At 33.0% G+C, this 72,089-nt stretch overlaps 2 protein-coding genes across 2 annotated transcripts; both read right to left on the bottom strand.

The window, feature by feature from the left end:
* Positions 1-12,559: 12,559 nt before the first annotated feature.
* LOC139524989 (uncharacterized) lies at positions 12,560-49,377 on the bottom strand. The gene is made up of 6 exons (XM_071320160.1): positions 49,149-49,377; positions 47,179-47,270; positions 45,466-45,706; positions 36,204-36,338; positions 33,316-33,407; positions 12,560-12,907 (listed from the first exon to the last, which is right to left on the bottom strand). Exons 1-6 carry the CDS (start codon positions 49,272-49,274, stop codon positions 12,664-12,666), a joined length of 930 nt encoding a protein of 309 aa, XP_071176261.1. The 5' UTR covers positions 49,275-49,377; the 3' UTR covers positions 12,560-12,663.
* Positions 49,378-55,883: 6,506 nt separating this feature from the next.
* LOC139525415 (basic phospholipase A2 PA-12C-like) lies at positions 55,884-65,129 on the bottom strand. The gene is made up of 5 exons (XM_071320737.1): positions 65,084-65,129; positions 59,012-59,068; positions 57,897-58,047; positions 57,296-57,402; positions 55,884-56,234 (listed from the first exon to the last, which is right to left on the bottom strand). The coding sequence occupies exons 2-5, from the start codon at positions 59,064-59,066 to the stop codon at positions 56,056-56,058; spliced, it is 492 nt and encodes a 163-aa protein (XP_071176838.1). The 5' UTR covers positions 59,067-59,068; positions 65,084-65,129; the 3' UTR covers positions 55,884-56,055.
* Between the last annotated feature and the right edge of the window lie 6,960 nt (positions 65,130-72,089).

Raw genomic sequence — 72,089 nt, 5'->3', positions numbered from 1 at the left:
TCCATCAACAAATTCCAATGTATAACATGTCGAAACCGCTGATAAACAATATGATTGATTCCGATTGTTGTCTGGACATAGTACACTGACAACTATTCATTTATAACAGTGGCATGCGCGACCGTTAGATCCAATGTTTAGGGATATAACTCATTACGTTTATGGAAATAGTTATTATGTAAGATTGTATAAGCCTTTACAAATTGAAAATACCTATTAGTTTAGGAATCATTAATGACGGTATAGGTCGAAAACACTATCTGGACAACTTTTATTGATATATTGATTATAAAAAGCGCACTTGCAGATATTTAGTGAATCTGATTTAGTTTGTTTTATCCGTAAATTTGATTAAGGTATTTATATTCTATAATTACATTATTTATCATTTTTTTAACTACATGTAGGATAATTATTTTCTTAAAATAACAACAAACCAAAAAAAGCTTATTGGTACTAAAGAGGAGACATTATAAAAACAACTTAAGTATTTTGATGAATTCATTACAAAATGACATTGTAAGCTATGTGTCAGTAAAAGGTATGAAACAACCTAACTTTATACATTTGTGTATTAATTGTAATGAAAAATATTCAAATGCTTCTTTTCTTCAATTAACCAAAGGTTACAATATTACAATGATGTATCAGCATGGTCAATCTTAATACGACTTTAATTTGTTTGTTTAGTCTTCTTCAAGATAATCAAAAAATCTTTTACATCTGTAAAACAATTGAAATAACTGAAAGAATCGTCAGGGTTCAGTGTTTCTGTTGTTCCGTTGTTTTAATCTTATAGTTGATGTGTTTCTCTCGGTTTTGGTTTGTGACCCGGATGTGTTTGAGTTATAACGATTTCTGACTATTGAGCAGCGGTATACGACTGTTGTCTATTGAGCAGCGGTATACGACTGTTGTCTTCCTTTATTTATAAATACCGAACTATCTACTATGAATGAATGAATGAATGAATACTTTATTCTCTTAAAACAACTGTTACAGAGAACATATACATACTAACCATATATATACTCGGTAGTTGAGTCACAGACACATCGTTTCGGTCAACTAATTCGTGTTTGGTACCATAAACTATGATAGTTATTGTCGATCCCAGTTATTCGTCAGCATATGTATCTGCTACAACAATGATATTTGCTTAAATATTTAAATTTAATTGGATTGACACAAAAAGTACCAGTTAAAATCATGGTTGGCACGGGCCATGCTTAATTGTTTGTTTCCTAAATTAAGTCACCCTTTCTTTGATCATTATATCACTCAAAGCAACTTACTACCAGATCTATATTTATTGGCGGTCCGGAGTAGAGCGAGAAGCGCTTAATTTTTTGAAGCATCGGAATTCAATCCGATTGAGCAATGTTCACGTTTTGTAGTCATCAGGTCTCAGTTTAGTGCTTTTAAGGATGTGCGTTATTTGTTTCTTCGTGAGTTTTATTTTCTTTTTTTGCATCAAATAATTGTTTGTTTCTCGATATATACTTTTCGATTGTTACTTTTGGTATCGTTTTGCTTGGGTTTTTTTTCCAAGATAGAAGATTTACTTTAATAAAAAAAAAATCCCTTCATAATTACTTAATGTCTTTGGAGCATTATTGTAATAATTTTGGTTGTCTATCTAGGACATATGACGTATGATAAAATCTGATAAAACGCATCTTCCAATACAATGACCACATTCTTAATCAAGGAAATAGAAGACGCACAACAGCGTGTATTACTTGGCAGGGAAGCCAAACATGTTATAATTGTTACTACATAATACTGTTTCTTAAGAAAATAAAACGACAAACAAAAACAAAAACAACACCTATGACAAACGTCGTGTCATCACAAAATAGAATTGAAATCGACATTATTTGTCAGTGACCATCAAGTATTTAAAATCTTCTTATCATTTGCAGAAACAAAAACTATTTTCACTGAATTACCTTTTAATTCACGCCTGTAGCACTTGCTATTATATGAACACACTTTTTCGATGTTAGATTCATTATTTTTCAGTGTACAGATTGAATTTAAACATAACAATACAAGGTAGAGTAAACAAAATAAAGGATACGGGGTATCTATCCATGACACCAAATCAATTCATGTTCAGCAACAACAACAAAAACATAAAAAAGCTAAGGAACTGCGCTTTTAATGCTGTTCTCCATCTCAAAATCACAGAGCTAAAATAAAACAAAATCACAGAGCTAAAATAAAACAAAATCACCTCATTGCAAGTTTGAAAAGGCCCCTAGCACTATCTTGGGCTAAATTCTTTGCAAAAATAATGTGGATAGACTTTGTAAGACGTAACACCATCTAATCGGGCCCGATTAAAAAATATATTTGTATTCAGTAAAATAATTCTTATTTGTTTTGGATTTGCATTTTACGACCGCTAAAACCTTGAAATAAAATTTAAAAAAAAATAAAACTTTATCAATTTATCCGAAGTTTTAACATACATATCAACATGGCAAACCCTCAGTATCGATGTCTTAGAAAGAATAATGGGCAATATTTGGAATATGTTAAAGAGAGATGGAAGATATCAAAGGGATAATAAAACATTATTTATACCGCTTTTGTTATTTTTTAAACATAAATCCGGTTGCTAGTTTTCTCGTTTCAATTGTTTACTTTTTTGATTTCTGGGTCTTTTACAGCTTGCAGTTTGGTTTGGTTTTTGCTAAGCTGAGCTACATAAGGTCTTCATCGGAAAACTAAGACTTTCACTTAGTAATCTATCTCCATAAAGCATAAACTTTATCAAGCAAATATTAACTGGAAATCTGTGAAAACCTTTACATGTTTTGATAAAAAAAAAAAAACAATGTTTATCTGTGAGATAAATACTGTTGAACTTAATATGACTGAAAAATACGAATTTTTCAGATTCATATTGTCCCGAAAATAAATACAAGGTTACACTGCAACTTATGCATCAATTGTTGTCCTTACTTAAACAATTATGTATAATGTGTTATATGAAATATTTTTGTATCATACATCGGCAGTCAAAAATTTCAAAAAAATCGTCCATGGAAACCAAATTGACAGGAACATATTAATTAAACAAACATTTGTTTCAGAAAGCTATATTTCAATTTAAAGATTTACTTCTTTGTGTGTTACATTCCAACAGAAAATCAATTATCATGTGTTTGAATCATAGGGAAATGGAAAAATCCTGCTCAAAGTTTAACTATTAGAAGCAAAAAACAATTTAGAAAGTAATAGACATTGTATTCATACAAACAAAATAAAACAACCGTATAAAATTAGAATGTCGTTAAGATAGGAAGGCACCGAGGGAACAATCAAAATTTATTAATCGAAGGAGTGATAAATGTTGCGTTGCTTAGCTGATTGTGATGTCTCTTTATTGTCATTTTAAAGAGCTATTGTTATAAATGTTTTTATCATAAAAGTTTAAACATTTTTTTTACAGCAATTGGGAACAATTCAGACATAAAACATATAATTTTGTTATCTCATTACAAACTAGTAAAATCAATCGAAATGAATGAAACTGTTTATTGAAACATAAAAGATTGTCTATGCATAAAATGCCTTAGCTGAATTTAATACAATATTTCGGACGTTTTGGTTTTTATTGCTACTCAGATCAGCTTCTTAATCATCAATGATATTCTATATCAAGACAAAATGCGCATCATGCGTACTAACATATAGCCGCTATGTCTAAATATGTATCTACCTTGAACGACATGCTACGTAGCTAGCCTATCAAAATGGCGTCATAAGTAAAAACCTCCCCAACGCCGTTTTGTATTCCCTAGATAGCCTGATTTTGTGAGCTATCTAGATCTAATTAGCGGCTAGGCTAGCTATTCTATAACCGAAATCTAGGTAGCGCTACGTAGCAGCTACAATATCTAAAACGCAACCCTGGCAGGTAAAGAAAAGAAAAAGTTGATTTTATGTTTTTATTTTCAATTTAAAGTTTTGAAATTTCTATATATAAGACAATACATGTCTGCACAAAAGAGACACTTAAAAAGTAACGCGACAGGAATGAGAGGACAAAGCATGCATGGCGTATACAAATATTGTCAGTGATTGTTAATGCACTCTGGAAAGTTAGGTATTCTGGTTTTCATGCAACATCATATTACGTATTGCCAACAGTTCAAACGCAGTTATTTTTCATAGTAGGTAAAGGTTAAAATTGATAGAGGTGAAACACTTTATGTATACAGTTTGTTAGCTTTGAGCTACATCAATTCAGTTTCACCATCATATATATTATGTATGAAATAAGTTTCCGCAATTTTTGTTTTAGAATTTTACAGTCGAAGTAAAACAGGACAAATGTTTTAACAGTTAACTCAAAATCGATTGTACAAGACTGGAGGCGATATTGAGCATAGCATGCGTGTAGTGGAGAGGTACATGTTTTTAAATGTATTTCGACTTCAGTATGTGCTTTGGGTCCTTGTGTCGTTGCTTTAATTGCTTTAATATTTCATTGAAGTAAAGCCAATATCAGCTTTCATTATATTTTTGCATATTAAACATTTCAATATCAAATGACATAAAAAGTCAAATTATCTGTGTCTACCAATTTTATCAACTGACTGTGAAACACAAAAATAGAGTTTAAATTGAACTGCAAGATCTTTCTCGAGAATAAGATAGTGTTTTACAAAAGTTTCGTAATATAGAAATTAATGAATTTAATCTGCAGTAAAGCGATTAACATGACAATATTTATTTTCGTCCGTGGATAATAAATGTATGTACACAGTAATAGCATTGGTACACGCAATAACTTCTTATGGTATTAATATGATAAAGTTGTTTATGTCAGTTTGGAGCACTTACTTATTAACCACAATTGTAATATATAAAAAAATAGCTAACACTTAGTACACTTGTATTTATTTTTGTTGTTTTCCTTTAATTTCCTTTAAATTTTAATCAACTATTCAAAAACAAACTACATAGAATCATAGCAAATGGAGACTATCATTGTTTATTTTCTTATTTGTATTATAGGCATTTCTCCTTAAAATCAAGTCTAAAGAACCATGCAAAGCATTCACGAAACTAATTTCACTGAACCTGCGAGTTAATGTCTGCTCAGTGATTCTTGTGGCCACAATATTTAAAAAACCTTCCATATTGAATGTTCAAAAACATCGTTAAATTATTTTTTAAGACTGTAAACCGACCTTTATATTGCAAAAGATTCCCTGCATCTCTTTATAAAAGTAATATTGGTTCGGATTTAAACAAAATTAACGTTATCCCATAATGCACAAGCAAACTAAAATATTTAAGAGATAACTGTATTGTATTTGAAGCTTTAAGGACGTCCATCGGTAGTTTTACTGTCGCAAATTTAGTTTACCTGGCGACGCGGAGCGTTTATATATCTCAACTTGTACGATACGCTCGTGTATGTAACAATGTTTTCGATTTTAACGAGAGAAATTTATGTATTACTGAAAAATTATTACACCAGGGTTTTCGATATCACAAACTAGTCAAAACATTTACTAAATTTTATCATCGGTATAAAGACATCATTCGTAAATATAGCTCAACATGCAGACTTCTAATACGTTCAGGTATTTCACATCCAATTTTTTATGGTAATATTCTTTATAAAGCACAAAAGTGTCAGTATTCACCTCAGAAACTTACAAAACCTTTGAATAGACTTATTAAGAAGGGATATAATTACGATACTGTTGTCAAGTCATTAAAGATTGCATATTTTGGCGTTAATATTGAGTCCCTGATAAGGTCTTTGCATCGGAACTAAACACATTTATTCTAAAAACAGTTGTTGGCATGACACGGGTTATGTTCTTCTCATATACATGTTATGATGGTATGATACTAAACTCCTAACGGGAAGGATTGTGCCTGATGTTTATATGATGAAATCATAACCTTTCAGTCAGTTTAATTTAAGTCTGGAGCTGGCATGTCAGTTAACTGCTAGTAGTCTGTTGTTATTTATGTATTATTGTCATTTTGTTTATTTTCTTTGGTTACATCTTCTGACATCAGACTCGGATTTCTCTTGAACTGAATTTTAATGTGCGTATTGTTATGCGTTTACTTTACTACATTGGTTAGAGGTATAGGGGGAGGGTTGAGATCTCACAAACATGTTTAACCCCGCCGCATTTTTGCGCCTGTCCCAAGTCAGGAGCCTCTGGCCTTTGTTAGTCTTGTCTTATTTTAATTTTAGTTTCTTGTGTACAATTTGGAAATTAGTATGGCGTTCATTATCACTGGACTAGTATATATTTGTTTAGGGGCCAGCTGAAGGACGCCTCCGGGTGCGGGAATTTCTCGCTACATTGAAGACCTGTTGGTGACCCTCTGCTGTTGTTTTTTATTTGGTCGGGTTGTTGTCTCTTTGACACATTCCCCATTTCCATTCTCAATTTTATTTGCGACAGTAAAACTACCGATGGACGTCCGCAAAGCTTCAAATACAATACAGTTATCTCTATTCTAATGCAAAACAATTTCATTATTAAATTCCAATCATTATTTCAGTGAAAAATCTTCATTAAAGAAAATTCCGCGAAAAGATGTTATCTGCTTTGGTCCCTACACTAGGTGACGTCATAAGTATGCTTCCGGCGTCATACATAAACACCGGGCGTTTTCTGGCTTCTGTGTCGCTTCAGAATGTAATAAAATTTGATAAAAAGAAGATTTTTAGGTGCAACATGTGAGTTTTTTTGGCTTATTATTGTAGAAATTACATGTCAATATATTCAGCAATTCAAAATGTCGGCTTCCTTAGTTACAGACAAGGAGATAGAGAATTTTACACTTACTGTCATCCAATCAGAACCATTGTTACAAAATAATTGCATTAGAATTAGCAATGTTTTCTGTCAATGTCTAATAACTATTATAATTGATAGTCATTTAAATTTAGATAAAGTTCTAGTTTCACACATTTTTGTTCAAAGTGTTTGCCGATTTCGACATATAGGCTATTGACCGTGGACGCGGTTACCTCGGAAGAATGTGTTGACCACAAAGGGATCAAATATTATAAATTATTCACATAAACTCATTTCTAAAATTGTATCCCGGAATGTACCATTCAACACCCCTTTCCCTCTCTAATATCCAAACCTTGTAATCCACTTAGTATATTCTTATCACTGAGTATGATTTTTATCAACCAACGAAGCATTTCAGTTCAACATCGTAAATGTACTCAGGGATTTTATCCTTTTAGTTATTAGGAAAATAGTGATTGGTATTTTTTTTTAAATCCTATTTATAGAACTGAACATTTTATAGCATCGTGCATGTTAGCATTACACTAAACTGTATGCGCTCTCATGTGCAACACTATATTTATACAATGTGAAGATAGAATCCATGTACCAAACCCGTCCTTATATTTCCTGTATCACAGTACTTTACGAGATGATATATACCTAAAAATGTTAAACTTCTCCAGAACTGACACTTGTAAACAGTTCTCACCAGAATCTTTGACAAACTTAATGATCTTAGTTAACCAACTGTCTATTTGGTGTCAACTTTCCATTTTCGAATACAGCCTGCTTCATCTAACATAATACGACAGACTAGACCTTATAGTATGACTATTATACTGTGATGTAATATCATTTCCAAAAAAATCCAAACACATCTATGAAAGTTAACGATTAGTCATTGGTTTTTCAATTGTTCCTTTGATTGATAGCGTTTGATTTTGTCAGTTTTTATATATGGACTTCCCCTTTTTGGAACTTATTTTAGAGTTTAGTATTTTTCTTATACTCAGTGGCGGATCTAGATATTTTCATAAGCGTGTGCCCATTGGCTGCCTAAGAGGGGCCCGCTCCCGTCACGCTTCAGTGATTTCTAATATAATCAACCAAATTTTTTATCAAAAGGGGGGCCGAACCCCCTTCCCCACCTAAATCGCCTCTGATACTTTATACTTCACTACACAAGGTCCACGTTCGCAATATTTGTCGTCCATCTATAAAGTGTACAAGTAACAGGGTATGTCAAATTAACCTAAATGACACATCATACCAATAACAAACAAAACCAAATATCATCGACAAAAGATAAAGATGCAGACCCATTCGTTTTTTTAAATAATAATATTGTATATGTTTGTTAATGTAAAGCAGTTACTTCTTAGGAGAGATAAACAAAGTAAATATCTGTGAAATTTCTAATAGATATGAAAATATAATGCAGCTATCAACGGCTCAAAATGTCAAACATTGTAAATTTCAACACGCCTTTCTCAAATCAGTAGCCTATAATTCAGTGGTTGTCAAATGTGTTCCTTTTCTTTTTTTTGTAATGAAGTTTACTGTTTGTTTTTCGTGTGAATTGTCTTAAAGCTGACTATATGGTAAAGGTTTGTCTCATTGTTGATGTCTGTACAGTGGCCTGTAGTTTTTCTTTTAGAATCATCTTAAAGCCCATTGAATGGGAAAGGGTTATCTCATTGTTGAAGTCTGTACAGTGGCCTGTAGTTTTTCTTTTAGAATCATTTTAAAGCCCACTAAATGGTAAAGGTTTATCTCATTGTTGAAGTCTGCACGGTGGTTTGTAGTTGTTTTAATCTGCTTCATTTGGATTCTGATCAAATAGTTGTCCCATTGGTTATCCTACTTTATCTCATTATTCTTTATACATGTTTTATTCAATTATACGACAATGCATGTCTTTTTTGTACTTAAATAACAACTTTCTTAACTGATTTTATTTTGTAGTTTTTCGAAGCATTTACTATGACAGGAATGCTAAAGTAATTCCACGACTTAGACAATCATTTAGTACGAGGTTAACAATTCTTATTAGTATTCATTACTATAAATGTAATCATAGCACAATCAATTACCTCAGAAAACGTTAGAACTAAACAAACATAGGAAGTCTATCAAAAATGTTGATGAAAATTCACGTATGGCTTTAGTCGCTATGTCATTGTTTGGTATCGTTATGTAAAGAATCAGATGTTCATTGCAGGAATAAAATCGATACTACCTATATTGAATATGTCACTTAAATTATTTTGGACAGTGGAAAATTCCAATAAAACACCCTACACCTCTAACAAAGAAATATAAGACAAGTGTTCAAACAGTCTACAAAGTTTATAAGATTCAGTACCCTTCCTATTTTTCTTGTATTATTTTATTTGTATAATAAAACTAACCGTTCCAATAATAAAGCAACAGATGCACATTTCGACAATGAATGTCTCTTCCGTGATCCTCGAGGCCAAACTATTTGTATATCCAAAATCTAACAACAATGTTAAATCTGCAAATATGCGGAAGTCAACTTTTGTTTTTCCCTCGCCAGGTTTCGAACTCTTTTGGGATATTTTGATAATACCGTCTGCACGGTGTCCAGCGCACTAGACCACTCGGCCTTCTAGACTGAACTTAATAATTCAGCTTTCAGAGGCGTAGTGTTATCTTTCTTTGTCAGCAGAATCTAAGAGTTGCAAAAAATATAATTATATATAAACTCAATAAAGCAATACAACCATTTTATCTTACCTCCTATACATTTATAGGAATATGATTGGTTAAAAGCGACCTCGTGGAGACCGTGTATATTCAATATTAGGTTAGTAGGGAGGCGGAGCTTATTTCAATACACGGTTAGTTGTGGATTTACGACTTGGGCACTATTTGATTATTTAAAACTATTAAAGTTCTGTTTAATATTGTTGATATCAATGTTGTTGATAATAAATATTTATCGTTTACATTAGTTGTTTAGTGCAGACCAATTGAAGAAGGTTCTTAAAATTGAACACTTGAACACTTTAATACAGAAATAAGAAGATGTGTTATGATAGAAAATAAGACAACTTTAGTCTAAATTCAACAAATAAAGTCGGTAAGATAAATTCGTTACATAGTGTACTAGTGACCTAATATGATATATACAGGGTAAGTAAATTCCATATGGGGTTCGAGCTTCGCTCTCACCCCATATGGAATTTACTGACCCTGTATATATCATATTAGGTCACTAACACACTATGTAACTAATATTATCTAAGATAAATTTCTTATTTTGGTTTATTAGAATCTTCAATTTAACACCTCAAGCCAAAACAAAACCAATTCATTTTTCAGTGTCCAAGATTGGATACAGCTATTATTTGCTGTAATGTCTAAATAATAGATCCGGGATTTTAACACTTGGCATTAACTATCAGTCGGTCGAATATAACATTCAATTAAAGATGAAAATTTTATGGTTTTGTTAATCTATGATCAGACATATATAAATGGTGATTGTGGATTTCATTATTGTTAAAGGGCTGAGTGATTTATACTTGTTTAAACTCGGTTAATGGTTTGATTTCAATGTGAAAGTAAACAAAAAATACTAACAAAAACACAAAGATACAAAGTACTCATCTAAGAAAACATATGCTGAAAAATAGTTCGACTCTCAATTTAAATAACAAATAAACCATGCATATTCTCCAAAATGTATCCATCAATCAGCGCACCTCCATCGGATATAGTATACAGACATTATAAACAGACAGAGTAAATTATGACCGTGTGCAATGTTAAGGATAAGTATCAACAGAAAATTGTAGGAAACATTGTCCACGGACTGTACTCTTAACGAATACATACGGAAGCATTATCAAATGACAACTAACAAAACTGTGTACATTTTTGTATACCATAAAAGTTGCATCTTGGAACGAAAAATGTGTGTACAATTTCTATTTCTAATTTCCATCATATATTACAATCATCTTATGTGCGGTTACCAGCTAAAAGTCACATAGAATGAAGTCTGCTTCCTTTACTTGATAACTAATCTCCGTCAATGTCACATATGTCTTATTGTTTTTAGTATATGTCGACTTTCAATACATCATCATCTTTTCCTCGGGTGATATGTGCAATATTCTTTTTCTCCAAACAATCATAGAAAATTCATATTCTTCGTCATTGTCCTACATTCAATCGTACTTAAATTATGGTATACTTTTTGGTCTTGAGTCAGTGTGTTTGAATACTGTTGTTTGTATTTTAATCGCTTTTAATTTTTTGTCAAGACGTTGTAAATTTGTTTTCGACTTATGTTCATCTTTTATGGGGGACAATCGATCTTCAAAGAACTCAATCTACAGCAGCAAGATTAAATTAAGTTCAAAGCTTACTATATAGTCAACGTATTTATATAAGTGACAGCGTTTTGTTATTTTTCTTTCATATTAATTGCATTTTTGCTACGTACACATGTATAAGTATTACCGATCAAATATCAAATCTTTACTTTAATTTTCTATTAATTTAATTTCATGTTTCTGTTATGTCTTTGTTTGTTGTCCAAAAAAATTATAATATTGCTTTTCGATACCGTCATTGTCATTTTCCCGAATTCTGTTAGTTACGTAAGCACGTCACTGTTTTGATAACCTATGGTAATTCTGTCGTCTATGGCATATGCTCGTTGTTGTCCTGCGGTTTGCATGATGTGTCGACTATCATATCCTATGTGTGTGCGTTTCTCTGTGATGAATGTTCTTGTGTGCTGTATTTCTGTCACGAAGCGTTGTCATTTTAGCGATATTTTTTTTTACATTGTCATAAAGCGGGAGTTTTGGCTAGCCATTAAACCAGCTTCAACCATTCTTTCTTAAAATGTTCTGTATCAAGTCAGGAATATGGCAGTTGTGATCAAATAGTTCGTTTCTATGTATGTTGGCGGTGTTTTTTTTTATTGTTGCACATCAGTGTTCCTGTTGTTCCTTTGTGTTCTTCTAATAGTCGATGTGTTTTCCTCGACTTTAATTAATCAGAGGCGGATTTAGGGGGAAGGGGGACCGGGGCCCTTTTCTCGACAAAAATTGATTATATATAGGGAATCACTGAAGCATGAGCTGAGCTGGTCCCCTCTTAGGGAGACAGTGGGCCCTCACTTATGAACATTACTGGATCCGCCACTGTTTATACACGGATTTTTTCATCCCTTAATCAAATTATGACTTTTGAACACGGGTATACTACTGTTGCATTTATTTATTCATCATTCCATAAAATGTTTAAGAGATAATTCTGAATTTCATGCCATTTAAAAATGTTCAAGAAATCTATCACGTCTTGCAGAATGAAATTTGCAACAAAACTTGAATGAATTATTTCTCAAACATTTTATAGGATAATGTGCAATTCTAGTAAAGATGTCCTCGATAATATAAGTGTATATATGCTTCACTAGTACGTAACTGTATGAAGAAACCTTTTCAGCAAATCATTATAGAAATATTATACTTTGAATTTAATCATAAAAATAAGTACTAAACAGATACAAAAAGATTGAATTTGAAAAAAAATCTGTTTAATGATGAACGAAGAAAAAATGAAATATACACACTTGCTTCATATGATTCAGATTGATATATCTCTCATAGTTGTAAGAATCATAAAGAATCATAGTCGTATCAAATGACAGAAATACGATATAATAATTAAAAAAATGTTTACAGGAAGTAAATGCTTCATCCTATGACATAACATTTTTACACTTAATATGTTTAATTAAAATAATGAAATGTTTCTTTGATCTAGTGTTCACACTCCACGTGGTCTGTAATTAGGTCAATGAAGTATACTATATGTATTAGTATGAGCCGGCCTTCAGTACAGCTACTGCCATCGATCCAGTAACGACGGCTCCCAAAAGAAACCCTAAAGCTCTTGATGGTTGTGGTAAGGGGATCAAGTACGCAAATGTGTGGAAAATTCTTAATCCCGCAAAAGCACGGAAATGCATTAAAGCTGTTGACGGATCGGGCTTTGTGCATACATACAGTAATCCAATCAGGACAAAGGGAATTACATTCTCAAGGTCATTCAGATGGCACCTAAAAGAATAAACTCAAAATTACAAACCTACCGCTATTTATTTAATGCATCATATCCGCATTTCACTTTATATTTTCGTCATTGATAATTTATTTTCCCTTTTGCATTAGTAATGAAATGGCTGTCATACAAGATGGAGGTTTGGACTAAGTCTATATTCGTTGTTGAAGGTCATACGGTGATATAATTGTTAATTTCTGTGTCATTTTGGTCTCTTGTGAAGAGTTATCTCATTGGCAATATCGCACCACAACTTCTTCATCATATGTGTTGGTTGAATGTTAGAGTTAAACGCTACTTTCAGCACCACTGGCGTAATCCAAGGTTAATATTGGTGCATTGAGTAAGCTGGATTACCCAAAGAAAACCAACGACTGTCGACATGGAAACTGGTTATCCTAGTCAATTAAGATTGTAGTCGGGGACATCTTGCCACGAGCAGGATTCAAACTTAGTCTCATCCTCAGTGTGGATAAGCTATATTGTTCACAGTATATGAGCTACATAGATTACTCGGGCAACTACTCCAGGTTTGGACTTGTGAATTTATATTCTTTTATATCAATCCTCAAATGTGTAGAAAAATTGGTACCGTTCACTGTGCTTAAACGGCTGTGGGTAACTTAAGATGGAGCCGCCTTGCGTCGGTTAGATACTTCTCTTCTATAGAATAACAATACCATGAATGCATTAATTAAACAACTGAATTTAAAAGTTGTATTAATCGTTTAGGGAAACCCCTAAACTGGACAGGTGATTAAATTCTACAAAGTAAACGATCACAGCACGATTTAAAAAAACACTTAGGCTGTCCGTAACTTCAAAACAACTTGTCCGTAACTTTTTTCATCATACCAATAGAGATGTCCGTAACTTTCAAAGAATCGACATGCGTGGATGTAATGTTTAAACTTATGATAGAGATTGCATCGAATACATATTCAAAAACGAAGTAGATGTCTAGTATGATATAATTCATTGTATCGATGGAAGACAAAATTAGGAAAAATATGAAAAAAATAACGATAAATCCGCAAAACTCGGGTCTCATTTTGTATAACGTCGGGGTACCCGAATCGCCTAGTTCGGAGGGTGGTTTCCGATCATTGCAGATAAACTATTGAAACTTTATTGTTCATTTTTATTTTTGAACAAGTAGACTACACAAAACATGTTCTTGGATTAATTTGCACTTCTCATAAGTGCAAATTGGAACCACACTTTTTTTTGTCGTAGAATAATCAAATTTGGCAATAATGTACCTCTGGGGATAAATAACACAATACAAAAATAAATTTGATATGGCTCGCCCGGTTCGGCAACTGGAGCGAAAACAGTGACAAAATCCTGTAGGATATTTTTTTCTCCCATAGGATTTTTTAAAATCCTACAGGATTTTGAGAAATCCTATAGGATAAAGTCATAATCCCGTAGGATATTTTAAATATCCTATGGGATATATAAATCCTATCGGATTTATTTATCCTATAGGAAAATGTATCTCCTATGGGATTAAATTAATATCCTATGGGATTTAAAATCCTGTAGGATTTTCAAAAAAAGTGTTAAATCCGATAGGATTTTTTTTATCCTATAGGATTATCATGAAAGACTTTTTGACAGAAACTAATGTCCCTTAGGATATTTTTTTTTCCTAAGGGATTTATTTTGTCCTGTGGGATGTTTTTTCTCCCATGGGATATTTTTTTCTCCTACCAGATTTTTTTCTCTCCCTTAGGATAAATTTTGTCCTGTCGGATATTTTGTTTTCCCTTAGGATTAACATTGTCCTATAGGATTATTTTTTCTCCCATAGGATTAAATTTTGATACGTTTTGTCATCTAAGATGGATTCGTCAGTTTTGTTGGTATCTTACAAACGTTAACAATTGTTGCTACATAGATATTGATCACTACGTAGCTACTACGATATTGAACTCAACCTTTGTATTTAGCCTAGCTGCTACATAGATATTGATACCAGGGATCAGTTCAATATCGTAGCAGCTACGTAGCGACTATGTAGCTGCTATCAAAATCTAAGTAATAACTAGTCTATAGCTACACGTTCAATAGTCAATATCTTATCGGCTATATAGGGCTATGTAGATTTATGACTTTTGAACGGGTGGCTAGCCTAGCTGCTACATAGATATTAATAGCAGCTAAGCTAGCTTCTCGTTCAATAGTCATAAATTTACGTCGCACTACGTAGCTGCTACGATATTGAACGCAACCCTGAAAAGGGTCGTTATAGTTTCAATAATTATCGAAACGGATACATGGAAATATTACTTTATAGGATTGTGCAAATCTTGCCTTCGTATATGGTTTTCATGATATTAATTATTAATGAGTCTGTTTAATAAATGTTGTTTGTTTTACGTCCTGTGGCAAATATTACATGTATGTTCATAACGAGAACACAATAGGTAGGCTTTTCATAGCAAATATAAAAGGTCGACTGAGAGAATGGACATGGAACTTGGAATGGTAATGCAAAATGAGGATATATTGAATAAAAAACAGAGCTGCCTCAATTAATTGTGCAAGAGTACCAAATGTGCAGAAGTCTTCCGTGCATGAAATCTATGCTTAAATCGACCATCGTTTTTCAAGTACAGTTTTTAATAATATCAACTGGTTAAATGCATTTTGATGGCTTAAATAAAGGGAGAGTTCTTTTAGATTGGATTATTTATAGCACTTTAGTTTTTTTGGTATGATACTATATTTCAGATTTCTCTTGGTTATGTTTTTGCACTTAGTGCGGGAAATCGTGGGTTCAAATCCCGGCCTGGTCAATCCAAATACGTCAACATTTAAAATTGCTGTTCCTCCGCTAAGCAAGTGGAATTAATAATTTAATTACACCTCTCCTCCATTACATGATATATCTGTCAAAAAAGACTGGTATGCTCGAGTGGCTAAATGATGTCCAAATGCGGAGTGTTACCTTGTGAACTAGCACGTTAAAAATCTTTCTCGACACTATCAGTCTAGAACAGGGTTCATATTCAGTATAACATTTGGAACTTGAATTTGTCTCTGGACAGGTCTGGATATAAGGCATATTCAACGTTCATTATATATCTACTAAATCGTTAATAAATAGAGAAGTATTTTCCTTGTACTGATTTTTATTTCATGTACTTGGTTTGATTTCCATGAATTGATATTATAAAAATGGTATGGTTAAACTTTTCACAAAATATGTATGTGCCTTTTGTGATATTTTTAATGGCAGGTAATATGAAATTAGCTCCTTACTTTATTTATACATGGAACGTTTTTGTTTGGCTTGATAAGGTGTATAGGGATCTCTCTATAATAAAAAAACCCCAAAAGACTGTAAAAAAAACTTTCAATATCTTGATTGTCTGTGTTGTTGGGTTGTTGTCTCATCAATATTTACTCTTAATCCCTTTTTTCGAACCCAAAGGGTAGACTTGAGCACAGAAATATTGTCCACTCTTGACTTCATCAGCTCGACTTTCGACTTAACCTTGCTGAAAAAGTAAAGCCCCCCCCCCCTAATTCCTACCAACGTGAAAATTAGTTAACAGACTAAGATGGCCACTACGATGCTTTATGCTGTTGTTTTTTAATCGCTGCCTATTGCAGCTTTCATTCCCGGTTTTGGACAGAATAAAAAGTAGATGTGGTTCGATTGTGAATGACACAACTTCAAACTATTGCTTTCCACCAAGGTCCACATGAAGCTGATGAACGCAAATTTATATAAAAAAAAGAAGATGTGGTATGATTGCCAAAGAGACGAATGACATAGAAATTAACAACTATACATGTAGTTCACCTTACGGCTTCCCACAATGAGCAAAGCTTTTGTATCTAATTTTATTTTATAGATTAATGTATTGCCTTGTGTCGTTTCTTTTGTTTACTAGTATATTGAATGTCTCTGGTGGTATGAATCTTACTTCATGAAATTTAAAATTATACCCTTTTTCAATAATAGGCTACCGCAATAAAGATATAAGCTTAATAAAATAATTATTTCAGATTTTCACTCGTTCAGGAAATGTCATACGGGACAAGAATGAGTTTTAATGGCGAAAAATATCTTTTTAAACAAATGTGCATGTGTAAGCTGTTTTGTGATGTTCTATTCTATCAGGAGTTTCAGAAAAGGGGGAATAAAAACAATTATGCCAAAAAACAGTTTAACTTGCGAAGCTTTCTTTGGTATTCAATGTTACAAAAATAGTTATTCTTTTGTAGATTTAGAACTTTGAACACAATTAAAAAAATGTCTATTGAAATTGGTAGATGGCAAAATAGTTAAAGAGAACATTTTATTTATTATATATACTTTATGTAAAATTAGGTGAAATTGAGGACGAGTTTCATTATAAAGTTGAAACAAAACGAAAAGTGTATTTAACGTTTTTTGTAAATAGCTTCTCAAATATTGAATTGATTTTATCAAAACAAAAAGTATAAGATCAAAAATTATGTTTTTATCAAGATTCTTTATTTCTTATAAAACCAAGTTTAATGGTACAAGGAACGATATTTTTACATATAATAACATACATACCGATTTTGCGCATGACAAGTTTGCACAAAACGAGCAACAAGAATGAGAGATTGGGGATCAACCTGGAGAACATACGTCTATATTGATTTTTCTAATTAATTTACACAAATTTTTAATACACGAATATTTTTTGAAATAAATAAAGTGCCGAATGCATATCTATACCACATCTTCCTATATCTCACACTCACACCACATCTTCTTATATCTATAACTTGCCTTGGGTATACTTTTTATGTCCCTATTCGTACAGGAAGTCCTGTGTTGTTATTTAGACGTACCGATCCACAATATCTGACACACATTTGCAAAACAGGTCATTTGTAATATAAGCTGGAAAAATTTCATAGTTTTAGAATAAAGCGGAGCATCGCAATTGCATTAAAAATTAATATTTAATTTCCTACCAAAAGATATTGGTTTTTGTTTTCAATTCTTTCTCAAATTTAGATATAGAGTTGACACTGCAATGTTTTGTATCAGGTTTATTCCACTCAGGAACTATAGAAGGAATAAACGATTCAGGGAAAGCCTGCAAAATGGAACCACAATTCAAAATTTTTTGTGTTTACTTTGCCTTTGTTTTATTTTGTTTCTAAGGAAATTGCGGCAGCAGTCCGTTTGCGCCAATTACTGTTTTTCAGGGGTATGATTTGCGCCAAATTTTGTTTTCCAAATGTATCAATTGCGCCAATATTCGGAGTTCATTTGCGCCAATTTACCTGTACACATCATGCACATATATATCATAAATATATATTTATTCTTATTTTTGGCTTAAAAAGTATCATATGTTCGGAGATATTTCACCATGCAGATGAGCATCTGGAGAGAAATGACTTAAAATGCATTAGACAGTCCATATACAGAGGGAGAAGACAACTTATTGCTTTGCTGAATATTGAATACAAGATATTCCAAAAGAGAAGAACATAGAAGCATTTGCTGATTATGTTTTAGTCACATATGTTGATGACACCATGTGTATGGGCTGAAACTACGTGTATCTACCGCAAGACGTATCAGTAATGGAGCAGAAGCATTCCACAAGAATTACACTGAACTGTTTTATGCATTTCATCCTTCTATTTTTGTGTTTTTTGGACAATAAAGTGAAGTTACAAGCTACTAACTACATACAATAATTTGGGAAGTATACCCAAGCAGCAACAGTAAGAAGAAGATATGTTTCAGAAAAGGAAACATTTACCGTGTAAACTGCCGGTTCTAAGTCAGAATAAAGGTGGAGGGAAGTCATTTTTCTTCTAATTGGCGCAATCGTATATTTTATTTTTGGTGCAAATGATACCATGTAATTTTAAAGCAGGTGGCGCAAACGTAGCATTGGAGAAAAAAAGTTGTGGCGCAAAAGGATGCATTTTTGGCGCAAACGGATTTCTCCCGAAATTGCTATGTAAGCTTCTTTGTTTATTTAAAGAAGCCAATTTTGAGATACAAAGTGAGAAACAAAGCTTTTGCGATTTCATTTCCTTATTTACAACACTAGAGTTTACAGACTATCATTATACCTTGAGAGACATATGAGAGTATGTGGCGTCCGTGGGGTTTTTCAAATTCGATTACAGAAGTAATATAGAAAAACTCCAAGGGGTAAATACTATATTACGTTTTTAAAAAAGAATATAAATCATAACTGTCTTCTATGAACGATAACTTTAAAACTGATGTCAATGCTTTTTTTTAACAATTCATCTTTATTCAACAATTGAAGATGAATACCATTTTATTGTATAATGTAATAAGCAGTGATGTAAGAAATATAATTCACAATGTGCATGGGAGAACTAAATAATTTAGTTAACTTAATCATATGACTCTAAAGTCCGTTCTGTCATTATTAAGAGACGCTAAAGAACTGGACAACTGTGGAAATATAAGATTTTAAGATTTGGAAATAAATGAAATTGGTGTCACAAATGGTATGTCTGCTTGTATTTGATTTTTTTTTATAAATATATATGATGCTCTTATACACAATTATTAGTGGTTGTTTTACTTCGCTTAGTTATAGCATTTAACAAATAACTCTTCGTATTCTTATTTTCGGCATCAAATAAAATTTATAATGGAATATTTTTTAAAAGACAAGGAAAATGAAAAAAATATATACAACAAAAATAAGCAAAAGGAGATGTGGTATGGCTGTCAATGAAACACCTATCCACAAACGTTGAAATTGAAGTAGCTGTAAGAAATAAATAAGTCATATTTACAGTCTAAAAATGTGTTTAGCCGGGGCCTGAACATCAAATTACACATATCTATACTTGTAATGCATTTGTAAACAAGTTCGTACCCTAAATATGTTCCTCTCCTAAACATGTCGAGGAAAGTGTTTAACCCTATATGTATTTAACCTGACCACATGTTAAAGATAAACATGTTTGGTACTGCCTCTTATAAATAAGTGAAACATTCTCAGTAAATCACATCAGAACTTAGATCAGACTAAAACCTCACTTAAACTGAATATATTTGTTTTTGTAGAACAGGAGTTTAGTATCCCATAAAACATAAATCATTATATATAGACCTAGGCAGCAAAGATAGTCATTAGAATCTTTTTGCATTTGCCTGTGTTCTATCCTTTTAAAAACCTTGCGGTGAGGCATGGTTTCTGACATCAGAAAAAAAAGTGAAGTATAGGCCACTGGACGTTAAGCAACCAAGTATTAAACCTCACCTTTCCGTGAAGTGTTTACAATTATTTGTATTTAAAAAAAAAAAAAAAAAAAGGATAAACATTTCCAAAAACTGAAAATATTTGAGAAGACGCTATTACCTTAGAAGTAAAAAATTTACCAGACAGAATAAACACGGCAGAAACAAACAAACGAAAAAAAAACAAGAGAACAATTTGAAATACCATATACATGTTAAAATCGGTATATATGTTAGCGGCAATAAGTGAAATTAGGCATTAAGCTTAAATCCTAGGCAATAAGCTAACGCCTAGGCAGTAAGTCTATTGCCTAAATGATGTTAGGCATTAGTCTTAAATCCTAGGATTTAAGCTTAAATCCTGAAAAATGTGAGCAGGCATTAAGCTTAATGCCTAAAATGTAAATGCGAGTAAATAAAAGACATTTATTCATTTAAATTAAAATATTTTTGTTACATAATAATATTATGATAACTGTGGCCTGTTTATCGACACTGTCCTAAGATTAGTCCTATAAGATATTCTTAGGACAGAAAATATGATATAGTTAGGATCGACTTGCGACATTTCTTAGCATTCTGCACATCGAAAGCTATCTGAGGATTTCATTAGCTGGGATGTCCTAAGTATTGGCGTAAAAGAAAATAGCAAATGAAAAAAATGAAATATTGTATCAAATTCGACCAAAAACATTAATTCACACACCGATTAATTATTAGAAAATAATTACTAGTTTTAAATGAAAGGTTATAAATATTTTTTATATTATAATTGTAGATCTAAACTCTTTGAAACAAAATATAAGTAAAAAATATAACTACGTTTTATATTAGAATTGAACAAAATAATTGTAAATAGTAAAAATTAAATATATAATCGGTAAAATCATGTTATGCTTTGAGGGACCTGAATTCGAAGCGTCACGGTTTCATACTTAAAAGTTCATAGGAAAATCTCGTGCATCTTCATATAAATACTGAATACTTCAACTATTTTATTTTATTACTGCAAATAACATACGTTTGAGAATGAAAAGAAGAAAAAAAATCAAATTTCACCGATTTTAACAATGCAAAAGTACAGGACCCAGTGTCATCCTAAATATAAAAAAGAAGATGTGGCATGATTACCAATATGACAAATCTCCACAAGAGACCAGAAATAAATTAACAAATAAAATATGTTATTTATATTAAAATGCATCAAATAATAATTTAGAAATATAAAAACTTGATAGAAATTTGTGTTAAAAAATCATTTTGTTATCACAAATTGTCGAACTATTAACAAAGACAATTTACTTATCCAATAAAACAAAATAGAAAATGGTGTGATAAAAAAAATCCAATCTTAATTTGGTCTACTTTTGACAAGTTCAAACCAGCTCGACTAATGAAGTGTACAAATTTTCAAATAAATATAATTATAATTATTCTATAGAATCTCCCCCCTTTTTCAATTGGATAAAATTACTTTTTTTTAAAGTCTTTTTGATACTTATTTATACCACACAAACACGAAAAAAGTATGAGTTTATTCTGTTTTTCAAAATTACTAAATAAACTTACTAATTTTGAAGATCTGTCAAATGAATGTATATTTATAAATGTAGAATTAGAAATATAATAAAAAAACGACTCTTTATCAAGAATAAATCACCCAATATGCATAAATTCCAGAGTTTACTTATTGCCTAAAATTATCTTCGGCAATATGATGAATAATCATCATCAGATTTCAGGCAATAAGCTTAATGCCTGAAAATTTTAGGCAATAACTTAATGCCTAGGCGTTAGCTTATTGCCTAGGATTTAAGCTTAATGCCTAATTTTACTTATTGCCGCTAACATATACAAGCGGATTATAAACGGGACAGGGTTGAGCGAACATGAATTTATACTGATTACACTAAAGGTGGCAATCAACCGATTGAAGCACGTGTCGAGAAAATATTAGATAACTTTCTAATTAAAAATGACATAATTATAAAATTTGATTTTATGATTTTTTACAAAGTCTTTTTCTAGATGCCATATCCGTTGTGATAGTATCTTTCCATCAGGTCATTAGTGTACAATTTTGTTCTTAGTGCACTAAGGAGGTCCTTTGTAGTATTTCTACGAATCCCATGATTTACATGTATGCTGAGGGAAAAGTCGCACATGTTTTTATAAGTAGAACGAAAGTCACAAAAATGTAATCCAAGTGTACACGTTGGGAAAAAGTCTGTGAGAAAGTTTTATATAATTTTATTTAACATCTTCATATTTTTTTCTGCGAAATCATAACTTTGCTAGCCGTTAAGACGGAACGATATTCCATACCGCAGATACCATTTAATGATAGACTTTGTAAATTTTGTAGTTCGAACTGTGTGGAAAACGAAATACATGTTTTAATGGTCTGTCTTTTATATACAGACTTCCGATATGAACTTCTTAAAACATCACGTGAACATATTAACTTTGACAGAATGAACACAGAGAAAAGATGTATTGCTCATATGAACTGTAAATACAAACAAAAGTTTTTAGCTCGTACAATAAATAGTTTTTTTATTAGAAGAAAAAAGTTTTTATGAAATTATGATTTACAAACAATATATCTTCAGTATTATTTTTGTCTTTCTTTGTGCATATTTGTTTCTTACATAAAGGTTACTGTGATGTGTTTCAAATAAAATCCCAAGTTTATATACCTTTATTTTCTTTTGCAAAGATAATTTCAATTGACAATTTTATTATAATATCCATCATCAGCATATTAGCATTTTAATAAAGATTTTATTCGTTTATTTTGTTACTTATATCAGGGACATATAATACATATGTATATGTCTCTGCTTATATCAAATGTGGATATTATTTTAATTTCATCAAAGATTTACTAAACAAATCCTGGATTTCATTGATAAAGATGTGTGTGTAACTATACAAATCCTTGTTGTAACTAATTCATAATTGTATATATTTTAATCAATTTTATTGTAAATTTAGTGTCTCGTAATTTTATGAAGGCTGGCTATCGATCTTTGTTTTAACTGTAAGACCAATGTGCGAAACTATAATGAAATAATCATTTATATTCATCTTTTATATTTAATCTCAATTACCAGATTAAAATTTCACACCTAATTGAACATTGCAGATGTACGCTGACCACTATGTGTATATACCAAGAAACTGCTAGGTGTGAAAATAAGATTTTTTCAATTGTATGAGGACCTGTACGGGGGTCCTTAATTCTATAATTGTTCAGTCTTTTTCTGTGTTCTTTATATATATAAGCACTTCGTCATTCTCTATTCCTTATCTTCTTCTCTATGTTTCTGTAGTCATTATTTATTTTCCTTTATTCGGCACTTTTAACCCATTATTCACTATTCATCGACCCCATCCTGACCCTCTTTTTTAATGAACCGTTAGCAAATACGTCTCGAAGGTGGCAGCATACATCACAGTCCACGACATTATAAACTAGTAAGGCACACATACTGCTGGTGATCAACCTTTGATTTATAAACTAGAATAAATATACTAAAAAATTTTAAAGATAATATATATTTTTAACAATTTCGTTCGTCCGTTTTTTATCGACAAATGGTTCAGTTTTTTTTTCGCAGTTTTAAGTAACGTTATAATATATATGTTTTATAGAATAGCTTAAAAGCAAATACATATCTTTATTTCGTGTCAAACCATTTCTTGGAACTTGTGAAGCTTTTTATGATAAATGGAAATATTTTTTTTCCCGATTGACCTATTGATATCCATAATTTGTTTTATAAACCAATTGAAATACCAAACACATGACGAAAAAACAGTCGCCGAAAAAACATATTCATAGTCAAACTGTTTGTACACACGTGCGTGATTAGCGGTCCATGGTTGAATGATCATGAATTTCAATCGATTACACAGATTGCAATCAATATTGAACGTGGCATGTGTCGATAAAACATTAAATTTTGTAATTCTTAAAGATGTTATTAATATAAAATATTGAATTATTTATTTTGAAATAGTTTACTTCTATAATTCATTCCCTAGTGCCAATTATATCATATCGTCTGGTCCCTTGTACTTGCATCACTTTTTATTAAAATTGTCATAAGAATCTTTCGACAATTTCGATCACACAGATGAAGCTTTAAAAAGTTGAAAAATATTTTCACGAGTCCAACAGTTGACGTGCTTTCTTTATCATGTTTAAGCATGCGAAAATGTATTCTTAAAAAATCTAAGAGACACAGAAAACGTAATACTACTAGTATACGAAATCATTCAATTTTGCATAAAGATGATAACTCTAACTTTAAAAAAAAACGTTCAGAAATATGAAAAGGAAACGATGGACTTCTTTCTTGACCAAAATACAAAACTAGTAAACGGTGAATGTATATGTACTACTGTAGACTTTGTTATGATGACCTTTAACTTAATAAATATTTATTTTTTATTATTTCAATCAACAGGTATACCTTGATTAAATTTTTTCCGGAATAGTAATTTCTTTTTCTGGAAAAGTAATACCAATTTGTGGAAACGTAAAAACGCCGCTACTTATTTCGGAAAAGTAATGCACGAAAATGGGGAAACGTGAAATTGGACTTTTGGAGAAAAAAAATAACTACTAAAGGACATGTTAGCGCCGACATGAGTTGTAAGAAAAGATTTCCAAAACAACCATATCATTAAGAAGGAATGTTTACATGCTATACTCTCGTACTAGTATTACAGGGTTCTTATGGCGTTCACCTTAGACACACATCTTTTTAACGATGTTTAACAAGAAAATCCCTATTTAGCGGACAAGCAATTTTTTTTTCTGTTATTGAATATCGAGAAAGAAAATAAATCCCGAAATTAATTTGGAACTTTGATACTCAATAGTTTCCTATCAAAATATTCACAATTAGTGTTCGTCCAGTGGCACACATAACAATCTTATTTCTATATGCAATCAACAATGAGCAAAACCCTAACCTTGTAGTCATTTATAAAAGACCCGAAATGATAAATGTAAAAACAAGAATTAAAGTGTTGATAAAATAAGAGCCTCACATTTGAAAGTTTTAAACATTTCGAAGATAAAAAAAAAAAAAGTAAAAAAATATACAAATCAGACTTTTTCGTTCATTTTGTAACATGAATGAGGCAGTTAGTTTTGTCGACAGAATTGTTTTACATTGTCATTTCGGGGCCTTGTAAAACAGACTATGCGGTATGGACTTTGCTCATTGTTACAGTGACCTATAGTTGTTTATTTTTGTAACAATTTGGTCTCTTGTGAAATGTGGACTCATTGGCAATCATACCACATCTTTTTTATATATTCAAATCATTTTACAAGACATCAAATTGTTATTTTGTGTTACTGTTGAAGACAATTCTTTTCAAATATTAAAAATTATTTTAATTAAATGGAATTTTGCATTTGCAACCGCTTGAAAAAAATAAAAACATATAAAGAAGCAACATCGAAATTCTCTGTACTTTAAGCGGCATTTTCACATGAGTAAAATATAAGGTCAACGTTTGAAACTTTTTCAGTCTTGTTCCGTCTTGTTCCATAACTTTCAGCCTTGTTCTGTCTTGTTCCGTATTTTTCAGTCTTGTTCCGTAACTTTCTACCCAGTCGTATAAACGAATCGTCGACAAGTGCGTACATTGTTTGGAACAAAATCGTTGTTTTATTAGGAACGTCGTGTAACGCTAAGTGGCACCAATACCGTGCGTAACGTCAATATAAATCTGTGAATTTACTATGTCCACAACTTCGATGAACCAAAGCAAGTTAAACATCGACCTGTATCTAAATCAAATTGGTTCTCTTCTTCTTCTTCGTCTTCTTCTTTTGGTATACAATAGTCTATCGACATTCGATGATTACATACTGTTGGGATACGTGGACTAGTCTATTTACAAAACTTTTACCCCAATTTATTCAAAATATATGTTTTTTCCTTATGTTTAATGTATACATGTATATATTTTAAATTGCGCTATAGTTCCGTAACTTTCTACCCAGTCGTATAGACGAATCATCGACAAGTGCGTACATTTTTTTAAATCAATATTTCTGGTATGTTCCAATCTGTCCTTCACTATTGACATCGAGTATATATTACATTTTCCCAAAGTCAACCTTGGAAAAAATATTTAAATAGATTGTAATTTCATCAAATCTTATTTTTTGGGTATTATTTATATTTTTATTTTTACACCAGAAATTTTATTTATAAACAAGCGTATGAGTTTAGTTATGACAAGTAAGACAAGAGTTGTATATTTATACATCTGATAGTTCAAAATGGAAAGTTATAAGTTATCGGCCGTGTACACTGAATATTACCTGCAGAAGTGAAACGATGCATGAACTTGCAAGTCCGACAGGAAATCGCTTGAATACCTGGAAGTGTCACCTCACACCCCTTACAATACCTTTGGAAGTAATACCTTAAGCCATGCTGGTGATCAGTTGTGGGAAGATTAGAATTTATTTGAAAAAAGTTTATTACTTTAAAGAATTATGAACAAATTATATTTTCGAAAACAATTTTCACGGAACACTTATTCATGATTTCAACCTTGACTCTTTACTTAATTCCAATATTAACAGTTTAAAAACAACAGACCATGGTAATTTAAAAAAAAATGCAAAAATTTTCCGTATAAAGTTAGTTAGTCGAATAAAACAACAGTACGATTGACAAGATATCGACACGCAATTACGACTACATCCTTATTCTTTCAAAAAGAGATTCCCAGGCAACCTCAGAATATAAAGTTTCAGGTTTTGTAAATATTAGTAGACCTGTTACTATTCTTGCGGCCTCTAATTGCAAATTTTCTAATTTCCAAGGATCCGTGTTGAAGGCTGTTCTTTGACCTATTCAATTTTTAAATAAAATATGTTTAAACTAAACGCAGCCTTGGCTATAAAAAGCCTCAAATGTTGAAGGCTATTCTTTGACCTATTAAATTTTTAATAGTCTTCAAATTTCAACAAAATTCCGCGTAAGGGACCACAACTTGGAAATGGAGATAGGTTTTTATATAAAAAAAAAAAAAGAGAACATAGAGTGTGTAAAGTTTTTGATGGATATATACGAACATTTTTCTCCATTGCCAAATCAACTGTAATATTAGCACTCATACCACTAATTATATTTATATCTATTTTCAGCATAGAATATCTCAGTTTGTTATTGTCGACATTTCTATTACATTTTCTTGATAAAACTTTTTAATACATGTATAAACATTTTAACAAGCTCACCATATTCTAATTTAAGAGTTGGCGCCCATCAAAGCCATGCACACGAAAATATTTATAGGAAGAGAAATAAAACAAAAGCAAAATGATTTGTCCTTTTAATCTCTGAAATTATCAGCAATAATGATTTTTTTTTTAAAGTTTTAGTTACGAATGATATTCTGGGTGTGTCTAAACACTGCTAAGGAGTCCTTAGTGCACTAAGGACTGATAACATGCCACTAAGAACTAGATGGAGAGCTGTTACAGGCAATTTCTTTTCATATTACGGTAGAAATTGATATTTAATGCATAAATTGAAATAAATTAAGGAGATCTTCAACATTATTTAGACACGTGCCTGTTTTTCTTTGATGTGCCGAAAATCCATGAACCGTTTGACACGTGTCAAATTACATATTAATTGATTACACGGGAATCCTTTTGGTAAAGTTGGATACTAATAAATGAATTGTTGTTGAAATTTTATTAACAAAAAAATCTGAATGAAGAAGTATTTTCTCAAGTGTATATTTCTTGTAAATAATAAATTTGTCACCAGAGAAATATATCTAATGTCGGATTTTTATTTGATGTTCATATTAATAAGTGACTGAAATACAAATTTTTATAGATATTTAATTCACATTTATATATATTTTTTTTAAAGTACGTGTTGAAGTTTGGATAACCGGCAGATGCTTGTTGCGTTTTCATTAAATTCATCTTGTTATTGGGCTGTGATAAGCCCGGTAGTACCGAAAAATTAATCTAATATTTCGTAGCGTTCTGTGTCTCTTGAACCAATTTTATTTTTCAGGTGGTCGGACACATTATCTATAATGTGTTTTGTACCCGTATCTCTATTCTGTTTATTTTTTCTTGCAAGCGTGATTTAATGTGGTGACAGGCGACGACGGACATGCGTTTGAACAATAGACTGGTTTGGAGCTGGAACACTTTAGTTTGTTTCTTATGGTGCACTGTTCAAAATTTATTTTCATATATGAAGACATTTTAAGAAATGTATAACTGGACAAAACGAAACCAATAAGATAATGCATTTTTACTACATGCAACACACTAAGTTCATATATGACCCGTTTGAGTAATATATTTCGGGCCTTCAACAGTGAGTAAAGCGCATAGCACATAGTCATTATTTCATAAATTATTTCGTACGATATGTGAAGCAGACAATTTGTTAAAAACAATACAAATCGGATTTCCTTCTGACATACTTGCCACAGGCATTTGTCTCAGAAAAAAATTCCTATATACCTTTTCTGAGACAAGTGCCTGTGATACTTGTTCTTCTTTAAGAAAAGTAGATTTAAAGAAATTATAGTTGAAGATATTTCTGTCGGCTTTTTCTTTTTTTCGCGTGATATATTTAGGTTTAAATATTCTGATTATATTGCATTACAAAAAATAATTATTTACACATCATGTGGTAAAGGCATATTTTCAAGGCATTCATACGAAGCATTCTCTTTCTCTGTCAGAATTATATCTTTAGCTCTAATTTACACATACTGAAAAAAAATCGTGAATACTGTACTAAAAACTATGGAACATTTTTAAAACATTTGTCTCTTTTATATATTTGAAAATGAAACTTAATCTGACTTAAAATCGGGAAATGATTTTTTTTAACTTCTTTTACTTTTAGAAGAATAATAAAATGTCGAAATATACAAACAAATAAGTACCGTATGAAGCCTTTGTAAACAAATATCAAGCTGGTTGAAAACTAGTGGTTTGGATAAACCCCAAGAACGACACATAATTTTCTCTCTCTCAATTCCATCGTATTGTTTTAGTGAAACCATTTGTATATATACACGCATCTTTGTCGAAATTAAAATAAAAACAAAACACAGTGACTTATCAATATATATATTTATTTTGTCTTCATATCTCTTACATAACAAGCTGACCACACTCTAACTTAATTATTAGTCATTTAGTAGGCGCACATCAAAGTCGTGCACCTGTGGCAAATAACTTTGTCGGGAAAGAAGTAAAACAAAAACAAAATTATTTGTTCTGTAATCATTTTTCATAAGAACAACACATTTAATTATAAATATTTAGCATACATTTTTTTAGATACAATTGTTTATTACCTAAAATAAAAAGATTATGATTGTTTAATGAATTGTTTTGTCATTTGGCACGTGTCAAACGGTTCATTGATTTTCGGCATATCAAAGAAAAACGGGCACGTGCCTAAATAATAAAATTTGAAATTTATGCATGAAATATCAATCTCTAACATAATATGTAAAAATAATACACACAACAGCACTCCTTCTAGTCCTTAGTGGCATTGTATAGTCCTTAGTGCACGAAGGAGTCCTTAGCAGTGTTTAGACGTACCGTGATATTCTAGCCTATCGTGTTGATGTGTCTGTTGTCAGAGATGCACATAGACCTAGGTGAACAATACTGTCTTTAGTTACATCTAGTGTTTAGTTCCATAAAATTTCAGTTATTATCAAATTTTGTTGAAGAATTTATTGGTGAAAGTTAATGTAAATGTTCAGTTGCAAATACTACATGCATATTGAGGACACAATAGAAGAAGTATGGTTACTGGCAAATCTATCCAGGCATCTCCACAATAAAAATATCTTCACGGAAGGCAAGCTATACTAAATAAAAAAATCAACACTTATGTACGATTTTCAAAGTTGTTTAAGTAATTGTAGTGTATTGGACATACCCGTTGGACGCATGTTTCTTTCTTGTCATTACTTTCAATGAAAAGCTGGTGGTATTCTTAGCCCCAACACCATGTGTTGTTTTAAAATTCCATCTGATTTTATTCACAGTTTTTGTTCAGATGGTGTCACAGTCATGTCTCAGTACCCAACAAGTCGGTTGAGTACAGGAACCCTGATGAGTTCAAAATGATGAGTCCTCTATGCAGAAAGAAAATTCCGCACAAAGAGGCGGGCCTCTTTTGGTCACTAAACAATAATGAATAATAGTTCAGAGAAATGGTTGCTACACTAAACACTAAAAACTTAAATTGAAAAAAAGCACATGAGATTACCAAAGGATAAAGGTTTCTGCTTTGAGACAGGCGATGGATGTATACTCATGACTTTTGATATCTCAACCGGCCCCTATTCCTTTAGCAAATGAGGAATAAACAACCACAATGCATTAAACAAGAGAAAACTCGATTTAAAAGAAGCCAGAGTCAAATGTAGAAATAGGTAACAGAAGAAACTACGCAAATGGCAATAATAAACATAAAATAACAAACGGACCAGTAGCAGTAACTCAATGCAAGCTCCATGTTTGAAGTACACTTATCGGTAATTTGTGCCATTGGTAGAAAAATTAACAATTCTTAAACAATAATATCTGGGAATATTTGGTCTGCTCCAATAAAATAATATCCTTACCTACTACAAAAACATATAAAACTATTCTCTGTTCTTTGGTTGAGTTCACAAATAGATTTTACTCTAAGATATTTCATTCTTCCATAGGATATTTGTTTCTCCTATAGGATATTTATTTCTCCTATAGGATATTTCTTTCTCCCATAGGATTTTTTTCTCTCTTATGAGTTGCTTTGATATCCCATAGGATTTTTAATCTCCCTTAGGATTTTTAATCTCCCTTAGGATTTATTTATTACCCTTAGGATTTATTTATTACCCTTAGGATTCTTTTTTATCCCACAGGATATTTTTTCTGTTATGAAATCCCTTAGGATATTTATTAATCCTATCGGATATTTTTAATCCCATGGGATTATTTTATTAGACTAATATCCTGTAGGATAAAAAATATCCTATAGGAAATGCTTTTATTTTTCCTAAGGGATTTTTTTAATCCTAAGGGCGAAACTATATCCTATAGGATATTTTTATTCTCCTAAGGGATTATAAATCCCTTAGGATTTAAATATCCTGTAGGATATAAAAAATATCCTATGGGATTATGACTTTATCCTATAGGATTTCTCAAAATCCTGTAGGATTTTTAAAAATCCTATGGGAGAAAAAAATATCCTACAGGATTTTGTCACTATTTTCACTCCAGTTGCCGAACCGGGCGAGCCACACCAATTTTTTTTTTGTATTGTGTTATTTATCCCTAGAGGTACATTATTGCCAAATTTGATGATTCTACGACAAAAAAAAGTGTGGTTCCAATTTGCACTTATGAGAAGTGCAAATTAATCCAAGAACATGTTACAAGTATTTTTTACACTAATACATGTAGCGTGTATACACTTACTGATTTTCTGCCAGCAACGACAAAGGTATCGTGAATCCGGGATTTTGGAGGGGAATCCAAATTGCCCAGGCAGTGGATAGACTATATGAGACCTCAGTGCAAAAAATTCTTTCCGTCTTTTTGAAAAAGCCAAAAAAACTTTTCTCTCATCCCCACAAAAAAAAAATTCCATCAGCATTGACAGTAAAATAAAAGGGGTGTCAATCTGGGCACACTTGGAGGTTGTGCACGATATTGCGACACGCTGGCAAAGATTTGCAGTAAATGGGAAAACTTGAAGAAAGGACATTTTGTATAAATGAATAAACCTAGTTTTACAGCTAGCTGCATATTTCATTTGTATGCAAGTTGCATTAAATCTCATTAAACTGAATAAAACTAAAAGACACAATAGGTAAAAGTCAGTGACAATAAAAGGAATAGAGCAGTCAACATAGTGTAACAATTAGACATAGTATATAGAAATATAAATAACTACGTAAGACAACCAGGGTAATTTAATAGTATAACAGCCCCTGATAACATACAAAGAGAGAAAAAAAAACATACTAGAAAACATATTCAAAAAATCATAACACTATAACTAACTGGTGGGATGTATAAATACCGAGCCGCGTCAAAGAGTATTCATCAAAATAAACATAAAAGAGAAACGGAGGTGAAGGTAAACCGCAAACAGATAATTAAACTCAAAACATTAAAGAGTATGAAACAGCCTTGGTCTGAAGCGAAAAACGTCGATGAGACACACATTAGTTAATAAAAGTTCAAACAATAACCAGGATCGAGTACCACAAACCCCACATACAACTTCCGTTGTGTAAGTATGATGCGATAATAAAAACACATTTGGAGGTGAATGAGCAGTATTATAAACGGCCGTGTAGGTTACAAATAAGGGGTTTTATAATGTAAATTGTCTTTTCATTGTTGAAATTATAAATGTTAAAATTTTGAATCAAAAGTTACCCACATCTGCAAATAAAGTTACGGACGTCTGCTTAGTTTCGATCAAAAAAGTTACGGACGTCTTATGCTTTTTTTTTAAGTTGGCCTTGCGCTTTAGTGAACTCTATATTAATAAACTTATGGTAATTGTTAGTGATTTCTTTATTCAAGAATCCTATAAATATTTACATTCTGCATGAAAAACGTTGCAAAAGGTAGATTTTGTATGCATTAAATATCAACGAGTTCAGAGTCCGCCATCTTGGGCTGTGGGTAACTTAAGCACAGTGACCGTTGGTGTTATTTTATCAAAAAATAAAATAATTTTGTCTGAGGAAACAAATGCCTTCGCTCAAGAACTAGATTTGTTATTTTCAAAAATGAAGTTTGTCGTTTCTTGGCTGTATAAATTGAAGAACGCAATAGGCTTGGTTGTTGATGAGTAATTAATCATCCAGTCATGTATCTTTAAACGGAAGCTTTCTGGTATACATTTTAAATATAATGCCGGACGTTAGTTTTTTTCGTTTGAATTGTTTCACAGTTTTTCATGCATAGGGGACTTTTATTAGAAACTATTAGTACTTGGATTCTGTTATTTGTTGAAGGCCGTGTGTTGACCTATAGCTGTTTTATTCCTGTAAAACTGGACTCACTTAATAATATACGATTTATAAATTCTACCATTCACAAACCTTCTAATGCGTTCCACTGTGGCATTTACTACAGGTTTTCCATCATCCCCTGGCTTTGCCCTCAGCTTATAATCTTCAGGGTTGGCGAAAGCCTAAAAGGAAACGAGCTGATTATAAAAAGAGTATTATGAGCGTCTAGAAGGGGTTTACTGAATAGAAAATAATAATCCAATACTACAGAAATAGTGTCCCCCCAAAAAAATAGGTAAAGAAATAGGGAATAATGGATGCTTAAATATAAATTTAGGATAGAGAATCGGGTTGATAGAAGTTCTTCTTGTTTCCGAATCCCTGTATTTCTATTGTATAATTGTAACTTGTGCAATACGGACAAAATAACATAGTGTTTAAACTTATTTTAAAAATAAGTAGACTTATATAGAATAATGGGCATGGTTGAAGTGAGAAAATGGCTTCAAAAATCTAGAAAAACAGAAATGAGGGATCCCTCATCGGGACACTTAATTGTGATTTATTATTATTCAGATGCGATCGAAAGTCGTAGTTTCTCACCAGCTTCCTCCTTGAAATAACAAACTAGCCCTAGATATAGAAAAAGCATGCTGGAAATCTATCTATACTATTAAACGAGAAGACCTCATTTTTGGTGTCGCTTCTTTTCTTTCCACAACAAATTAATCAACACGCCTCTGTGTCCTTTGGGTACAGTGCATAGTCGCATTTGTCATCCATTCATATGATTATTCAGATTGAGTTATTTTGGGAGAAAAACGAGAAAAAAGGCATCCAGATATTGTCCCGTCATTGGACGAAATTTTAAGTCTGATTAGACTTCCGGTTTGCGTTTTTCTGTATACTGTATTTTAAGAATTCTATCTGCTATCATTTTCAAGTTTACTATCCACGTGGCGGTCACATAGTTTATTAAATAGAGAGGGTCTGTATACTATATCAATGACCACCATGATATCCACGGCGGTCACCTAGTTAATTAAATAGAGAGGGTCTGTATACTACATCAATGACCACCATGGGTCGATTAGTAAACTTAAAATTGAAAGTAAATACACTATATTTATATAGTAATGAATGTTCATAATATACAGATAAGCCCTAAAATTATTCAAGTGAACTTTTGATACCTTTTCTGAAATTCTCCAGTTATTAAATCTTTTACAAAATTCATTGATTACAAACTGAAAAGAAGATGTGGTATGATAGCCATGTTGAGACAACTCTCAACAAGAGACCAAAATGACACATACATTAACAACTATAGGTCAACGTACGACCTTCAACAACGATCAAAGCCCATACCGCATACTCAGCTTTAAAAGGCCCCGAACTAACAAGGTAACACAATCCAAACCAGAAAACTAGCGGCCTTATTCATGTACAAAAAATGAACGAAAAACAAATATGCAACACATAAACAAACGACAACCACTGAATTACAGGCTCCTTACTTAAATGTTCAGAACATACTCAATGTATTATGTTCATATTGAAATTGATAGAAAACCAAAAAATGGGAATTTTGGAAATAAAGGAGGAGGGATATAAAGAAACATTTTCCTGTCGCCAATAACCTATGACTTATGATACTTTTGCTGAAATTCCCCACTAAATGAATTATGTTCATATTGAAATTGATAGAAAACCAAAATTTGGAATTTTGGAAATAAAGGAGGAGGGATAAAAAAAAAAAAAACACATTTTCCTGTCCCCAATAACCTTTGACTTGTGATACTTTTGCTGAATTTTTTTTACATAATTCTTCCAACAACACTTTACATACTTTCACCTACGCTCTGAATGCCCGCGATTTCACGGGTGTGTTCTAGTAACAATAAATCGAACTTTGTATTTTAAGAAGTAAGTTGAAACCTTAAGTTAACGTGCTATTATAGCTCACGCGAACATTCAAAGCAGGACATTCAAACTCAGGTCATGCAGGTCATCCCCCCTCCCTCAACTCTGATCGTACTTTGAACATGCTTGTCAAAGATGCAGCAAAGACTGACTTTACATGTAGTCATTAGTTTGACGGAGATTAAAACACACTAAAACCAGATTCGAAACCTTACTGATTTGGTTTGTTGCTGTGTTTGCCACAAAATTCAATTACTGCCATTTTTTTCTGAAGAACAGATGTGATTTTTCAAAAACTATAATCTAAGTTTCATTGCTTGAATTCATCCTATGAATTAGTAGTACAATTTTATTTTAAAATCTTAAGATAAATTGTCCTTTATCATGTTTATGTACATGATGTATACCGTACTGCAATCTACTACACGTATAGCTTTTTTAAAGCAGTCAACTTAAAAGCCCCTGGAAATGGCTGTTTACCTTTAAGATGTAATAACCTTACACACGGTCACCTACGTACAGCATTGTTAGAGAATTGTAAAATCATTTATTTAAATTTACTAGTGAAGAAAGATTTGTGCATGGTGCGGATTGTGACTATATCAATACATTTTGTTTATATATCTGTCAATATAAAAGTATTTTTCGTTATTCGTGTATACTTATATTGCACATCGGACTGGCAAAATATAACACATTGAAGAAAAATAATTTTTGGTAATATGTATATATTCTTATTTCCTGGTTTATTTTGGTCACGTGTTATTGATAAGTACACCTGTAAATTTTTGAAATCTATTTTTATCTCATCATTTGTACTGATTTGTGCCCTATTGCAAAACATTGTTACTTATATATTTCTTAATCCGATATAATGAATCGATTCATCGAAAACAAACAAAACGCAAGTTCTGATTTAAAAATGCATCTATGATATATTTGTATTGCACATGATATAGCATCCGGTTACAAGTGTATATAAAACATTTAATCTGGGACACCGTACTAAGTAAACAAAATGAAGTATGTAGGTGTATAATCTACTTAATACTTACTCGATTTTTCATTCTATTAATTGATGTCAGCAAACTCATTGCCATTGTTTTACATATTACAATACCAGAATAAAAAGCAAACTGGCCAAACACAGGGTTGTTAAATGTTAATAATTCCGACATTTTCCTTCGTGACTAGACAGAAATAAACTTGACCTTTAACTATCTTTAGATACACAAGTCACCGTTGATTATAAAGAAGGATATTGTGTATGACAAGGCCGACACGCACTTTTCAAGTTTCTCATAAAAATTATAAAGTCAATATACGATATCTTGTATTCTTTATGAAATATATTATTCAATTTGAAGTTAATAAGATATCACATATATATACGTTATAATATTATTTTTTTACCTTTAGTTTTATATTTTATAAGATATTTGTTTAAACTTTAAACATGTTAAACCAAGTGAGATATATTGTACATTATAGTATAAGATAAGATATCATAACTTTTTAAAGATATCTTTTAAACAAAATGATTACTGACATATACCACGGCCGACACTCGGCTAACCGAGAGATTGGTCGGTTAATCTATATTGAGTATGTGGCTATATCGGCGGTGGGTCTGTTAATCAGGTGTTATCGAGGAAATCATTGGAAATTCTGCATGTTTCATTGTATAACTTTTTAAATATATGTTTATCATAAAAATTATTCATGTCTAACAAAACAATTCAATGTACTGAATCCAGTGGTGTAATTATTATTTTTCTAGCTTCGATGTACGATCTATAAAATGAAAAGGCGTGTTACTCATCAATAAATTACTACACATTTTACACACACAAAATGTACACAAAAAGACACGTTGGTTGAATTTACTTGCATGCGATATTTTGAACATCGAACAAAGACAGGCATTATGTTTGTCAACCAAATTGATATCATTGTGTGAAAAATCTACACAAAAATCTGTATTTTGGTGACATAAATCAATCTTTATTTAAAACCTGGTCTGTTAATGGGTCGGATGTATAAAACCCGGTCTGTTAATTGGTCTGTTAAGAGTTATGAATGGCAATAAAAGTATAATTTTATTGCTGTATGGGTGTTATCGGATCAAATGGGTAGGCTCAAGACGAGTGGCTAAAGTATACTGAAACAACACATAAGCAATGAAACATAATATATACGGAAACACTGACATGAACAATGAATTTAGGCCATGAATATTGAAAACTGATATAAAAAAGTGTAATATTAAAGTATTATTATACATCATGTTAAAATGCCATATTTTGATTGCCTACTACGAAGGTGTTAATTTACTCTATCACATGGCTGAGCGGGTGACAATTTTTTGGAATGTCACCCTCTCGGCTAGACTAATCAAAAATCGGCAGTTTAAACGACAATGAATTGAATCTACATCAAGTTATTTTATAGACAATGCTTAAAGTTCTAATTTACTATACAACGAAGCGTGGAACGACTCAAACTTATTTCTTTTACAATTGCTGGAAAAACGTATTTCACTTGTTAATATTTTTACTTTAAAACTTATAAATCATTGTGTGTTATGCTTATTGTTGATATTAAACGCATTCATTCACCATCGATGGGTTTCAACTGGTGATGTACATTTCATCATGTTCATTGTGATGTATATTCTTCGCCAGATATGAGGCCTTTTGAAAGGGGTATTTACCCAAAATTTAAATAAAATAAATAACAATAACAAAATAACAACAATTGAAAATATTTGTTTTCTTGATAGCAGAGCTTTTTTCCCGTTTTGGGCCTAATCCTTGTATCGTTTATATGTCAAGTCAATGCACTACTATTGTCTATTTACTTCACTTCTGATGATTTTTCAAATACCCGTTACGCTGTCAAGTACGTGACTACATAGAAAATACTTTATAATAAAACTCATCTGTTAAAGAAAATGATGATAGGACATTCATTATAATAAATCAAATATCACATAGCTGAGAGGGTGATAGAGCAGATCGGTATCTCGGGACCCAATCTGCTCTATCACCCTCTCAGCTATGTGTTATTTATATCTTATCACATATTTGTTACGGATACGGATAAATTTTTAAGATTTACCTGTTATGTTTCATTAAATTGTTATAATTGAACTTTTCCCCCTTGTCGGAAAATACGCGAAGTACAAACATTACGTTATGGTAACGTTGTTACCATACCGCTTTACTCTGTGACGTTATAGTATATGCATTAGCTATCACGACGATTAAACGTATAGAAAAACACAACGCATGATTTATTAAGATTCTTCAACATTTAATGGTGCCGTGACCAGGATATATATGGATTCAAAGCTGAAGTCAGTTCGTGCTGGACACAAAGGAGCCGTCACGAAGCTACTGGTGAAATTCGACGAGTTAAAGTCAAAAACAGACACAGAAGTTGACGAAGTGAAAGCCCTTGATGATGCCGTCACGCAGAAACAGAAAACATTGATTGACCTGAATAACAGACTTTTGGAACAGACATCGGAGGAAAATCTGGAGCAGGAAATCACCGACTCAGATGAGTATATGTACGAACTTGATTGTAAAATTAGACAAATTCGGAAATTTATTAAGTCCTTTGAAACAAATACTATAATTTCGCATGATACTGGTGGTCCTTCAACGAGCAGACTTAACCCAGACGCATATAATTTCACACCCGAAGCTAGAGTTGATATGAACAGATGTGCAATAGATTCTATGAACCAGCAGTATTCAGTTAACACCCCTGCAGTGCATACCCGTCCGTCAGAGAATGTCATGTTTCAAGTCCCGTCAGAACCGAGATCTTCAAAAACTAATTACCATAGGCTTCCAAAGTTAGACTTACCCTATTTTAATGGAGATATTCTCAGGTGGCAAACATTTTGGAATTGTTTCGAGTCATCTATACACTACAACGACACATTAACGCCAATCCAAAAGTTTAACTATCTTAAAGCCCAGCTTGAGGGAAGCGCCGCGCAAACAGTAGAGGGATTCGCTTTGACTAATGGTAACTACGAAACCGCAGTAAACCTTCTTAGAGATCGGTTCGGACAACCTAGCAAACTCATACATGCTTACATGAAAGCACTCATGAATTTACCCGCACCGACAAATGATGCTTTTAGTTTGAGGTCTTACGGAGACAGATTAGAATCATACGTAAGAGGATTAGAGTCACTTGGTCAAACACCAGAGATGTATGGTTCGCTTTTGGTACCTGTAGTTTTGGACAAGTTACCGATTGACATAAGAAAGAATATTGCACGAGAACACGGGAGAGATAATTTGATATTGAACAATCTACGCAAATCTATAACTAAAGAGATCGACATACTCGAAGCTGGAGAAGGAGTCACAGATTCAGATAGATTGTACGCCACTGCATTTTTCATGGGTACGCAATCACATACATTCAACAAGGGTAATTCCACAGACACACGCAAGAAGGTAAATACACGTACATGTATATTCTGTTCAGGTGAGCACTATCCGACGGAGTGCACTGAAGTAACAGACGCAAACACAAGAAATCAAATTGTAAAACAGAAACAGTTATGCTTTAACTGTTTAGGGTCACACCGAGTGGCCGCATGCCAGTCTACTAAACGATGCAAAAAGTGTAACGGAATGCATCATACTAGCATATGTAAAGATAAAGAGGTCATTCCGGGTACGAAACCGGAGCCTACGATACAACAGTCAGCGATAAATGAAGTGGAAACACCAAACGAGACTAGAGTAATGCATTTATCACAACAAAGTCAGGACATTCTCCTGAAAACAGCAACTGCACCAGTTATATATAACGACCAAGAAGTAGAATGTAACATATTATTTGACGAGGGAGCACAGCGTTCTTTCATAACTCAGAATTTGGCTGATAAACTAGAAATTAAACCAACAGAAATAGTCAGCATTCAACTGTCTGCGTTCGGAGATTTATCTCAGAAAGTTCGTAACTTAGACACTGCAACAATACAACTACCGACCGACACAGGAGAGAAGGTGCGTATTAACACACTCATTGTTCCGGAAATTGCCGTCCCAATTAAGAACAATATTTCCCAGACTACAAGGAGCTTGCCACACTTAAGAGAACTTAAACTTGCACATTCTGTGCAAAGTACAGAACGTTTTGAAATCGACTTACTTATAGGCGCCGACCACTATTGGGACATTATCGAGGACAAAATAATTAGAGGAAACGGACCCACCGCTGTTCAGTCAAAGATCGGATATCTATTATCAGGACCGATCAATAGAAACATCAACCAGCCGTCAACAGTTCTTGTAAACGTCATTACAGACAAGAACACAGCTATTGAAAACGAGAAAGGCTATTCCACAGAAAGGTTGCCTTGGAAACATGACCATCCAGATGATATTCCTTCAGGCATGACCGTTGCCAAAAGAAGACCAGAAAACCCATCGCAATGGCTCGTACAAAGTAGATCGTACATCAACCAATTTGAGGAAACTCTCCAAGGAAGTAACTTGCTACCTAGACCGCCTGAACAAACACACCCTCAACTGTTGGAGTCAACAAGCCACATAGATACAGGACAGGAACTTATAACGCTTAAGAAAATTACCGCTGAGTGAAGTTACCGTGTGTGCCAGAAGAAACATCCACGAATGGACTAAGAAATAAACTTTAATTGTGTTCAGTCAAGGTTAAGGAATTTGATTATTTATTTGAGATGGACATTAATTTTAAATTTATTCATCTATATTTAAGAAATAATTCATGGAAGCCATAGATTTGTTGGAAATTTACACATGGCCTGGGCCGTGATATTCGAATTTTATCCTGAGCGTCAGCGAGGGATAAAATTAACGAATATCACGGCCCAGGCCATGTGTAAATTTACAACAAATCTATGGCTTCCATGAATTATTTCGATTCTAATAGGACAAATACGATCATTAAAAAACTGAAGCGATGATGGGTTTACCGTGTGTGTGGCTGTTCTATTTTACCCACTGTTCGATAAATGTAAAACAAATCTAATAAACCCTGCATGAATGATTTCTTAACTAACCGCTAGAAAAAAATGTGATTACTTTTTTTACTTCTCAGTAAACCCAACATTTGCAATTTTAGATTTGCATTTTTTATCGTAAGCTACCGTCAAATTCACTGTTGACATGTTGTAACCAAGGAGCCGCCATGTTGACTTGCTGAAATCAGTAAATGTGCGAATATTGCAATAGAACAGAAAACAAGCAACACCTACCTCAATACTTTATTTTAATGCAATTGTATCCGAGTTTAGAAGGTAAACGCAATAGAAAAACCTTCAGCTTTGACGTTTTCATTCGTATGACGTCATGTTTTGAGATGACGTTCATGCGCAAAAATCATTACTGGAATTTCGCGGAATTTTAATTTGTTTTGTTTTTGTCCATTTTTCCGTTCTCTAATGTGTAAATTCTTTTTGTTATGCATCAGAATCAGAATAAATGTTCTGTAGGGTTTTATTCAATTGTAATTGTTAACACAGCGAAATCCACAACCGTTTACACATAGGTTACGATATATGTGGATTTACGTGGGAGGCATATTTAAACAGCCATTTGTGTACATCTTGGAGTCTGCGCTAAGTATAGATATATCGAGAATTTTATCACGGTGTTGTTTACAAAGCGAAAGAAGCACGTCATATTAGAATGTGAATTTACATTTTTTAATTTTCGTTACATATTGCACTTTTGTCGGCCCCCAGAATGTCGGAAAATACGCGAAGTACAAACATTACGTTATGGTAACGTTGTTACCATACCGCTTTACTCTGTGACGTTATAGTATATGCATTAGCTATCACGACGATTAAACGTATAGAAAAACACAACGCATGATTTATTAAGATTCTTCAACACCCCTCTTTTCTGCAACACTTAAATATGTGATAAATAGCTTAAAGATTTAACATGTTTTTCCATATTTGCCCTGGTATCACCCCTCGACACATATCGGCCCTCGGCTAAAGCCTCGAGGCTGATATTGGAGTCTCGGGATGATACCAGGGCTAATATAGAAAAGGACATGTTATAATCTATACATATTGATTTCATCCAAGAATGGTCGCCTATATCATGTGGATTCTGTTTAGGTTGTCATGAATGACACTAATTTGTATCTAAATTGGTATTAACCAGTATATAAATCAGAGATAAACGTCGTAATGTAACATCAGTAAGTAAAATATATTGGGATGCTAGAATATATAAAGAATAAAGAAATAATAATGAGTAAGATAAAATAAAATGTAGAGAAAAGTAACAGACAATTTAAAGAATATAGAAATAAACAACACCCCCAACCCGGACCCTCATTGTATACACGAGAATCTGGATGGAAACACAGAATATATTGTAGCGTTGACGTTTTTGTATGGATTCGTGTTTGTCGATGTGTTATTTTGGTAGCGTAAATTACGTGAAATCCATATTCAAATGGCACAAAGAAAACAAACCACAACACAAAGTTTCAATTCAAATCACTATGTAATCTGTTAAATGTATATCAGTTTGACATAATAAAACAGTTGAACAATAATCATAATTCACTAACACAATATTACTCTCAACACTTCTAACTAACAATCTCAAATCTCTCTATTCTCACCCTCTGATCTCTCTCGCATCCCCTTATATACATAATTACAAGCGGTACCCCGACGGTTCCAAAGATGGGGTACCGGGCGCGGTTCTATAGATACCGAGCGGTACCTCAACGGTTCTAAAGATTGTCTACCGGGCGGTACCCTGACAGTTTCAAAGATGGGGTACCGGGCGGTTCTTCAGATACCGGGCGGTGAATTTAAGTAATATAGATACCGTACAAATAAATAAAAATACTGGGCATTGCCCTGTAGAAATGTAGTTTAACCCGAATGTATTAATAAAAAGATATCTTACATAATAATAATTAAACTGGCAAACTAAAATCGCTACAATATAGAATAATAGATAAGGACAGTAGGAAATGATGCATTAATAAAAAAAGATAGAAAAAAATAATAACTGTTTGAGAATAAAGACATGAAACACCCCTGGGTGTTGAAATAGTAACGGATTGCTATGTACTCATATTGGTAATAAATGCTAAAAGTTTACATGCGGACAACTGCAGTTCTCCTCAATGAATGAAAACTTAAGATAACCAAATGTAGCTGCATTCGCTCCTTTCCATTTACTTCTTTAGACTGATTTGTAAACAACAGATGATTCAGTAATAGAAGAAAAGAACCAATCGGATGATGTTGACGATTTAGAGTTTAACGTCCAGTGACAAATATCATGTGCATATGAGAACGACAACACGTTATATGTACCCTGTGTTGTATCCATATATTGAAGTGACACACCCCTTAATAAAATGCAAAGGAAGTCAAAATAAAAATGTTTTTACTAGAAGGATACTGTTGCAGCGTATTGTCATTTTTTTTTACTCAAGAGCATCTCATTCTTAACCTTCTAAAGGGAAAATATAAAGGTAGCACAACTATTGTCGTGGCTAAATAACTCTTAACTGACACAATTTCAATTGTCCAACCCATTAACAGACTTTATTCCCATAAAGTTCACTAAAACGTGGTATTACTCACGTTATATTACAATTATGAAATATTTACTAATTTCAATTTATATTTTAGAACCAAAGTACGATTTTGTGTCCTTTAAATGATATCTGAAATAGTTTTTTTCGCCTTTCATTACAAAAATTGCTATTCGTATAAGCATAAATACTACATACTTGCGCGACGCCTTTTAGTTTTACTGAAAACTGCTTAGACTATGAAATGTTTTTACAGTTGGAAAATGTTCTTTGATATAGGGCCTATATCATTTTGTCAGACACTTTTCTTTTTTTGATTTGATTCTTATAATGTACCTAAAATCTGTATATTAAATAGATTTTAATATTAAAATTGTGCGTTTTACTCTTAACAGACGTATAACCAACCCGATTAACAGACCAACCGCCGATATAGCCGCATACTCAATATAGATTAACCGACCTATCTCTCGGTTAGCCGAGTGTCGGCCGTGTATACATGTGCAAGTAATATATAAAAGGAAGGCAAAAGACACCAAAACGATATTCAAACTCATAAGTCGAAAAATAACTAAAATACTACACGATAAAAAAAATTAAAAAGACAAGATGACATATAGAAAAGACTTAACAACATGAACCCCATCCAAAACTGGGAGGGTATTAGGTCCCCCGGAAGGGTAAACATATCCTGATGCTCATTCAGTACCAATCCAGTGATAAGTCGGTAGGTCAAACGAAGGCATTACAGTAACACAATTGTAATTTGGAACATATCCGTCGTCATCTTTGAAACAGATAATCCATAACGGTCTACCAACTTATGATGGCGTCCGTGCAATTTTCGAAAGAATAATGTCAACCGTACCACTTGGAAATCTTGTTTTAATACGGGAGCTGCCTTGTCAGCAGTAACCCTCTTTCAATGGAGTCATGATCTCTAAATGCAAGCTCTAGAATGTAGGAATACAGGCTACTGACATGGGACAGGCACATGGAAATAGTGGAGCGAAGCTTGTATAAAAGGACACTACACTGCGTGAAGGGAAAAACGTTGTTTAAAATTAAAATTCTCATACTAGAAAATATTTAATGCTTTATGTAAACTAAAATAATAACATAGTAATGACAATATATAGAACAGTTGATGTGTTAAATAGGCCATCGCATACGTCATGTATTTCCTTTAAGCTTATATATCAATCTAATTGTTTCGTTTCGATATACTCCATACTCGTGTTGAGTTTAACGAAATCCCAAATCTATATTTTAATCAGATTGGTTAAAAATTAAAAATATTTTTGTTACATTGAGATAGGAAATATATATTAAGAAAAAAACGATGCCGCACAAATCAAATCAAAGAATTTTTGTAGAAACTCATTAGAGAATATCATCTTGTTTTCATCAGAAAGAATGTGTGATAAGTTGGACTTTAAAGCAGACTCGTAAGAGGTGTACTTTTAGATTTTCATATAACAATATATGTCTAGGAGCTTGGATGACTAATTCATTAAGTCCTGAACGCCTCGTCAATGAACAAATAATAATAAACGTATTAATATCCTATTTAATAACTCTGAGTTATGTGTCTAGAAAACAACCATCCAATAATACAATCCAAATTTGGACTTATAACGGACTTGTGTTTCCTCACGTAATGCTGATATCTTCAAAGTTTGTATATTAAAAATGTTCAATTCTATAAATATTGTAAAATTAAAATGATCCAGCTTTCAGTACAGATACAGCCATGGAACCTGTAACAACTGCACCGACTAAGAAACCAAGTGCTCTTGAGGGCTGTGGCAAAGGTATCAGGTACGCAAACATGTGGAAAATTCTGAAAGCTGCGAAAGTACGGAAATGTAACAAAGCTGTTCCCGGGTTTGGTTTTGTGCAAACGTATAAAAATCCAATCAAGACGAAGGGAATGACGTTCTCAAGGTCATTAAGATGGCATCTGAAAAAGACATAGATTGTATAATGTACTTTTCATTACATATCAGCTTTATATAATAATTGAAAGAGAATTAAAATTCTAAACAGAACTAATTAAGAAATCAAATCAAGATGGAAACATATGTCATACATTATCAAGCGGCGGTTTATGAAGAGCATTAGCGGATACTAAAGTGAAATAGCCTTTTACATGTATAGGAGGCCGATCCGACAGTCAGTCGAACGAACAAACGAACAAATTAACTCCGTTGTCAGATCATCAAAACGCAGGGTTATAATAAAAAATAAAATCAACGGTACCAATTTTGTTGCACCAGATGCGCATTTCGACAAAATATGTCTCTTCAGTGATGCTCGTGGCGAAAATATTTGAAATCCAAAGCTTATATAAAAGATGAAGAGCTATAATCCAAAAGGTCCAAAAAGTATAGTCAAATTCGTGAAAGGAATCAGAGCTTTGCATGAGGGAGATACATTCCTGAATTTATAATAATTTCGAATATTTTGTAACACCAAATTTAAATAACACAAAAAATCCGTATTTTCATGCCAGTACCGAAGTACTGGCTACTGGGCTGGTGATACCCTCGGGGACTAGTTATAAAAGATATTCTTTATTACTACAGAGAACTGTTAATCGGCTTATGTTGGCAACCCGCCCACCAACGACCATGATTAAATGGTACATACAAGATTCATAGCACGGCTTATAATACTCCAAACTCTGAGAGCAACCCCAGGCTTTTCATAGATACAAAAATCACAAAAAAACATAGTGTTTGTCCGAAATTATATTCCACTGACTGGTGCTTTATGTTTTGCTTTACACGTTTGTTCGAATATCATTATTGCAAGAAGGCTTTAAAAAGTCTTTTTGTCATATATGCTTGTATAATTATCGAGATTTTTATCTATTGAGAATTGGTGGTTAGTGTGAGGTATTGTTATATATGAATGACCAACGTCGATTGTTTTTTTTTTAATTTTCATCGTTGATTGTAGGTTTTAAATTATGAGCATGATAACAAGGTTGTGTTTTTGAGCTTTGTATTCATAATTGTACAGCTCGTACATATTACATGTACAAACCATAGAAGTGTCATCGAGATGAAAAACAGAACTTCCAGAGTAATCAATGCAGTTATAAATAACCCCGTGAATTTCGGTATAACTCCGTTAATTTCGGTACGGGTTAAATTAAAGTCTGTTGGTCTATAATTGACATTGTGGCTGCTTTAAACGCAAGACCGTAAAGAATATACAGAAATTTATTTAGTTTACAGATTGAAAGCTAGGAGAAGACTGCCCAATCTTATGTTATTATAATCGGCTAAACTTTATAAAATAGCGACAATTGCTTCTGAAGTTCAGTGGAAGTTTCGCACTTTTGACAGCCATCGGATTAAGTTGTAAAATAGCAAATCATGTAAACAAACCAAATGACGACCTTGTATTTAAATAGTGTGAACCAACCTTCTAATGCGCTCAACAGTAGAATTAATTGGCGCTTTTCTTTCTTCTAATGGTTTCTTGGAATTAATAAAATCTTCTGGATTTACAAATGCCTTTAAAATAATATAAAAAAAATTAATATATTTCATTATTAGATTGTACTGAATTAAACCACAAAAATACAAAAACTGAAACACGGTACAGGCAGGGTTCATGTCTATTTTTTAAAATTTAAAATCGTGAAAAATTCGCCACTGGACGTTCAATCAATTACTAATCAGGCTAATCAATTAAAAAATCTGTACAAAAGCTTAATTCGAAAATATTTAGAAAAAAAATTAAAAACGTTTATTGATGTGTCGGTCAATTTCAGATCCAGCTTCAGTTCAAAGTACGGAAATGTCGATGTGCATAGTGTAATAGGTTCGGGTTTAGCTTGCCTTTCACACACTGTCGTCTAGTAAGTGTTGTACAATTATCATGGGTAAGTGCCTATGCCACTTTCGTTAAATGAAAGTGCATAATGTAATTGAGAATCACACGTCACAACAAAATAATCAAGCTGTTGCCTTTCTCTCTGCGTTCCCAAGTGGTGCATGCCTACATTTTATGGTTACGGATTGGTTATATACTGTCAAGTCATTTGCGATCAGTCTAATGCTTGAACATGTTCATATATTGTAATAGTCTATGTCATTTCGGAGCCTTTTGTAAGCTGACTATGCAGTATGGGGTTTGCTCATTGTTGAAGGCCGTATGGTGACTTATAGTCCGAGATTACTCTGACGTCCAACGGCTGTTTTGCCAGACAAGCTGGGGCCGTTGGACGTCAGAGCTCGTCCCATATAAAAAAGTGGATATTTGCCCACCCAAAATAGATGCGCTGCTTCGTCGCTTCTGGTGCCGACTGACGGCCTTGGAATTATATAAATCGGGCATCAATCTGTTCATTTTTCATTTATCTTTTCATTTATGTAAGTTTCACCTACCTGCCAACTTTTATTTTTCCATATTTTAACAGTTTTCACAGAGACCCATCGATTTCTGCATTTTGACTTTCACTTTCAAATGGACGTCAAGTTACGAGAGATTTCGTGGCCTCGAGACTCAAATATGCAAATTTTCGATGTTTAACATTTAGTAGCCAACCACGATTTTTCACCTCCTTTACAGGAGATCGGTATTAAGCATTTAGTTCCGACCACGAGAACAATCGGAAGCTCTCGGACATTTAGAAAACTTGCATCGTAAATGAACGAGGTGTTACATTATGGTCATTTGCATAAATCATCACTGTTTTCTCGTGGTCACGTGATAATCTTTGAAAATGAAAGGCAAAATGCAGAAATCGATGGGTCTCTGTGAAAACTGTTAAAATATGGAAAAATAAAGGTTGGCAGGTAGGTGAAACTTACATAAATGAAAAGATAAATGAAAAATGAACAGATTGATGCCCGATTTATATAATTCCAAGGCCGTCAGTCGGCACCAGAAGCGACGAAGCAGCGCATCTATTTTGGGTGGGCAAATATCCACTTTTTGATATGGGACGAGCTCTGACGTCCCACGGCCCCAGCTTGTCTGGCAAAACAGCCGTTAGACGTCAGAGTAATCTCGGACTAGGTGACTTATAGTTGTTAATTTCTGTGTCATTTTTTTGTCTCTTGTGGAGAGTTGTCTCATTGGCAAACATACCACATCTTCTTTTTTTATATGTATTAACATATTTTGATTTTTTTCTTAACTTACCATCCTCATTTTTATGCCAGGATGCATAAAAAAGCTTCTTTATTTATGTTTTGTCTCATTCTTTTACAAATAAACCATTATTGACAAAATGAAATACATGATTTATGCATGAAATAGTTTTTTTTTTGTTTTTTTTTTTACATCTATGCCTTTCGTGTTTGGTCTCCCACTTGTGAATATAGCTATATAGTTTATACCATTACCAAAATCTCCTGAACTTTGTATAACAAAATTTCTCTTACCGTGTAACGAAATCTATTTATAGCTGTAAGTCCACTCATTAACATTGTTTTACATATTACAATACCGGAGTAATAGGCAAAGTTGGCAAATACAGGATTGTCAAAACTAAGTAGACTGTCCGACATCTTGGAGATCAGTGTACCGGTCCAGTCGTGCAAAAGGAAAATGACTGTTGAATCTGAAATCCGGTTTCGGTAGGTAAACTTGAAAAAATATATAGCCTATTCTGTTTGTTACGCTCTATTTGATTCGTTAAGGCCCTGTGATTTTATCTATGTGACGAAAATCATTTGGACATAATTAAATAGTAAGTAGCACTTGTAATTCCATTTAAAAACAAATAATGTACTTTTTTACAGGTTTATTGTAACATATCATTATGTAATAACTATACACGATTTTTCTTCTAGCTATATACGATCATATATAATTATATGAGGCCCCCTCCCTTTCATATCATGACGGACGGACAAAATATTGGAGGTCTTACAGGGAAATAAAAACTATTAGCTACGACATGGAATCAGATTAATTACTTCCTGGTGTCTACAGGTGTAAATTAAACAGACAAGAATATCTAAACAATACAAGGCTAAAATATTTTATTACATTGTACGTAAATCAAACATAATTATACCGAGGGACTTTAAAAATGCAACACTCATTTTGTTGATTTTTTTTAACCAAATAATGATTGGTCCTCATACATTTACTATATAATTATGATGCTTACCATCCTTCTTTCTATTTAAGAAAAATCAAAATCTGACGTACCTCTGGTTGTTGAACATACCGGATTATTGAATTCTCACAAATTTCTTATAGCGAAACTCTGTACTTAATATATATATAGTGAAAACGCCACGTAAGTAAAAATTGATAATGCAACGTCATTTGCAAGACATGATAATACGACCGCAACGTAAAATGCTAAACAAATTGAAGAATACCATGTCATACGGCTTCATGCCAAAATCCCATTAACCGAAATACCAAAGAATCGACTACAGAAAACATTTAAAGCCCAAATGTTTCAACCGCTTAATTGACAAAACACAAGTTGAAATGAGTGGGCAATGATAAAACACAAGTTGAAATGAGTGGGCAATGACAAAATACAAGTCGAAATGAGTGGGCAATGATAAAATCAGAAGCTGCAAAACATAACTCAAAACATGCCACACAAAACCTTTCTGACAATCATTTAGGCATTTGTTACAGGCAGTTATTGCCTTCGACGGTAACAAATCAGACATCCATTTGATAAGGTGGAAACCATGCAGTGTTTCAGTGCATACCACATGATTTGGACATTGAGAATGACTTAATCAATTCAACTTTCGTACTGCAAAGATATTAAATACAACGAAGAAATTAATGAAATTTGAATAATAAAAAACTTAAACAATAGAATCGGATTATGTCAATTAAATATATAAATCAGAATATTTAATCAATTCATTAGTAAAGAACACCAAATTCCCTAGAATTTTAGAATATTTTTTAAATAACAATAGGAAAACTTTATAGGCCATACCAAACACATAAATTGTTCGTCTGAATCGTCGTTCATATTTTTTCTATTTGTGTGTGTGGTTTGTTTTTTCTATATTTCAGAATAAATTCCCAGATGTTATTATCGTCATGAAAATAAAAAGCGCACAAGTTTGCCACGTTGAAAAAGTAACCAAAAAGGAAAACTGAATATTGTGCAATGCTAAATGTCAGACGGGAAACTTGTTCTTTTCATGTACTTTCCAAATATTTCTTTAAATTATATGTAGGAACTATTATTTAATGTTTGATGAAATTGCATGGTTTTAAAAAAAAACCCATTTGGATGATGAATTTTTAAGTATTGTAGTGTTTTGGTTTAGTTAAAAAAAAAAAAGTCAATGCTTAATATGTATGTAGCTGTCGAACTGAATTATAGACACTCAGTGGCGGATCCAGAACTTTTCCTAAGGTGAGGCCTGCTGACTGACCTAAAAAAGGGGGGGCGCTCCAGTCATGCTTCAATTACATTTTTTTTTGGACGATCATATATTTCTTTTGGCACCATCGTCCGGTTTTAATATACATATCCCAACTTGTTCGCTGTGCCTTTATCTTTAGTGACGTTTTGTATTTCAATAAGTTTAATCTATATAGTATTGGTAAATCATGAATTTCGATACCACAAATTACTTAAGGTATTTACTAAATTCTTCAATAGATACACAGATTTTGTTTGAAAGTTTGGTTGTACGTATTGTTTCAAACGGAATTGCACATCCGATTTTATGGTGATATTGTTTACCGAGCCTAGAAATTTAGATACGATCCGGGTAAACTTATCAATCCTATAAATAAAATGATTTTTAATGACGTCTTTACATTAAATCTATTAGATCTTGGATGTGCATGTATAGATATTTTTTTCTTACTAGAAACATATTTATTTAACAGTACTTATTGGCTTTGAACTAGCTGTTAGTAACTGCGAGTACTCTCAGATCAGTGTGTACTTTGTGTCTTTGTTCTTGTGAGGGATGATGTGTCATTTGGTCTCTTGTGAAGAATTGTCTCATTGGCAATCATACCACATCTTTTCTTTTTTTTAAATATACATGCCTTGCCACGTCCGGTCTGTGTTTTTGTTTTCTGTTTTTGGCTTTGTATCGATCGTATGAGTGAAGTCTTTTTCAACTGATTTTTATATTCCGTTTTTATGTTGTGCCGTTACATCACTGTCCCATGTTAGGGGAGGGTTGACGCCTTCAAACATGTTTAATCCCGCAACATTCTTAATGAGCATGTCCCATGTCATGAGCCTGTAAACATGTACGTAGTTCAGTGGTTTTTCGTTGGTTCATGTCTTTTATATTTGTTTTTCGTAATATTTTTTGTTACAAATTAAGCCGTTAGTTTTCTCAACTTTTCATGTCGGTGTCTTTTATAGTCAACTATAACGCTATATGGAATTTTTGTCATTGTTGAAAGCCGTACGGCAGTCACGATCGTTTCGTCTAAAAAGAATAATAAGTGCTCGAATAAAAAGCAAAATAAAGTACGAAGTTGCAGAGCATTGGGAACATTTAGATTCTAGAAAGGCACGTTCTGTCTAGTAGTGAAAATATCAACTGCGTTCGTTTAGCATTATTGAAATACACATGTATAAATAAAATCTGTCTTTTCTAACTTTACAGTGATAGTTGTTGCTGTCGAATGACACTACGAGTATATTTTCTAAATTTCAAATGCATTTTTTTTCTCCGGGACATTTGTCATTAATTTGATAAAGCCAACAGATCCGGGAAAGTAAATCAACTGAACATATATCAAAGGTAATCTTTGACCCGGATATGTTATCACGATCAACCAAATAATAAAGACGTCCGTAAAAGAAATGACTTTTTTCCCGCAACTTTCCCTATAATTATCGTATGACGCAACTCGATACCAGGAACGAGTACTGTCTGTCTTATTTCTAATTGGTCAGTCAAAATTATTAAATGTTGGAATTCCAGAAAGACACTCCGTTGTTTCTCTTTTTCATCCCACTTCTTTCCGCTTAGCTAGCATTAAATATCACAGTCAGATGGTAAACCTTACATTTCATTTATAATTATGAAATGCTGTCGTTTACAAATTCATATTTCATATGTTTTCTTGTGATCACTATTTGTTTTGATATTCATTTATATATTTGCCTTTTCTTTAATTTGAATTTGAGATTAATAATCATTTACGTGATTCTGTAACACGCTAAATATTAAACATTTGGGATTGCTTGATATGACAAATGTTCTTGATGTTATATTATAAGGATAAAGTTTCGTCCGTTAGTTAATTACAAATTATTTTAAGACGTACCAATTCAAATAGTTTGAAATTTGATTACAAAGGTTTTTTTTGCAAAATCAGAACCGGAATCAAAGTCACACATTCAGTCAAAATTTTGTATGATTCTATTATGCAATACTTTATAAATCTTACATAAAGATATTGGATGTGTAGCAAGAAAAATTTCCAAATTGGTCTTTTTCACTTTTGTTTTTGAGTATAATAGTCATGATAGCTTGTTGTTTGGTGTGAGCCAAGGCTTCGTGTTGAAGACTGTACATTGACTTATGTGATGGTTTACTTTTATAAATTGTTATTTGGATGGAGAGTTCTCATTTGCACTAATACCACATCTTCCCATATATATTGCTTCTTTATTAATTTAATTTATTTATAAAAAATTGAACCTCAGAAATATTTGCATTATCATTTTAAGAAGATTTTTGAAATGGGAAGAAAATTAAGACTATAACTAGCCTTCTGTGTTGTACAATGATGTAGTAAGTAGAGATAAAACAACTCATCAAAGATACCAGGCTTACAATTCCGTATACCAGCTCTACAAAAGACTACTTAGTAATAGCTCCCGAATAAAAAAAAAAACCCGAAAAGGTACAAAATGGGATTTGATGTGGATATCGAAGAACACCAAACTGAACTTTTACAGGTTGGTTTTTTTTTTGCATTTTTACGCTTGTCCTTAGTCAGGAGCCTCTGGACATTGTTAGTCTTGTATGATTTTTTTTATCTTATTTTGGGTTATGTATGACATCCATTATCACTGCTCTTTGGTCGAGTTGGTGTCTCTTTGACAAATTCCTGATTTCCATTCTCAATTTTAGTCATTGGAATATTACTTTTCATCTATATTATAACCACGATCATGACAGAACAGGATATCAGCATACTATAGTATAAGAATATCCATATATCATATGTACTACTAATCATTTAATTGCAAAGCAAATAAAAATAGAACATAATAAATTGTATGGGTAGAGCAATTTTGTCATCATGTTTCATTATAATTGGTCTTTTATACAGGTGAACTGAATAAAAAAGTTAAACTAAGGATTTTCTTATCCCAGGCATATATTACCTTAGCCGTATTTGGCACAACATTTTGGAATTTTGGGTCATCAATGATCTTCAACTTTGTACTTGTTTGGCGTTATAACTATTTTGATCTGAGCGTCACTGATGAGTCGTATGTAGACGACGCGCGTCTGGCGTATAAAATTATATATCCTTGATAACTATTATCTTCTCAAGAACTTCGTGGACATTTACAAAGCACAAACTCCTTGATAACAGACCAGTACTCCGTCGGAGAATGTTTCACCAGTGTGTAAAGTTACGAAAACGTTTCACCAAATCTTTCCGTGAACTTTTCATTTTAAGTAAAAAAACAATGTTAAAACTATTAAACACCACAAAAAAAATCAACACTATACAGTAATAAATATTTTTACAGATATGAAGCTCTTACCATACGATACAGTTACAGGGGAGGTAATGAAGTTGCTAACGTAAAATGTAAATTTCGCGACGTCAAACTGGGATATATATCGGGAAAAAATACATTTTTCGACTGATTGTTATCCTTCAAATTGTTTTAACCTAAACACGAGTTCATGGACCCTATTTTTTAAAATGACATTCGGTTTGATTACGTAGGAAAACTATGTGTACGGTACCACCTTTCATTAAAAAGTCAATTATAGTGCTTTTTTTTTTATAAATATACAACAAAAAAATGACGTTTTTTCTACATTCATTTGTGAAATTTGAGTTATTTCTAAGCAAAATGTTTCCTAAATTTATATGATGCTTATATAAAAGAGAAATAACAAATGATTTAAAAAAAACCAGCTTGTGTTTTTCTTTTAAAACCAAAAAATATATGCATTTCTGTCGAAAGGAAAAATACGTCCACATATTAATTTTTGCGCAAAAATCTGAAATTTCGAATTCATTCTTCTCAAAAAGTAGCACATGAAGGTATATTTTTTTATTACATATTTGTTTTTATCCCTAATTGCAAATTTTCATCAGATTTTTATTATGGGATAAAAACTGAGGGGCCTCATCACGATTCACCAGTTGATTTTTTTGTCAATCACGATTCACAGAAAATAAATTTCCATGATCACCGATCACGAAAATAAAAATAAAAATCTGTAGAAAAACGGATCACGATAGCGAAAGTTCACCGATCATGAAGAACGAAAATAACCCATCAGGCCCCTCAAAACTGTATCATATGCCCTTAAAACCACATGTTAATTAAAACCCGGATGAAGTATCAAGAGAAGGCAATCTTGTACAAGGTCATACGGCTGTATTACATCTACGTCATTTCATTTGGTCTCTTGGATAAATCATGTACAATTGTACCACTTCTTATTTCATAGAATTTACTTTGCTTGCGGGACATGTGTCATTATAATTAGTCTTAAATTCTGATCCCAATTTGATGAAGAAAAAAATATTCTGTTCAAGCAAAATTAATGAGGGGGAGGACAGGGGGATACCCTTCTCCCTTCTTCCACCCATCTTCTCCTTTCTCCTACCCCTCTTCTCCTTATTTTATTTTTTTTAATTTACCGGAAAAAAGAGAGATATTTTATTTTTTCATATTTTATTTTTTTCTCCAACTTTTTCTCCTTTCTCCCAGCCTTCCTCTCCTTTCTCCTACCCCCTTTCTCCTTTCTCCCACCCCCTTTCTCCTTTCTCCTACCCCCTTTCTCCCTGTCTCCCTTACCTCTGTCCTCCTCATTAATGACAAAAAAATAATTCTGAATGCAAATCCCCCATTACCTTATAGTGTTAAATTTTGAAAAAAAAATATCTGATTGATCTCGTGGAAAAACTAAATAATTTGTTCTGAAAAAGTAAAAAAGAAACCATAACTTGAAGGAAATTTATTGCTCCCTAATAAATATTTTAAACATTAACATCTACATATTTTTACAGATACTTAGCTTTTACCAAGAAAGCAAATTTAGTGCCAACATATGCAATGTATTTGAAATTGTAAAATAAATAATGATCTGTGTATACTGGTGTATCCTTATAAAGTCACTTCAGCATAAAAAAATGAAAAACCGGATCAAGAAAATGGTAGAGTCGGCTGGCAACACTATGGACTCTCCTGACTAAAGTTGGTTGGTAAAACTCCTGGTTTTCTGCAAAGCATTGAGAGCATTTCTTATCGCATTCACAAAGATGGCGTCTGCAAAAGTCGCCTGGTGCGTCACCTGCAAATTAATAAGATGGAATACATAAGTTTTATAGATACTTTTATCGTAACTTAGGAGAAATTCCGAGGAGAAAAATAAAACTTTTTATTTTTTCAGACAGAAAATAAAGGCATGTAAATCCTACAACATATATAGTTCGAAATTCCTTTCTTTGCATGCTTGATGATGGTTGTGTTTAACGACCTTCACAAGTTGATTGGGCCAATGGTTATAAATTTAAAGCCCTCCCATGGTCGGGATTCGGCATACTTGATATGTTTAACACGAAGGTATTTTGACATTTTAGTTGTACAACAGATGAGGATCACACAGTGACACACAGATGATGTCATTGATATATCTCGACATCATTTAGATATTATAAGTTTTTCTAATATGTAGTAAAACCTAACATGTCGTAGAGTGACGTCTATGTTACTATTGAACAGTGTTACAATGGACTGTATTTAGATACTTTGTCACTGTATATATCCAACAAAAATGTCGTATTATAATCAACTACAAAGATCAACACATGTAGGAAAACGTAATAAAATATCTTAAAATCCGTGTTTATCGACTCCAGCCCAGATTTAACCATGTTTCTATCTAGTTAAATGTAACCCCATGATTTTTTTTATAAACTGATTTGCTTAAATAACGTCAAATGTCAAATATTTCATGCATTTTTATGACGACACGATTTTTGAACAATATTTTTTGAATGTAGTGTCCGATCGTGCTACCATCCCACCATTGTATCCACTACGGCTATGGGTTTTTGTATAGCCTGCGACTTCTGTCGCAACTATGGTCGACATAGGGATATCGATCCGACGGCGGCGGCGTTCAGTAATTTACTTTATATTTTAGAAGGTGGAACACCTGTACATGCTTCATACTTCGTGTATAGATCATTATGATATTACCTTAACTTCTTTTTTCATAAATACATAGGCCTAAATTAAATAAACTATGTATTCAGGCCCACGCGACCATGATAAATAAAACTGTCATTGTACGAAATTACTCTAATTCGTCCTCTGAAAACGATGAGAAATGATTATGGATCTACTTACTACACGTTATTCCTATTTCGCTGATAAACCAGGAATATTTCGGAACAAACATTCCACAGTGTGATTTTTTCTGGTCTCCGTAACAATCGTCATGCTGTGCGCAACATCTGAAAAAAATAACAAATTGATAAAAATGACTATCTAAAACAAAACCTGACATACTGCCTGGTGTAAAAATAAAGTTACTGCAAGTCAGATTGGAGATTTAGTGTGCAACTTTAAAAATTGTCCTTTTTTGCAACGTTTCATCTTGAATTCCATCTTCACTTATTGTACTTTTTGTCCAATCTTTTAACTTTGGGGTCCCACTGTTCAGATCGAGCTAAAAGTATTTAAACGGATAATATAGTATTGATTTTACTTGTACATGTACTTTTCTATTTAAACAAAAAATATTAACAGGTACAAAATGTACAACTGGTAACTCATTACATAAAAAAACAGAAGTCTACTCTAAATCTGCGATAAAAAATTAAACAGGACAGGGACGAACATTGGCATTGCATCAAGTTAGAAAAGGATAGGATATTTAGCAAAGACATTTGAATAAAAAGTTATTTGTCCTGTAAGATTTCGAAGACTAATCTAAGAAAAAACTTACGCGTCGATAGGGTCTAAAACTACGCCACTACCACCTATGCCACAGTAATGTCCATATCCATAAAAGTCGGAGGGGTCTCTGCCAGTCAGTGCACCTACCATATCACCAAATTCGACAACATTTCGCTTAACTCTGCCACCATAAATGACACCTAAAACATTTTTTTATAATGACAAAATTAAACTGTATCATATGTTTGTTAATGCTCTCATTGTCCATCATTTCATTCAGTTGGCAATTTTCGTTCAAACCCATAAGATTATTTACAACTAACTTTCTTAATTATTTTTTAAAGCCACTACTTTCTATAGTACTATCTTTACCATTAAAGTATATATACAAAACATAAAGAATACGTGGATTGTGGATAGGTGTGGCAGATATCAGCAAGTCATAGAGAAAGAATTATAATTATCAAAATTGTTCAAAACTAAGGAATAATCTATGTGACATTGATTTGATGGTGAAAAACGTAGAAACCTTGATCCGAGTTAATTGACTGATTGAAAAAAAAATGACAGACAAGAAACAACGATAACCACTAGACAACATGCTCCTGGTTTGTGACAGGCACATATACCAAGTCAACGTGTCTACTGACGGGGTTAAACATTTCCCCAATCTATGGTTACCAGTGTATGCTGTAATAGCTAGACTTTAGAACTAACTGAAAATTTAGATGGATATAACTTATAGGTATAGGAAGCTGTTAGTTTATTTGATTCATATCCAGTACAAAAGCAAATAATAAAACAGCAAAAGACAAGTATGATCCATCTTGAAATATATTCTCTAAAAATAGGTAATTTAATTTCACAGATTTACGTTTAAGGTCAGCTGTTAAAATAAAGGGATCCCTATTAAGTATGTGACCTGGGCTGCTAAGGTATTTCTATATCTATAATACATTCATCTATGCTTCAATTAGTTCAATAATTTCGATAACATTAAAATTTCAAGAAACTTGTTTAATATGACTGAAAAAAAAATTGGTTCCATAATTTCGATAACATTAAAATTTCAAGAAATTTGTTTAATATGAATGAAAAAAAAAATGTCGTAGGGACAAAAACTCAATAAAAAAAATATATAATTTAATACATATGTATACTTACTAATCAAACAAATAGCGACAATAAAAAGATGGATTTTCAGAGCACAGCAGCCCATTCCTAAAATAAAAATAAATAGCGACAATAACAAGATGGATTTTCAGAGCACTGCAGCCCATTCCTAAAATACAAACAAATAGCGACCATAACAAGATGGATTTTCAGAGCACTGCAGCCCATTCCTAAAATACAAACAAATAGCGACAATAACAAGATGGATTTTCAGAGCACTGCAGCCCATTCCTAAAATACAAACAAATAGCGACAATAACAAGATGGATTTTCAGAGCACTGCAGCCCATTCCTAAAATACAAACAAATAGCGACAATAACAAGATGGATTTTCAGAGCACTGCAGCCCATTCCTAAAATACAAACAAATAGCGACCATAACAAGATGGATTTTCAGAGCACTGCAGCCCATTCCTAAAATACAAACAAATAGCGACAATAACAAGATGGATTTTCAGAGCACTGCAGCCCATTCCTAAAATACAAACAAATAGCGACCATAACAAGATGGATTTTCAGAGCACTGCAGCCCATTCCTAAAATACAAACAAATAGCGACAATAACAAGATGGATTTTCAGAGCACTGCAACCCATTCCTAAAATAAAACAAATAGCGACAATAACAAGATGGGTTTTCAGAGCACTGCAGCCCATTCCTAACAAAAAATAGCGACAATAACAAGATGGATTTTCAGAGCACAGCAGCCCATTCCTAAAATAGATTAGCGACAATAACAAGATGTATTTTCAGAGCACTGCAGCCCATTCCAAAAATAAATAGCGACAATAACAAGATGGGTTTTCAGAGCACTGCAGCCCATTCCTAAAATAAATTCAAATGGCGACAATAACAAGATAGATTTTCAGAGCACTGCAGCCCATTCCTAAAATAAATTCAAATGGCGACAATAACAAGATAGATTTTCAGAGCACTGCAGCCCATTCCTAAAATAAAACAAATAGCGACAATAACAAGATGGATTTTCAGAGCACAACAGCTCATTCCTAAAATAAATAGCGACAATAACAAGATGGATTTTCAGAGCACTGCAGCCCATTCCTAAAATAAAACAAATAGCGACAATAACAAGATGGATTTTCAGAGCACTGCAGCCTATTCCTAAAATAAAATAAATTAGCGACAATAACAAGATGGATTTTCAGAGCACTGCAGCCCATTCCTAAAATACAAATAAATAGCGACAATAACAAGATGGATTTTCAGAGCACTGCAGCCCATTCCTAAAATACAAACAAATAGCGACCATAACAAGATGGATTTTCAGAGCACTGCAGCCCATTCCTAAAATACAAACAAATAGCGACAATAACAAGATGGATTTTCAGAGCACTGCAACCCATTCCTAAAATAAAACAAATAGCGACAATAACAAGATGGGTTTTCAGAGCACTGCAGCCCATTCCTAAAAAAAAATAGCGACAATAACAAGATGGATTTTCAGAGCACAGCAGCCCATTCCAAAAATAAATAGCGACAATAACAAGATGGGTTTTCAGAGCACTGCAGCCCATTCCTAAAATAAATTCAAATGGCGACAATAACAAGATGGATTTTCAGAGCACAGCAGCCCATTTCAAAAATAAATAGCGACAATAACAAGATAGATTTTCAGAGCACTGCAGCCCATTCCTAAAATAAAACAAATAGCGACAATAATTATATACAAGATGGATTTTCAGAGCACAGCAGCTCATTCCTAAAATAAATAGCGACAATAACAAGATGGATTTTCAGAGCACAGCAGCCCATTATTAAAATAAAATAGCGACAATTACAAGATGGATTTTCAGAGCACAGCAGCCCATTCCTAAAATAAAATAGCGACAATAACAAGATGGGTGTTCAGAGCACTGCAGCCCATTCCTAAAATAAATTCAAATAGCGACAATAACAAGATGGATTTTCAGAGCACTGCAGCCCATTCCTAAAATAAATTCAAATAGCGACAATAACAAGATGTATTTTCAGAGCACTGCAGCCCATCCCTAAAATACAAACAAATTACGAGAATAACAAGATGGATTTTCAGAGCACTGCAGCCCATTCCTAATGCAGCCCATTCCTAAGCGACAATAACAAGATGGATTTTCAGAGCACTGCAGCCCATTCCTAAAAAGAATTCGCGACAATAACAAGATGGATTTTCAGAGCACTGCAGCCCATTCCTAAAATACAAACAAATAGCGAAAATAACAAGATGTAATTTCAGAGCACTGCAGCGAATTCCCAAAATAAATTAGCAACAATAACAAGATGGATTTTCAGAGCACTGCAGCCCATTCCTAAAAAACAAACAAATTGCGACAATAACAAGATGTAATTTCAGAGCACTGCAGCCCATTCCTAAAATACAAACAAATAGCGACCATAACAAGATGGATTTTCAGAGCACTGCAGCCCATTCCTAAAATACAAACAAATTACGACAATAACAAGATGGATTTTCAGAGCACTGCAGCCCATTCCTAAAATACAAACAAAAATCGACAATAACAAGATGTATTTTCAGAGCACTGCAGCCCATCCCTAAAATACAAACAAATTACGAGAATAACAAGATGGATTTTCAGAGCACTGCAGCCCATTCCTAATGCAGCCCATTCCTAAGCGACAATACCAAGATGGATTTTCAGAGCACTGCAGCCCATTCCTAAAAAGAATTCGCGACAATAACAAGATGGATTTTCAGAGCACTGCAGCCCATTCCTAAAATACAAACAAATAGCGAAAATAACAAGATGTAATTTCAGACAGTGCAGCCCATTCCCAAAATAAATTAGCAACAATAACAAGATGGATTTTCAGAGCACTGCAGCCCATTCCTAAAAAACAAACAAATTGCGACAATAACAAGATGTAATTTCAGAGCACTGCAGCCCATTCCCAAAATAAATTAGCGACAATAACAAGATGGATTTTCAGAGCACTGCAGCCCATTCCTAAAAAACAAACAAATTGCGACAATAACAAGATAAATTTTCAGAGCACTGCAGCCCATTCCTAAAATAAAACAAATAGCAACAATAACAAGATGTATTTTCAGAGCACTGCAGCCCATTCCTAAAATAAAACAAATAGCAACAATAACAAGATGGATTGTCAGAGCACTGCAGCCCATTCCTAAAAAACAAACAAATTGCGACAATAACAAGATAGATTTTCAGAGCACTGCAGCCCATTCCTAAAATACAAATAAATAGCGACAATAACAAGATGGATTTTCAGAGCACTGCAGCCCATTCCTAAAATACAAACAAATAGCGACCATAACAAGATGGATTTTCAGAGCACTGCAGCCCATCCCTAAAATACAAACAAATAGCGACCATAACAAGATAGATTTTCAGAGCACTGCAGCCCATTCCTAAAATACAAACAAATAGCGACCATAAAAAGATGGATTTTCAGAGCACTGCAGCCCATTCCTAAAATACAAACAAATAGCGACCATAACAAGATAGATTTTCAGAGCACTGCAGCCCATTCCTAAAATACAAATAAATAGCGACAATAACAAGATGGATTTTCAGAACACTGCAGCCCATTCTTAAATACAAACAAATAGCGACAATAACAAGATGGATTTTCAGAGGACTGCTGCCCATTCCCAAAACAAATAGCGACAATAACAAGATGGATTTTCAGAGCACTACAGCCCATTCCTAAAATACAAACAAATATCGACAATAACAAGATGGATTTTCAGAGCACTGCAGCCCATTCCTAAAATACAAACAAAAAGCGACAATAACGAGATGTATTTTCAGAGCACTGCAGCCCATTCCTAAAATACAAACAAATAGCGACAATAACAAGATGGATTTTCAGAGCACTGCAGCCCATTCCTAAAATACAAACAAATAGCGACAATAACAAGATGGGTGTTCAGAGCACTGCAGCACATTCCTAAAATACAAACAAATAGCGACAATAACAAGACGTATTTTCAGAGCACTGCAGCCCATTCCCGAAATAAATTAGCGACAATAACAAGATGGATTTTCAGAGCACTGCAGCCCATTCCTAAAATACAAACAAATAGCGACCATAACAAGAAGGATTTTCAGAGCACTGCAGCCCATTCCTAAAATACAAACAAATAGCGACAATAACAAGATGGATTTTCAGAGCACTGCAGCCCATTCCTAAAATAAATAAGCGACAATAACAAGATAGATTTTCAGAGCACTGCAGCCCATTCCTAAAAAACAAACAAATAGCGACAATAACAAGATGTATTTTCAGAGCACTGCAGCCCATTCCTAAAATACAAACAAATAGCGACAATAACAAGATGTATTTTCAGAGCACTGCAGCTCATTCCTAAAATAAATTAGCGACAATAACAAGATGGATTTTCAGAGCACTGCAGCCCATTCCTAAAATAAATTAGCGACAATATCAAGATGGATTTTCAGAGCACTGCAGCTTATTCCTAAAATACAAACAAATTGCGACAATAACAAGATGGATTTTCAGAGCACTGCAGCCCATTCCTAAAATACAAACAAATAGCGACAATAACAAGATGGATTTTCAGAGCACTGCAGCCCATTCTTAAAATACAAACAAATAGCGACAATAACAAGATGTATTTTCAGAGCACTGCAGCCCATTCCTAAAATAAAACAAATAGCGACCATAACAAGATGTATTTTCAGAGCACTGCAGCCCATTCCTAAAATAAAACAAATAGCGACCATAACAAGATGGATGTTCAGAGCACTGCAGATCATTCCTAAAATAAAACAAATAGCGACAATAACAAGATGGATTTTCAGAGCACTGCAGCCCATTCCTAAAATACAAACAAATAGCGACAATAACAAGATGGATTTTCAGAGCACTGCAGCCCATTCCTAAAATACAAACAAATAGCGACAATAACAAGATGGATTTTCAGAGCACTGCAGCCCATTCCTAAAATAAAACAAATAGCGACAATATTAAACAAGATGGATTTTCAGAGCACTGCAGCCCATTCCTAAAATACAAACAAATAGCGACAATAACAAGATGGATTTTCAGAGCACTGCAGCCCATTCCTTAAATAAATTCAAGCTCGATTAAGTTTCTTATTTTTCATATTCTAATGTTTTATGAAGAAAAGCTAACAGACGATTTTTTGCTTACATCTATATTTTTGTCTACTTCACTTATTGTTTTGCAGTTAAATAATTTAAGATGTTCTTCTGTCTCTGACTATCAAATTGTTTAGTGTAAAATGTATTTGTTATTGCTTTGAACCTTTTAAGATGTGTCTTGTGGTTAAGGTAACCTGGATCACTATATCCATTTGATAAACAAAAATGCGCAATGTTCACCATAAACAATACAGTGCACTATGTTTACACTGTGCATGAATTTAACAATAAGGGTAAATTTCATTAAATTGCAACTTAGCTCCGGCGCACGTAGGGCAAACTCATAAGCCTCCCTTGTTTCCAAATTTTGGTATACTTTATTTCATGCAATATATCGACATTAAAAGAATGACTTCTTATTCTTAACCAAAACACAGTATTGAATTTCACATTCATAAATTTGATATATGTGTTCTATGAGAATGAAGTGTTTTTCAATATTTTGGTCTGGAAAATAAAATCAAGGCAACCATGTATTCTGTTTTACCTGACCAATAGCTAAATATAAAGAAATGTTGCCTATCATGTGTTAAGTTCTAGCTGTAAAACCATTTTTAATTCACCATTTTCTACATAAGAAAAATACCGTAACCAATTCAGAAGTGAAGTATGAAAGTTGTTATCCATTCGTTTGATGTGTATAAGCGTTTTTTCGTTTGCTAACGGTCTTTTCGTTTTAAAAATTTCCTCGGAGCTCGATTTGTTTTGTTATTTTTCTTTTTTCAGAACCAAAACTTGCTGGAAAATTGCATGGTTTACAAAATGTGTCAAGTTGTCCACCCTTTCCAATTCTAGTAACCCCGTCCACCGCCTTTCCAGACTCACCCTGCCCACCAAAATTTAAAAAAAAAACCCACTTAATCCGTATTATTGATTAAAACAACCTGAGTACATACCTTCGTTGGAATATCATTAAATCGTGGTTTTTGTTATGCCATCACTATATCATATATGAAGTTAGCAAATAATATCATGTAATTGGCTTTGGGGTATGTATCGTAATTACTATCACATTGATAGAAATACGGAAGATATAGGGGCAAAATACTGAGCATCAAAATCCACGCATGTAAATTTTAATTGTCTAGCCAGCGGATATATAACGTGTTTTTTTTTTCAATTTACAAATACGAAAGAATCAACAGAATGTCGAAGAAATTAATTTTCTATTTAATTGAAATATTTTAAAACTTTTTTTCTTTTTTTAATACGAGGTAGCTGTTATATGTACCTGTGAAAGCACCTGCTACGTACAGGTTTGAATTCACAATCTCAGTGTTGACAGGCCAGTGGTACGGTAAATAAACAAGTTAGATAACCCGTTCATCGAGTCCTTCATTTCCTAGGGATGAATTGGTTAATAAATAGATTCCCGGTAAAGTTTTTAAAAAATCATTTAATACAAAGTGTCAGCAGCATGACTTTAACTAAACACTTCAAGTTCTATCTATAATACTAAAATTACGAGGTCCAATTTGTCAGCCGTCATCGGGTAAAAACGACAAATCAAAGAATTCAACTTTATATATAACTAATATAGGACAATGGTGTAGATTAAAAATTACACCACTCCAGACCCTTTTGTTTTCAGCATAATTAATATTGCCAATAATTAACAAGTTCCGGGTCGAATCCGATACCGATACAAATAGTATATTCAGCTATTACCTTATCTGTACGTTCCGCATTTGACAGGCGCACCACCAAACGGTGTATTTAGGATTTTGCTATATACACGGGTCATAATCAAAGGACTGACACTACTAAATTCAATCATTGTCAAATTGTTCCCTGTTGTAGTTTTATTCAGCAATCAGCAAGACTTTCTAAGATAACTAATATAGGACAATGCTGTTGATTAAAAAATACTCCATTCCTGGATAGCCAGGACTTTTTGTTTTCCAAATAATTAATATTTCCAATAACTGATAAGTTCCAGGTCGACGGGTTCAAACAGAAAGATTTGAAAGCAGAGAAAACTGTGTATCTTATAATCGACCTGACTTATCAGATGACAATACAAATTACTAAAATAAGGCTTAGGCATAGTTATATAATTTAATTCAGTCACGGACCCGCGATATCACGGGTGCTGTACTTGTATGTTATAAATATTTCAAGTAACTAAATTACTAGAAAAAATATTCTATAAATACACTTAATGACAATAAAAACCAATATAACCCTAGAATACATTGTTAATATAAAAATAAGGAGATGTGGTATCATTTCCAATGAGACAACTATCCACCAAAGTTCAAATGAAGTAATTGTAAACAACGTATAGGCAACCGTATGACCTTGAAGGCTTTATAACGGTATAAGTGCCATTGTTGCATTTCTTACAAGTGGTTAACAAAGTGATTGATTCGTGATGCATTTTTCGGAATTTTTCAATAACTTGGAGAAAGGAAGAAAGACCATTCACAATTTGTCCTACATTTGTTTTTCCGAGTCTTTTTTAATTAAATAAAAAAAAATAAACCTTTCAAATATAGCCTGAGTTCATAAGATACAAACATTCCCTGTGGACACCTCCCCCCTTTTATTTGTGCTCTCTATTTTCAACCCTCGAATTAAGCTTTCGAATCTAATTAAAATTAAAACCTTGCTTTCTAACCAATCTATTCATGTACCGGCCGGCAACTTTCTTTATTTAATACGAAAATCTACAGTGCCGTTATACACATGCATGTTGTTTGCTTGGAGTCCCCGCCCGAAAAGAAAGAAATAGCCAAACTCTAAGATATTATATTCCTGCATCACGTGATTTTTACCACGTGGAGCTTACATTTGAATAAATACCGAATGTGGAAAGTGAAACTACAATTCAAAACATAAAGTCCGAAGGCACAAATAAGAAAAAGAAAGGGGTTTTTTGGCAAAGGGTGCCGGTAAATTCTCTCTGTGTTCAAAATATCGTGACATGAAATATTTGCCACTGCCCCTTTTCTATTCTATGAATTCTAACCCTGAGTTTTCTATCTGTTACTCCATGCCAAGAAATCCTCGCTAAAAATTCCGGTCGGCCCCCTACGGCAGTCATTAGTAGCTAAAGATTTGATTTCATTCAAGAAATTAATTTATGACCTTCATGTAATAACGTGTCGCTTAGAACACGGCCATATACCAAATGGTCAATATTAATCATCCATGTAATTTGCTCTATAGGGTGTTTGCAGAATTTCAACGGAGGCAATTTCTTGGCATGATGAACTTAATTCTTATTTTAAAATAATTTAGTGTGGTATTAGACGCATTGAAAAAGTCCGCAAAATCTATACTATTAAACGAGAAGACCTCATTTTTGGTGTCGCTTCTCATCCTTCCACAATAAATCAATCATCATGCCTCTGTGTCCTGTAGGTAACATGCATAGTCGCATTTGTCATCCATTCTTATGATTATTCCGATTGAGTTATTTTGGGAGAAAAACGACAAATAAGGAGTCCGGATATGATTCCGTCATCGGACTGACTTTTAGTCATAGATACGACTTCCGGTTTTAATGATGCACAAATACAACCAATCGTATGATAGATAACAAATATGAAAAATAAATAAGCCAATCAGAGCGTTCTCCATATCATGGTGTTTAGATCGCAAGAACCACAACTATTATACCTCCTTATAGAGGACAATTATTTTTCGCGTTTATACTACTTAAATATATAGAGACTCTCTGTATTCTGTCTACTGTTTTCTTAGAAATGTTTACTATTTAAGGGGTCATACCAGTTGTATATATATTAAAATAAGTAAAACATTTGACACAAGTACAGCCAATCATATGATGGATAACAAAAATGGAAAAAAAATAAGCCATTCAGAGCGTTCTAAATATCATGGTGTTTAGATCGCAAGAATCACAACTATTATATCTCCTTAGAGAGGACAATTATTTTTTCGCGTTTCATATCATGGTGTTTAGATCGCAATAACCACAACTATTATACCTATCTACATCAGTGGCGGATCCAGAAATTTACATAAGAGGGGGCCCACTGACTGACCTAAGGGGGGCCCGCTCCAGTCACGCTTCAGTGATTCCCTATATAAGCAACCACATTTTTTCCCAAAAAGGGGGGACAGCCCCCCCCCCCCCCCCCCCCCCCTAAACCCGCCTCTGTACTGCTAGTGCAGTGCATGAAAATAAAGTTTGTTTATGCCTTTGTATTTTATTTTTTATTTTTGGTGTGACTATTTGATTTGTTTAGGTACCGATTTTAGCTTTTTAATTTGCTATTCATCTGCTGTTCTTTTTATTTTAACTTGTGCTTTTTTTAAGATATACTTTATTTTCCATTCTATGCTTTTATCATATATATATATATATGACATCTATGGTATCTTACTGTGCACCCACGGCCCGTATGTTTAAAATTGCAGTCGTTTACATGACTTTTGCATGTTTTGTATGTGTGTATATATTTTGTTGATATATTCAATCGATTTGAAAGGGGTCCGTGTAACACTTATCAATTCAAAGTTTTAAAAAGTTTTGAAATTTTAGATTTTTGGAATTTTGATCAAAGTTTTAAAATATCAAAATTCCTAATTGTGTAAAAGTTTTGAAATTTTGAAATTTTAACCAAATAATCAAAATATTAAAATTCTAAATATTGTTTTTAAATTTGATAGTTTAGAAATTTGATCAAACTTTTAAAATACTAAACTGAACGTTCAATTTTGATTATTTCACTTTTTGAAAGTTTGATTTTTAAATTTTTGATAAAAATATCAAAAATAGAAAAGGGGCGAAAAGAGGGGAACATGTAAACACAGCTCTGATTATAATCATTCTCTTAGTTAGGAATAAATAGCACGAAAAAAAATATATATCAAATCATTTTTAATTACAAAATAAAAGAAGAAGTCGTTTTTTTTATATTTAAACATATAAAACATCACATGGGATAACAGTACTGAAATTTAAAGATTGTGCATCTATCAAAAAAAATTTCAAACCTATTTAAACCGGCATAAAACAAATGCCAGAGGCTCCTGAATTGGGACAGTCGCAGGCGCACAAACGCGACAGGGTTAAAGATGTTTCGTGAGATTACCCCCCCCCCCTTCTTTTATACCTCTATTCAATGTAAAATGAACTAACACATAGCAATACGCACAGTAAAACGCACTTTAAAAGAAATCCAAGTCCTATATCAGAATAGGAAACACATGTCAGCTCCAGACCTCAATTAAACTAATTGAAAGATTATGTCTTCATCATATGATCGAATAACAAGCACAATCCCTCTTTGTTGTATGTATTGCAATCTTTCATGAAATATTTGTCACTGGCAACTAAACATCGATAATTCAAAATAGGTTCTTTACATACAAATTTCAAAGAAACTAAAGATTCAGCTCGCTCGGGCAAAGTAGCCCTTATAGATGGATTTTGATATGTTTAATATATATAGGAAGATGTGGTATGAATTCCAATTAGACAACTCGACATCCAAGTAACAATTTATATAAGTAAACCATTATAGGTTAAAATAAGGCCTTCAGCACGGAGCCTTGGCTCACACCGAACAGAAAGCTATAAAGGGCTCAAAAATTTACTAGTGTAAACCATTAAAACGGGAAAACCAACTGTCTTATCTATATCAAAACGGGAAACGAGAAACACGTATGAACTACATCGTCTCGGGCTGATATGGGGGTCTCGGGATGATACCCAGGCTGATATTGAAAAGGCCATGTATTAATCTTTATATACTTTTTACGAGCATCAGTCCAAACGTTGTCTAAGGGAGCAAACATTTAACTTCAAAAGTGGGGATATGGTTGTTTTATTGAAGTGAGAAAAAAAATCGCGCTAAGCGTTTACAATTGTTTGAAGTTTTTCATTGCTATTGATCAAATTATTTGATTCAAAATTTAACGCTATCAGGTATGAGGGAAATCTGGATTCAGAATATTTGTTTTGTCCTCTGCTTGCACAGATATTTTTTTTTTTTTATCAAACTGGGATTCAGAATATTTTTATGTACCGTTATTGAAGCCCCTCGTGGAAGTGTGACAGTGCAAAAAGCAGCTTCGTTTATTATTTTGGACTTTAATTTAAAATTCTCAATTTTGATATTTAAGACTTTAATTCTCTGTGTTTTATAATTCATTTTATTTTATAATTTCGTTTCTATTTACATTTCGTATCCAGGACTTAAAATCAACATGCTTTTTAATTCTTAGTTTGGACATTGAGTGACATGTTTCAATCTGTTACCTAATTAGTGACATTTTACCTTATTCATAATGTATGTTCTTAATTGTCATAATCAGATTATCATTTAATATCTATTCTTCAAGTTCTAAAAATAGTTTAATCTTTGTCAGTGAACAATATCACTCAAATTAATTGTTATTTGTTATGTCTATTCTTGTCATTTCAATTCTGTATAAATACTTGTTTATAATTTTTATAAGCAAGATTTGGACTCAGGACTTTACACTGAACACAGTCCATCTGTAATAAAAGTATTTTCGTATTCCATGCTGAATTATTGGTTTATTCATCGCTAGTTCCAGAGTCTCAGAAGTTAGTTTTCACCAGAGTTTCAGTATTCAGAGTTCTCATTGCTATTCACAGCAATCGTTCGTTGTGTGATCAGGTGCATCATACAGTTTCAGTAACAAGAGGCCATTCAGTCAGGCTCTTGTTACACATCCCGACAAGTCACCCCAGTTTCCCCGGTGACAGATTGGTGGACGACGACGGCGTGCTAACTTCTATGCTCAGCACACGATCCAGAGACCTCAAGCAGTCAAGCGAGTTCCCCAGACAAGCATAGCGTAGACAATATTCAGTGATGGAATACAGCTTTCGACCACAATGGAGACCATGGAACATCCAGTCAGGTTACAGTCCAGCATGTGGGAGATGCGGTAAATTCCATAAACATTATATTTGCAATTCAATCAATCAAAGATGCTATTCGTGTGGAAAATTCGGACACTATTCCACTAAGTGTTTTTCAAAAGCAGCAAAAGACCGACAAAGTACACCAGTTCAAGTGAAATCTAGAAAGCAAAAGGAGCGCGATTCAGCTAGGATACACAGCTTTATTCAACGTAAAAACATTATCCGATCCTTACCGTTCTCTGGTATGAGGAATTCAGCTTTCGTTCATTATTTGGATATTTCAAATGTGCTCAAAACAGAATTAAAAAGTGTGAAGCAGAAAATTTTCAAGGAAAAGAATAAAAATCTAGAACAGCAAAAGTGCATCGAGGCACTAAAAATTCAATTAAAGAATCAGCAAATCATCGAATCAGAGAGAGACCAGTTCAAGCAAGAACTTGAAAACCTTCGTCAACAGAAAGAAGAAAGTGTTGCGCGTATAAACGTACAGGAATATGTCAATCAAATTCAAGAATTACAGGAGTAATTAATTGAAAAGGACGGAACTGTGAAAATGGTGCAAGATCTATACTATTTACGTTCGACCGAATTTACGGATGAAATCCAATCATTGAAAAATGAAAAACAAGCATTGGAAAAAGAAAAGGCAGACCTATGTTCAAAGGTAAATTTTCAAGCGGATTCGATTTCTCAATTGACTTTTCAACTTCAGGACCTTAACCACGAACTCCATCTTGTATCCTTCCAAAACCAACAGCGACCCAATCAAAACAGACACTACAACAACCGAAGAGGCGGCCGATATAGATAGTGCTAAGTCCGAGGACGGACTTAATTGGGAGGAGAGGCATATGTGACAGTGCAAAAAGCAGCTTCGTTTATTATTTTGGACTTTAATTTAAAATTCTCAATTTTGATATTTAAGACTTTAATTCTCTGTGTTTTATAATTCATTTTATTTTATAATTTCGTTTCTATTTACATTTCGTATCCAGGACTTAAAATCAACATGCTTTTTAATTCTTAGTTTG

This window comes from Mytilus edulis, chromosome 5, assembly GCF_963676685.1.
Source record: "Mytilus edulis chromosome 5, xbMytEdul2.2, whole genome shotgun sequence".
Lineage (NCBI taxonomy): Eukaryota > Metazoa > Mollusca > Bivalvia > Mytilida > Mytilidae > Mytilus > Mytilus edulis.
The sequence above is the reverse complement of the archived record's forward strand: the minus strand, read 5'-3'. Positions and strand labels throughout refer to the sequence as shown.

What these genes read in the sequence shown, in the direction of transcription:
- LOC139524989 (XM_071320160.1), bottom strand. Translation starts at nt 49,274, where the DNA reads ATGTCGGACAGTCTACTTAGTTTTGACAATCCTGTATTTGCCAACTTT. An exon ending in TAAATAGATTTCGTTACACG is followed by an intron (nt 47,271 to 49,148) that starts GTAAGAGAAATT and finishes ATTATTTTAAAG; the next exon opens with GCATTTGTAAATCCAGAAGA. An exon ending in ACTGTTGAGCGCATTAGAAG is followed by an intron (nt 45,707 to 47,178) that starts GTTGGTTCACAC and finishes TGTCTTTTTCAG; the next exon opens with ATGCCATCTTAATGACCTTG.
- LOC139525415 (XM_071320737.1), bottom strand. Translation starts at nt 59,066, where the DNA reads ATGGGCTGCTGTGCTCTGAAAATCCATCTTTTTATTGTCGCTATTTGT. An exon ending in GTTTTAGACCCTATCGACGC is followed by an intron (nt 57,403 to 57,896) that starts GTAAGTTTTTTC and finishes TATTTTTTTCAG; the next exon opens with ATGTTGCGCACAGCATGACG. An exon ending in CGAAATAGGAATAACGTGTA is followed by an intron (nt 56,235 to 57,295) that starts GTAAGTAGATCC and finishes ATTAATTTGCAG; the next exon opens with GTGACGCACCAGGCGACTTT.